The 72,089-nt window shown below is 40.2% G+C and overlaps 2 protein-coding genes across 2 annotated transcripts in view; both read left to right on the plus strand.

Annotated features, from left to right (window-relative positions):
• Nucleotides 1-19,118: 19,118 nt before the first annotated feature.
• Nucleotides 19,119-60,299, plus strand: LOC107828601 (uncharacterized protein At4g17910). The gene is made up of 16 exons (XM_075246890.1): nucleotides 19,119-20,398; nucleotides 20,480-20,543; nucleotides 20,632-20,674; nucleotides 38,669-38,838; nucleotides 39,096-39,169; nucleotides 39,286-39,361; nucleotides 39,461-39,550; nucleotides 40,249-40,322; nucleotides 53,011-53,098; nucleotides 53,996-54,122; nucleotides 54,202-54,306; nucleotides 55,790-55,919; nucleotides 56,030-56,081; nucleotides 56,187-56,231; nucleotides 59,574-59,672; nucleotides 59,773-60,299. The coding sequence occupies exons 1-16, from the start codon at nucleotides 20,349-20,351 to the stop codon at nucleotides 59,923-59,925; spliced, it is 1,440 nt and encodes a 479-aa protein (XP_075102991.1). The 5' UTR covers nucleotides 19,119-20,348; the 3' UTR covers nucleotides 59,926-60,299.
• Nucleotides 60,300-71,495: 11,196 nt separating this feature from the next.
• LOC107799728 (transcription factor bHLH71) overlaps nucleotides 71,496-72,089 on the plus strand; it is a 2,398-nt gene continuing 1,804 nt past the window's right edge. The window contains exon 1 of the mRNA XM_016622868.2: nucleotides 71,496-72,059. Within this exon, the coding sequence (XP_016478354.1) occupies nucleotides 71,625-72,059 (435 nt within the window). The 5' untranslated portion in view covers nucleotides 71,496-71,624. The remainder of the gene's footprint in view (nucleotides 72,060-72,089) is intronic.

Consider the following 72,089-nt stretch of genomic DNA (forward strand, 5'->3'; position numbering starts at 1 on the left):
TTTGAAGTCCAGAACACAAGTGCGCAACATATCCTCAAGTGTCTGAATAGTCCGTTCTGCCTGCCCGTCAGTCTACGCATGAAAGGCTGTACTAAGATTCACCTGAGTACCCAAACCTTGCTGAAATTTCTTCGAAAAATTAGCAGTGAATTGTGCCCCCCGATCCGAAATGATGGAAACTGGGTGCCATGCAATCTGACTATTTCTTTGATATATAACTGAGCATACTGCTCCGCTGTGTCGGTAGACTTAACCGGCAAAAAGTGTGCTGACTTCGTGAGTCTATCCACAATCACCCAAATCGAGTCAAACTTATGAGGGGTACGAGGCAATCCTACCACAAAGTCCATATTAATCATTTTCCACTTCCACATTAGAATTTCTATGTTCTGTGCCAACCCACCGGGCCTTTGGTATTCGTCCTTCACTTGCTGACAATTCGGACATCGTGCCATAAAGTCCGCCACATTCCTCTTCATATCATTCCACCAATAGACTTCCTTAAGATCATGATACATTTTTGTAGAACCTGGGAGCACGGAATACCTAGATGTGTGAGCTTCAGTCATAATTCTTTCCCGGAGATAATCTACATTTGGAACACATAGTCGCCCTTGGTACCTTAGTGTACCATCATTCATGCCAAGAGAAAAGGTCATGGTCTTATGTTTATGAATCCCCTCTTTCAGTTACACCAACAATGGATCGTTGTATTGCCTCTCTTTGACTTCCACAACAAGCGATGATTCAGCCCTATTTTGCACAATTACCCCTCCTCCACTAGAGTCCGCAAGACGAACTCCCAAACTAGCCAATTGGTGAACTTCCTTGGCTAATGGCCTTTGATATGCCTCCAAGTGAGCCAAAATACCCATAGATTTTCGGCTAAGAGCATCTGCCACAACATTGGCCTTTCCCGGATGATATAGAATATCAATGTCGTAGTCCTTGAGTAACTCAAGCCATCTTCTCTGCCTCAGATTCAATTCCTTCTGCTTGAAAATATATTGAAGGCTCTTATGGTCCGTGAATATATCAACATGGACCCCATATAAATAATGACACCAAATTTACAATGCAAATACCACTGCCGCAAGTTCTGAATCATGTGTTGGAAAGTTCTTTTCATGATTCTTTAGTTACCTAGAAGCATAATCTATCACCTTCCCATGTTGCATTAATACACACCCAAGACCGATTCTTGAAGCATCACAATATACTACAAATCCATCTATACCCTATGGTAGAGTCAATACCGGCGCCGAAGTCAATCTTGATTTCAATTCTTGGAAGCTCCTTTCATAATCATCGGACCATTGGAACTTAACCGCCTTCTGCGTTAATTTGGTCAATGGAGAGGCAAGAGTGGAGAACCCCTCCACGAACCTCCTATAATACCCAGCCAAACCCAAGAAACTGCGAATCTCTGTTGGAGTAGTAGGTCTAGGCCAATCCTTCACCGCTGCAATCTTTTGAGGATCAACCTTAATTCCTTCTCTGGAGACGATATGACCCAGGAATGTAACAGATTCAAGCCAAAATTCACATTTCGAGAATTTTGCATACAATTAGTGTTGATGAAGCGTCTGTAGAACTGCCCTGAGGTGGTCGGCGTGATCCTCTCGACTTCGTGAATATACAAGGATGTTGTCAATGAATACTATCACAAACGAGTCGAGAAAAAGCTTGAAAACTCGATTCATTAGATCCATGAAAGCTGCTGGGGCATTGGTTAGCCCAAAAGACATCACCAGAAATTCAAAATGCCCATCTCAGGTTCTAAAAGTTGTTTTCGGACCTTCAATTGATGATACCCAGATCTTAAATCAATTTTGGAGAAGTACCTGGCACCTTGCAATTGATCAAACAAGTCATATATCCTTGGTAGTGGGTATTTATTTTTGACTGTGACCTTATTGAGCTGCCGATAGTCAATACACATTCTCAATGACCCATCTTTCTTCCTTACAAAAAGGACCGGTGCGCCTCAAGGCGACACACTTGGCCGGATAAAACCTTTTTCTAACAAATCTCTCAATTGTTCCTTTAGCTCCTTCAATTCTGCCGGTGCCATTCTGTAGGGTGGAATACATATAGGATGTGTATCTGGCATCACATCAATCCCAAAATCAATCTCCCTGTCCGATGGGATCCCAGGGAGTTCATCCGGAAAGACTCCCGAAAATTCATTAACAACAGGCACAGACTCAAGTGTAGGTGCCTCAGCATCGGTGTCCGTAACTCGGACCAAATGGTAAATACACCCCTTGTTGATCATCTTTGTGGCCTTAAGGTAGGAAATAAACCTACCCTTTGGAACCACATCATCACCCTTCCACTCAATAACCGGCTAATTTGGAAATTCGAACCTAACAGTTCTAGTTTGGCAATCGAGCTTGGCAAAACATGAATAAAGCCAGTCTATCCCCATTATCACATCAAAATCGACCATTCTCAATTCAATAAGATCGGCCATGGTGTCCCGACCACGCAACATGACAACACAATCCCTATAAACCCCCACGGCCAAAATAGATTCACCAACCGGAGTAGATACAGAGAACGACTCATGAAGTTGTTCTGGTTCTATCCCAAATTCCATAGCAACATAAGGAGTAACATATGACAAAGTGGAACCTGGATCAATAAGAGCATACACATCATGAGATTGGATAGTCAATATACCTGTGACAACATCTAGAGAAGCCTCTGATTCTCGACGCCTCCGCATAACATAAAATCTGCTGGGTCCTCCCGAATTCTGTGCACCACCCCTAGCTACACCATGCCCTGCAGGTGCTGGAGTGCCTCGAGCTGGAGGTGTTATAGATGTAGTAGCTGCAGAATTAGCTGGTTGTGCCGCACCTCTGCCCATGTTTCGGCGGGACGAGCGGCAATCTCTCTGAATGTGACCCTTCACACCACACATATAGCATACTGGTAGGTCATGAAGCAGGACCCAAAGTGCATCCTCCCACACTTAGGTCATGGAAGCCTCCGCTGCTGAAACCTTATGTCGGGCCGACCCTGCTAGTGGGGTCCCCTGTTGCCCTGACTAGGTCCAGATGACTGTGCACCCATCGAAGACTGGGCGAATGATTGGGATGGTCCTGATGACGCTCCCCTGAATGCCGACCTACCACCACCACCACCGGAAGAACCACCAAATTTGCCCGCGGACCGGGCCTTGCTGTTACTCTAACGCTCCATTCTATTCTTTAATTTGCAGGTCTCTGTGGCTTGAGCAAATGCCACCATCTTACCACAGTTCATATTGGAATTTAAGGCAGCTGTAGAGGCCTCATTTATAACCAAGGGGCTAAGGCCCTGTACAAACCGGCGCACTCTAGCCTCCATAGTGGGCAACATGTGAATAGCATACTTGGACAGGCGCGCAAACTCCATATGGTACTCCCACACATTCATACTACCCTGCTTCAGGCTTTCAAACTCAGCGGCACGAGCTGCCTTAGTTTCGGCAGGCAAGAAATGATCCATAAAGGCATCTGTGAACTCACCCCCACCTTGCCGGAGAGTTTCCCTCCTCATGGGATTCCTCCCACAACTCAAACCAAGAATAGGCCACCCCTTTCAGGCGGTAGGAGGCCAACTCTACTCCCTCCATCTCTGTAGCATGCATAACCCGGAGAGTTTTGTGCATCTCATCAATGAAGTCCTGGGGGTCCTCCTTGGGATCAGTACCCGTAAACACTAGAGGATCTAACTGAAGAAACTTGTTCACCCTGGAACTAGAAGATTCCCCTGGCTAGCTGGAAGAACTAGGCCCAACACTCGATCTCTGGGCCTGAGAAGCCACTATCTGTGTCAACATTTATATGGCTCCCCTAATATCAATATCAGACACACCAGAATCGGAAGCTGGAGCTAGAGGTGGAACTGGAATAACAGTTGGAGGAACCGTTCCACCTTCTGTAGGTATAGGGACAGGTGCGGTCTAATCAGTTGTAATAGAGTTAGGCAGTGTAGTAACTGGAGGAATATTCTCACTCCTCGGGTGCTCACCCGCATCATCAATTATAGGGTCAACTGTCACTCCTGGGGTGACATTGGCTCTTTGGCCAGTTCTTGCCTTCTTCTTAGGTGCCATGTACTGAAAATTAGAGCAACGCAGGAGTTAAAGGAGGAATAATCTTAAAACCAGCTTTATCGCACGATCAAGAACATGAAAGAAGGGTATTATTCCTAAATGCCCATGTAGCATCCTAATTATAGATATGGTCGACAACACACCGATAATAAGGACTCTACTAGACACGGCTCTGAGACATCCTAAGACACTTTAAAACCTTAGGCTCTGATACCAAGTTTGTCATGCCCCAAAATCGAGGAGCGCGACCGGCGCTCAACTGAGTGAACTCGACCGAGCAAGCCTGTTAGATTCCTTCTACCCAAACTCATTCATGAATAAAAAGAATATATGTTTTCCTTAATTAAACAATAAAGTGGTCATGTATGCAATTACCAATTTCTTACCATAAGTTTCACCATTTTTAAAGTCTCAAATGGACAAATAATACAACCACAACATAGTATAGTTTGTCTTTCCCAGCACCAATACACAACCCACACTATGTCTACGGAGCCTCTATAGATAAAAATGAGTACAATGATAATGCCGGCAACAAGGCCCCGTCTATACCTCAAACAGAATACATAAAGAACAAAAGATACATGACCCCGGGATAAAGTGGGGCTCACCAAATCAGCTGGAAAGAAGGTGTACTGCTATCACTGATCAATATCTCCTGTTGTGGAACCACCCGCATCCATTTAAAGATGCAGCGCCCCAGGCAAAGGGGACGTTAGTACCGTCGAATAGTACTAGTATAAAAACTAAACACCAATTTAAGAATTCAGAAATACAAGATGAATATGATGAACTAGTGCGGCAATAGAATAATATAGATAACCGTTTAAACCATAGCAAGCTTATTAAAAGCTATCAATAACATTAATAGGATTGAAGATGAGATCCTCTGTAACCATCTTCACACAAAGCGGCCCCGCCGCCTCACCCGATGTATGCAGGAAGAGGTGTACGTACAATGCCACAAATCTAATCAAGCGGCCCTGCCGCCTCACCCCAATGTATGCGGGTGGATGTATAACCACAGTACCAAGAACCTACACAAAGCGGCTGTGCCGCCTCACCCCAATGTATGCGGGTGGTGGTGCCACAACAATACCAAAACTATACACAAAGCGCTCGTACCGCCTCACCCCAATGTAAGCGGGTGGAGGTGCAGTCCCACAATACCATAATTACTACACAAAGCGGTCATGCCGCCTCACCCCAATATATATGCTGGTGGAGGTGTATCACAATCACAATCTCTATACAATAATCCCCGCACAAAGCGGTCATGCCGCCTCACCCTAATCTACACAACTTGGCATAATAACTTTCACATAAATTACGACTAGAAATTATAACATCTGGATACATAACCCATAGTTTGGGACACATCCTCAAATTATAATGCAATATGATAAGAGCATTTGAAAAACGGATTGAACATATATCTTTATCATAGAACTTATCGGAACACTCGATTTATAATCACCATCTCGGAACTTACAAGTATAATAGGAATTCTAATTCTCAAAGAAGAGTTTAGCCAACATACCTCACTTGAGCTTCCTTACACTCTAAATGTTCCGAAATTCTTAGCAACTTCAATCTATTTTAGAAATATAATAAATTGAACCAAAATTAGGAAGATGATCATGGTTCTAGCTCATTTGAGCATTTTATCAAACACTACATGTGCATTAAGGTTTCAAGGTCCGTTTATGGAGGATTCCATCATCCCACAACCCAACCTTTATCATTTTTAGATCAACAATCTTTCTACACCCTTTGATAACACATGCATGTAAAATAACCAACCCTCTTGCCTAGAAACTATCTTGCTTATTATCCATTTCTACACAAAATTCGAAATTGAGGGTTAGGGTGTAGAATCTTACCTCTGGGATGAAGACCTAGTGAGTTTCCCTTCTCAATCTTCCAAAACTTGGGCAAGAATTGATGAACAATTATTGGAGAACACCTTCTCACTCTAGGGCACCCTCTCTCACTCTAAAATGTCAGATAATAGCTCAAAAATGACCCAAAGAGTGTATTTAATGAAATAGGGTCGGGTTTTAAAAATCCAAAAATAGAGCTCCAGAACAGGTTCTGCGGTCGCATATGCGATCGCATATTAGACATGCGGACCGTATAATGGTCGCATACTTACTGACAAAACTGATCAAAAATCTGCCCGTGTATGCGGTCACTATGCGGTCTGCATAACTATTATGCGGTCGCATAATGCACCGCATAACAATTATGCGGTCGCATAATGCACCGCATAACAATTATGCGGTCGCATAGTCGACCGCATGGCTGCTGCTAGATTTGGCCCTCTCCTGCTCACTTCTGCGGCCATTATGCGACCCGCAGAGTGATTCTACTGTTGCATAATGGACCACAGAATTATATTTTTCTGCCAAAAATTTTCCTTTTCATTCCTGTGCATTCCCGTACATTTTCCTTGCCAACAAGGCCATCATAGCTACTATAGCTGACAAACTAACATATTATACATACAAGGCCTACAAGCCCAACATACTGCACTAACTGACAGAAAACATCTGCAAGCCTCTACTGATGGATGTACTGAGATCGGAACAGGGCCCCGACCTACCCATAACCTATATACATATGTATGCAGAATGTACACAAAACTCTAGACCCGGCAACTCCAAAGGACGTGGAGCTTACTAATAAAGCTGAACCCGGGCAACACCTACTGAGGAGGTCTACCCGTCTGTCTATCTGAACCTGCGTGCATGAAATGCAGCGTCCCCAGAAAAAGGGACGTCAGTACGAAATAATGTACCGAGTATGTAAGGCAATAATACAACTGAAAGCTAAAACTAAACTGATAATAATAATAGCTGAAAGTAACTAGGAGTCAAAGATAATCTGAAGATATGCTCACCTGCTGATACTGACTCAACTCTCTCAATATAGTAAGTAGAATAGTTGTCCGGCCTTATAAGGCTCGGTATATATATATACGCTCTGCCGTAGTAGGCTAGCTCATAGGCGCTCGGCCATACTAGGCTCTGTATCTCGGCCAACTGGGCTCGCTCATAGGCGATCGGCCATAGCAGGCTCGGTATATAACTTACCATCTTATCAGAGGTTGCCCAATAGGAGCCCGCTCATCGATTATAGCTCGATGGTAATGAAAATACTATAATACTGCATATATATGCTCTCTGCTCTCTTGACTAGAACAAGACAATACTCAATTAAATATAAAGTTCTGATAAGGAGAATATTGTAACTTACGAGATTAGGAAAATAACATAAATTCGGGAGTATGAACTTCTCTTTATGCCTCGTTATCAAACACATGTAATTACGAGATCATGCCAAAATGAAGGAAGGGCTTAGCCTTAACATACCTGGAGTAGGGAAAACTCCATATGATATTCTTGGAAAAAGTTGCACCGTACTCCTTTAGAACCGCAAAATCTTTCGTTGCTAAGGTGCTAATAATTCTCGTTCGAATTGTATTGTTGCAAGAAATTTTTTTGAAAACTTGTTGGATTGAGTTTAGCGTCTGTTTTGAAATGTTTGAATTAGGAAGAAGGTTATATGATTTCTTACTTGATTATTTTAAGTCCAAATGAAGCCAAACTTACTAAATGTCTTACACGTAAGGGTCATATCTATATTACTTTAGATGGCCACCTTTCAATCAAGATTGTGAGTCACTTAATTTGAATGGGGGGCTTCCACGTCATGCCATTTAATCCTTATCCAATATATCCCTAATTAATTAGGTAATATCCCATTACCCAATAATTAACCAATTACCCACATAATTACGAATTATCTCAACTTACTTAAAATACTATTCACTTTTAACATACCTTGTACACCTTACTATCATGGTCATGTAGTACCTTGTATGGCACTAGTTCATAAATACCGGGTATTATCGCTCGGACCATATTGTATCTCAAATCAACAACCTTCAATGAAACTCATTTTCTTTGATTCGTTTACCCTTTATCTTTCACGGCACGTACTTATTGCTTGTTATAAATAGCATAAATGCTTATAATCTTAAGAAAATCTCATCCCCGAGTCTACACCAATTAACTGAAGACGAAACTTTAATCATACGAAAAGCGAAATGTAACATCCTTCCCCCCCTAGAAACATTCGTCCTCAAATGTTTACTCTTAGATACTTTGGGATTTTTTTTTTGAGTCTCCTCCATACACTAGACTAAAACTAACCTGTACACAGCCGGAAAACATACTATACATGCCACACATCGCCACTGTCTATAAATAGCAACACTTGGCTTCACACAACTGTCCATTATAAATTCTGAGAGTCAAAAATGAGAGCTTACCTGATGACCTACTGGCCTGAATATAGTTGTGCTGAGGTATCCCACCTCAAGCCATATCTTCAGTTTGAAATAGGTGGGGGTATTTAGACTTCATTTCTTCCTCCGCTTCCCACGTCATCTCTTCCACATTCTTGCTTCTCCATAAAACCTTCACGGAGGCTACCTCCTTATTCCGTAGCTTGCGGATTTGTCTGTCTAGGATGGCAACCGAAATTTCCTCATATGACAAGTCCTCCGTAATCTGTACATCATCCGTGGGCACCACCCCGGTAGGATCGCCAATGCACTTCCGTAACATAGATACGTGAAAAACCGGATGGACAGACTCTAATTCTGACGGCAATTCCAACTCATAAGCTACTTGGCCCACTCTCTGAATGATCCTATAAGGCCCAATATACCGTGGGCTAATCTTGCCTTTCTTGCCAAATCTCATCACGCCCTTCATAGGCAACACCTTTAAGAATACCCAGTCATTAACCCCGAACTCTAAGTCTCATCGCCGCATGTCAGAATATGACTTCTGACGACTCTGGGCTATCAATAGTCACTCCCGGATAAGCTTTACTTTGTCTATGGCCTGCTGAACCAGGTCTGGCCCATGTAACCCAGATTCTCCAACATCAAACCACCCTATAGGAGATCTGCACTTACGCCCATACAAAGCCTCGTACGGAGCCATCTGGATACTGGAGTGGTAGCTGTTATTATATGCAAACTCGATAAGAGGTAAATGTTCATCCCAACTTCTTTTAAAATCCAACACACATGCTCATAACATATCTTCGAGCGTCTGAATTGTGCGCTCGACTTGTCCATCAGTTTGTGGATGAAAATTTGTGCTGAGATTCACCTGAGTCCCTAGACCTCTCTGAAATGACCTCCAAAAATGTGCTGTAAACTGGGCCCCACGGTCAGATATAATAGATACCGGTACTCCGTGTAGCCGCACTATCTCCTTAATATATAACCTTGCATAGTCTTCTGTCGCATATGTAGATCTGACTGGTAGAAAATGAGCTGATTTCGTGAGCCTATCGACTATCACCCATATAGAATCAAATTTACGATGAGAACGAGGTAAACCCATGATAAAGTCCATGTTTATCGCCTCCCATTTCCACGCCGGGATCTCTATAGTCTGCATTAGCCCTCCGGGCTTTTGGTGATCTACCTTCACCTGCTGGCAACTAGGACACTGAGCGATAAACTCAGCAATGTTTTTCTTCATATTGTTCCACCAGTACACATCCTTAATGTCATGGTACATCTTCGTCGACCCAGGCTGAATGGAGTACCACGAATAATATGCCCCAAGAATGCTACAGACTTCAACCAGAACTCACATTTAGAAAACTTAGCATATAATTTACTATCGCAGAGGGTTTGGAGTACCGCTCGTAGGTGGTCCACATGCTCATCCTCTGAACGTGAATAAACAAAAATATCATCAATAAATACTATCAAGAACAGATCTAAAAATGGCCAGAATAGGCTATTCATCAAGTCCATAAATACGGCAGGTGCGTTCGTCAACCCGAAGGACATGACAAGGAACTCGAAGTGGCCATATCGGGTCCTGAAGGCTGTCTTGGAATTATCTTTCTCCCGAACTCTGACCTGGTGGTACCCCAACCTCAAATCTATCTTTGAAAAGCATCTAGCTCCCTGTAAATGATCAAACAAGTCATCTATCCTTGGAAGTGGATACTTATTCTTAATAGTTACCTTGTTCAACTGCCTATAATCGATACATATCCTCAGCGAGTCATCTTTCTTCCATACAAATAGTACCGGTGCACCCCAAGGTGAAGTACTGGGCCTGATGAAACCTTTCTCAAGCAAATCTTTTAACTGCTCCTTCAACTCCTTCAATTCGGCAGGTTCCATTCTATACGAAGGGATGGATATTGGTTGAGTTCCCGGAAGCAAATCGATGCCAAAATCAATCTCTTGCTCTGGAGGAATACCTGGAAGTTCATCGGGGAATACATCTGCGTACACTTTGACTACTGGAATAGACTGAAGTGTATGTATCTCAGCATCTGCATCTCTAACTCTCGCAATATGATAAATGTAGCCTTTGGCGATCATCTTCCTCGCCTTCAGATAAGAAATAAACCTACCTCTGGGTGTCATTGTATTACCTACCCATTCAGGACTGGCTCACCCGGAAAATGAAATCTAGCTATCTTTGCTCGACAATCAACTGTGGCATAGCAAGCTGCCAACTCGTCCATGCCCATGATAGCATCAAAATCCAACATCTCTAACTCAACTAGGTTGGCTGAGGTCTGACGACCACAAACTGACACCGTACAACCTCGGTAAAACCGTCTAGCAATAATCGATTCTCCGACCAGTGTAGATACCACAAAAGGATCACTTAGTATTTTAGGCACAATACCAAACTTCCCCGCAACAAATGGGGTAATACACGATAAAGTAGATCCTGGATCTATCAAGGCATAAGCATCGTGAGAGCAAATGGTTAACATACTTGTCACAACATCTGGTGAGGACTTCCGGTCCTGTCGACCCGCTATAGCATAGCTACGATTCTGGTTACTACCTGAACTGGAACCTCTACCTTGACCTCGACCTCTACCTACCAAAGACTGAGACTCACGCCCTAAAGGATGCATAGACATAGATGATCTTATTGTTGAATTCGCTGGTTATGTTATACCCCCAGAATCTCTATTTGGGCAATCTCGCATCATATGCCCCGGACGTCCACATGTATAACAAGCATCAGAAATGGCTCAGCATTGGCCCAAGTATCCTCTACCACAGATGTCACACCACGGTAGAAATGGCCATGTCTTCCCTGAACCTCACTGTCGCAGCAAACCCGATGCCCGGGAGCTTTCACCTAGTCCTAACTGAGTATAGCGGCCATACCTGTAACCCTGTAGCTGAGGTGGCAGTGGCCTAGGTGGCCGTTTGAAGTATTGGGGCCTATAACTGCCCTGAGACTGCTCCTGAGACCTGGCAAACCCCATCCCCTTACACTGTCCTGACTCAGTCCTCTATGTACCCTATTGTCGATGCCTACCCCTTTCTATATTCTGGGCGAATGCCTGAATCCGGGAGATATCCATACTATCCTACAATGCAGCGGTGGCACATGCCTCGGTCAACTCTGGGGCCAACCCTGCTATAAACATGTGAATCCTGTCTCGCATAATAGCAACTATGGATGGTGTATATCTGGCCAATGAGTCAAAACAGAGACTATACTCTTGAACACTCATATTGCCCTGCTTGAGGGCTAGAAACTGATCGACTCGAGCCTGTCGGATCTCCCGCGGTAAGTACTGGTCAAGGAAGGCATCCGAAAAATTCTCCCAAATAGCTGGAGGTGCATCACGTCCCCTGGACCTTGCCCATCGCTTGTACTAAAGGATGGCTATATCTCGTAGTCGAAAAGCTGCTAGCTCAACTGCCTCTTTCTCCGTGGCATGCATAACCCGAAAGATCCCGTGAAGCTGATCTATGAAATCCTGTGGGTCCTCGCTCTAATCTATCCCCGTTAACTCTGTGGGACTCAAAGCAATAAACTCTCAGACCCTTGAACTCCCAGAGCCCTCAGAAGATCCTGCACTAGCAGATGCCCGAGCCTGTTACTGGGTAGCTACCAACTGTGTCAACAAATGCACCGCACTCCTCAAGTTCTGATCGGATGGAAGCGGAGGGGGAACGGATGTGCGGTCTCCCTAGGAATCTCCTCAGGTAGTGGAGGAGCCGGTAATGGCTGAGTAGGGGTCTCTCCCTGGGCCTCCGATTGGGCCCTATCTACTGGGGGTACCCTGCTAGTCCCCTTACCTACTGTTGTATCTCATCTCTAGATAGTTGTAGTCTTCTTAGTCATCGTCATCTGTGCATGCAAAGACCAACGCGTAAGTTTAACTCAAATTTCCCATAACTCAGTTCTATAGCACGATTTAGATTTAAAAGAAGGGTAACCAACTCCTAAATGCCCTGTAATCCCCTGCTTATATAATATGGTGCACAACACATCTATAAACAAGACCCTACTAGACACGGCTTGTAGACTCCCTAGGATAGAACTGCTCTGATACCACTTTTGTCACGCCTCGAACCCGGGGGGCGAGACCGCACCCGATGCCCCATCTATACTTGCGTATCAACTTGCGACTAAGGGACTCTGAACATATAATGTCATCCTTTGGCAATGAGGCCACATATTGCAAGACGATTTGCGAAGCAAAATATAAAACTAAAAAAAAATTACTACTGGCTAAACATCAATATAAGGCGGGGCCGACTAGGCCGTCATAGCTACTACAACTGACAAACCAATATATTATACATACAAGGCCTACAAGCCCAACATACTGCACTAACTGATAGAAAACGTCTACAAGCCTCTACTGATGGATGTACTAAGATCGGAATAGGGCCCCGACCTGCCCATAACCTATATATATATATGTATATGTATACAAAATGTACACAAAACTCTAGACCCGGCAACTCCGAAGAACGTGGAGCTTACCGATAAAGCTGAACCTGGGCAACACCTACTGAGGAGGTCTACCCGTCTGTCTATCTGAACCTGCACGCATGAAATGCAGCATCCCTAGAAAAAGGGACGTCAGTACGAAATAATGTACCGAGTATGCAAGGCAATAATATAACTGAAAGCTGAAACTAAACTGATAATAATAATAGCTGAAAGTAATTGGGAGTCAAAGATAATCTGAAGATATGCTCACATGCTGATACTGACTTAACTCTCTCAATATAGTAAGTAGAATAGTTGTCCGGCCTTATAAGGCTCGATATATATATATATACGCTCTGCCGTAGTAGGCTAGCTCATAGGCGCTCGGCCATACTAGGCTCTGTATCTCGGCCAACTGGGCTCGCTCATAGGCGATCGGCCATAGCAGGCTCGGTATATAACTTACCATCTTATCAGAGGTTGCCCAATAGGAGCCCGCTCATCGATTATAGCTCGATGGTAATGAAAATACTATAATACTGCATATATATGCTCTCTGCTCTCTTGACTAGAACAAGACAATACTCAATTAAATATAAAGTTCTGATAAGGAGAATATTGTAACTTACGAGATTAGGAAAATAACATAAATTCGGGAGTATGAACTTCTCTTTATGCCTCGTTATCAAACACATGTAATTACGAGATCATGCCAAAATGAAGGAAGGGCTTAGCCTTAACATACCTGGAGTAGGAAAAACTCCATATGATATTCTTGAAAAAAGTTGCACCGTACTCCTTTAGAACCGCAAAATCTTTCGTTGCTAAGGTGCTAATAATTCTCGTTGGAATTGTTTTGTTGCTAGAAATTTTGTTGAAAACTTGTTGGATTGAGTTTAGCGTCTGTTTTGAAATGTTTGAATTAGGAAGAAGGTTATATGATTTCTTACTTGATTATTTTAAGTCCAAATGAAGCCAAACTTACTAAATGTCTTACACGTAAGTGTCATATGTATATTACTTTAGATGGACACCTTTCAATCAAGATTGTGAGTCACTTAATTTGAATGTGGGGCTGCCACTTAATGAAATTTAATCCTTATCCAATATATCCCTAATTAATTAGGTAATATCCCATTACCCAATAATTAACCAATTACCCACATAATTAAGAATTATCTCAACTTACTTAAAATACTACTCACTTTTAACATACCTTATACACCTTACTATCATGGTCATGTAGTACTTTGTATGGCAGTCCATAAATACCGGGTATTATCGCTCAGACCATATTGTATGTCAAATCAACAACCTTCAATGAAACTCATTTTCTTTGATTCGTTTACCCTTTATCTTTCACGGCACGTACTTATTGCTTGTTATAAATAGCATAAATGCTTATAATCTCAAGAAAATCTCATCCCCGAGTCTACGTCAATTAACTGAAGACGAAACTTTAATCGTACGAAAAGCGAGATGTAACATAGAACTTCCAAAATGCCAACTTCCCATAATAGGTGCCGAAATGCTCCCGGACCACCCGATACTCAACCCGAACACACGCCCAAGTCCAAAATCATAGAACCTATTGGAACCTTTAAATCCCGTTTCCGAGGTCGTTTACTCAAAAGTCAAACATTGGTCAACTCTTCCAACTTAAAGCTTCCGAAATTAGAATTTTCTTTTCGAATCAACTCCGAACTTCCCGAAATTCAATTCCGACCACGCTACAAGTCATAAAATATGAAGTGCAGCTACTCAAGGCCTCAAACCGCCAAACGACGTGCTAGAGCTCAAAACGACCGATCGGGTCGTTACAAGTAGCAAGTAGCACATAAGTGAACATGATGGTCTTAAGAAGGATACTTGTCCTATACGAGCCCGACCCCTGTGTCGAGATTCACTAAGTCGAATGATGCAACAAAATGATCCTACTAGGGATAACCAAACATGCGGCTTATTCTTCTAGGTTTTTAAATCTTATAGGAGAAGGTATCTTGACCTCACTTACTCGGGCGGACAACCCAAGCCGAGGAGTGTCATCGTGCCGGCCGTAGAACGATTCCGGTTTTACCGGTAGTTCTCCCCGCCTAAACATGTATGGTTAAATCCTTCACCAGGAGCAGATCTGCACATTGGCTTTATCTTAGAAGAAATTTTTTGTGGAGCTGGTCAGCACACACAACACTATTAATTATCAGAAGACTCAGATGGGGTGCGTGAGAAGACAGTTTATATATACAATTCCACAATATCAAAGCGGTAAAAAGCGGACAAGTAGCACATTAGGCCCAAGTAAATTCCAGTATATACAAAAATTAATAAATCCAAATGAAAGTCAACATATACAAGCTCGAATTCTGGTTGTCCCCAACAGAGTCGCCAGAGCTGTCACACCCTTTTTTACCCCCAAAAAAGAATATTATGTTATGGATTATGTGGGTTAAAGAGTTTTTCTAATTAAAGTGACAAACTTGAGTAAGGATTATTTTATTTACAGAGTCGCCACTTGGAATTGATTTTTCGGTGTTCCAAGTCACCTTTTATTTGAATCCCTAGTCAAAGGAAGGTTTGACTCTATTATTATTGGTATGCGAAAATAAAGTCCAGATAAGAAATTCTGTTGACCGGGGAGAAGGTGTAAGGTATTTCCCGAGTCCCGTAGTTCTAGCAAGGTCGCTTTTATTGACTTATACTTGGCTTGAATTAATTTTGGACAAATAGTGTTTTATATGGTTTTCACATTTTTTTATGTCCGCTTTTATTGCTTGATTATTAGAATTACAAAAAAAAATGATTTGGATAATATTAAGTTGTCATAACACGCTACGCAAGCGAATGCGTGATCGAAAATAAAATTAATTAACTTATCATAATTGTGTCTCGCAAGCGAATCCGAAATTATGATAATTAATTATTTGTAGTACTCTTGAGTATTTAATACATTTGAGAAAATTAATTTTAAAAATTATTAAAAGTTAACTATCGCGCTACGCAAGCGAATCCGCGAGTTTAGCAAAGGATTAATTAAATTAAAAATTAACTAACACTAATGAGTATGGTATGAGACTGTTGAATTAATTTATTGAAAGCCAAGAAATCACGCTACACAAGTGAGTCCGTGATCGGAATAAAAATTACCATAACTCGCCTAATGATTGCTTAGCGCTAAAATTAATTAAGCGATTAAGTTATTGAACTATTATTATTTTTTTTAGAAGAAACTGATTTTATAGGAGTTGGTTTGAGAGAATAATATTTAAAGACTTGGGTCATCTCTTGCTTATTGGCTTTTCATGGCAATGGGCCACTTTATTGACTTATGGGCTGTTTTGTTTGGTTTACAATAAAATGGGCTTAGCAGAATTGCCCAAATTACTAAGATCTTTGTTTTTGTTTTATTCATTTGCCCACTTACTTTTTTTTTCCAATTAATCTCAAACCCATCATCTAAACTACACACGTGAATCTGAAATAAGCACATTTAAATAATTAATTCTAGCTCGAGGAAATTATGAACTAATATCCAACCCATTAGACTTTATTTGAGAACAGAATAGCAGATAACACCAAACTTCATTTCGACTAAGCTCATAAAAATAGCAATTTGAAAAGGCCATCGACTCATATGATAATGAAATGAAATTATAAACATACAGTTCCTTGGAATTCAAGCTTTAACAAGAAATAAAAGTTTACAACTACACTAATATTTAAATGTTAACACATACAACCAGACTTTTAGACAAGCTTAAACAGAATGGAAATAAACCAAAAATAATCAAGATGAGTAACACAATGCCAAAAACTATCATTGTTATTATTTATTGAAGCAGGCATACATATCAAATTCACCAACTGAACAGTTAGTTAATTCATAAAATGCACAAATGAAGAAAGAACTATTTTTTTGTTGGTATTTTTATGATAGGAAATATACTATTAAAGACACAAAAATTGAGAAAAACAATTAAAATAACAAAACACTAATGATTTTAGGAGGTGTTTAAATAGTGCAAAAATTAAGTATTCACAATATTCATATATTCAAGTCATAAGAAAACACATGTATCCATTAAAAAACAACTAGTGAGAAAAGCATCGGTAAGAAAATGCAACCTTAGATGATTGACCATATTCTGATTTTCAAGATAGATGTATTAGCACAGTTTGAGAAAGGTTAGTAATACACAATATGTTGGTACATGTTAACAAAGTTCCTCTTAGAAGGCACAAAACATAATCTTCCTTTGACCCGGTTTCAAACCATCATGCATTGATGGAATAGATTTTTGAAGGTCGGCTATTGAAAACAGAATAAGCTCTTTGTTAACAAATTTAGTGTTATGAGATATACTTTTCTTTCTGGTCTAGATGGATACCAGGCTACAGGGTACAAAAAATAGAGAATGATGAGTCAAATTAAGAAATTTTAGATGTATGGTAAGCAAACTAAAATAAAAGAATTATTAGTCCCAACCTCAATTTTTGGATGTATGCTTCATTATAGTCTATTGATCTCGGCCTGTCGCTATATATTGCGGGCTTCTTCTGCAACTAAACACACTCTCCAACCAGCTTTGTTTCATACCCTTAACATGACCCCCATTTATGGATAAGTCTTCTACTGCATTAGATATTATAGTAGAACCACATCCATTGAGATACTTTATACTCTAGTCTTTCACATTGTATAGCGGAATAGCATAGAGAAAAAAATAATGAAGTTAGATAATTATTCATATTCTAACTTCAAACAAAAAGGAAACGGCAATAATAAAGTAATTCCTTCGTATAGACACATTTTCTATTGTAGATAGTACGCATAAAAGGACCAAAATAATTTGGTATCAACTCAAACAATAAAAAGACTAGAAATGAAGATCAAGCTTCTCTCTTGATTCTTCGCGAAGTAATTTTGTATAACCACTCTATCCACGAAAGATATATAACTTAAATTCTACATATGCGTCGAATTAATTGGAGAAAGACAAACCAAAAAACTAATACATAAAACATTTCATTCTATCGTTTTGTAGTCATTATGTTACTCTAATTTTTTAATTCACCAATATAATTTGTTACAACTAATATAACAGCCACTTTGCAAAAGTCCTTCATGTGTATCAGAAAACTCGGCACACAAAATTGAAAAATACCCATAAGATATCATTTGGAGAAACATACTTTATCCTTGAATTGTTGAAGCGGCGAAATTGAAAATATCAAAAGAAAGATGAATGTACATAAAATATTTATTGTTGCAGAAACCAATATTTAGAACCCGTAAATAGAGAGTAAAATATCATGCTTAAATGAGATAGCTTTCAAGTTTTCCATCAGCTTCCTTCCCTCCCATGGAAAACAAACGCCATCATTCCATAGAAATTTTAGAAATAATCTTTAAATGCATATATAACAGAATCCTTAGAAAACTTAAATATGAAAAAAATGAAACATCTATTGTAACTGCTCAATGATCATCTGCATATTGTTAAGTGAAAACTTTATCTTTTATAGATATAATTATAAATACTATAAAATCTAATTTACCTTTTAAAATGTCTCATGAGTATAAAATTGGAATAGTTTTCTCCAGTAATGTTACTATACAAAAAGAAACAAAGATGAAAAATAGTGGAAAGCACAAAGAAGACGTGAAAAGAGAAGGAACAATTTATCCCCCCAAAAAAATGAGAGATCAAAAGATGAAGACTTCAACGGTCAAACATTATTTACAATTCTATATTTGGATACTCAGTCTCCTTCTTATAATAACCATGACCAAACAAAAAGCAGAAGATAAGTAAGGAAAAAAGAAGGGATTAGAGAAATGAAAACCATAAGAAATTTAGTGAATAGGTGAAGATTCTTACTGGCACAAATCAACAATATCCAACTATGTACTTTCAGATTATTTTCACTGGTAACTTTCTTCTTCTTTGTTGATTTTTTCTCTGCCTTGGGTGGCACTGTATTTGAAACCTGAGGCGTTTGGAATTGAAAAATTATCCGTTTGATAGAAACGGCAACTGAAGACGTGCGCTTTGGCTTGAAACGGTTCTTAAACAAGATTATAAGCAACTATTGCCTTGGATGTCTCCTCATTATTAGGAGTTGCAACTGTAATTGAACGTGAATTGAGAAGAACATAAAGTAACTATATATAATTATATAATATTATATAAACTTGTGTAAACACCAGTTATATAACATTTACACTAGAAAATAACTCTTATTCACTGCTACAACTCCATTTCAATACCAAAATCACCAAAATAAAGAAAGTTTATTAGGGAAAGTTAGATCTGAAAATTAAAGAGGAGAGAAGATGGATATTGAAGTTTTCTTTTTAAAGGAAGTAAGATAAATCACTTCGAAATCGTCTGTATACAACATCGGAGCAAATCCTTTGCTCAAACACAAAAATAATTCAATTTTAAATGGATTCTTTTTTGGCGGAACAAAAACAACATAAAATGGGTAAAAACGGATGTCCACCACCGGAGATTCAATCTTCCATGGCGTCGCTGACTTTGTTGTCGACCTCTTTACTCTGAAAATCGAAGAAAGAGAAGAATATGATTAAAGGAGGTTGTCTACTTGGAGATTTATTATCTGGTGATGTTGTTGAACTCGCCGTCGGCCTCTTGATCGACGTTGCCGTTGACCTCTTTATTCTAAAAATTGAAGAAAGAGAAGGAAATGGGTGAAGGAGGCTGTCCAGCTCTCTTCTTTATGCTAGGTTAAAGGATGAAATCCTTTTAACATAATATATACAAAATGGGCCATGGCTGGTAAGACTTAAAAATATGGTCTCATTTTGGTTGCAAGAATTGGCCGACTGATATATGATGTAAATTTGTCAAAATAAGTTAATATATAACCTAATAGAAAAATTTGGGGCCCAAAAAATACATTTGATAAAGCCAGATGACACATCCCTTTTCCATGGACATCCGAGTAACTTTGTGAAATATTGCTGCCAGTATTTTTCGATGTAACTTTGAGAAAAGTGAGCTTTATGATTTCTGTCGGAGAAGATATCTGCCCCGCAGCATGTGTAGGTTGAATATTGCATTCCTGTAGAGGTTTGGTTTCAGATTTGGAGTTGGTTGCAAACTCTAAGAGGTTGTTAGTTGTTACAGATGTTTTTGGGAACGGTTGCATGACTTATTCTTACTAATTGCGACTCTTCGTGAATGGTTTTCTGTTGGGTAAATTTTAATAAGAAAATAGAAGAAAACTGCAAAAAAAAAAAGAAAAAAAAAAGAAAGATAAATAATCTGATAAGAGATGCTCCTTATATTTACTTTAGTTTCATTGGGAAAAAAATCAGTGACTTTTATTTTAGGATTGCTTCATTCTAGAACTGCTTCCTGTGAGAATTTCACCTTATTCCGATTCAAAACCTCCGATACTGCACGGCAATGGATCCTCCGGTGAAGTCCTTTAATCCCAACAAGCATCTCAAGGAAGAGTACGGATTTCTTTTTTTACTTATTTCGAACAACAACTTGCAAATTTTCCACGTTATATGGATTTGAATTTTCGTTTTCAGGTTTGTAAGCAATTTATCAGGAACTTCAATGCTGGAACTATTTCTTCTCATCACTACTCTCTCTGTATGAAGCCGTTCCTATAATGTTTGATTAATTTTTATTCTTTATTGTTTGTTTATATTTTAATTTTGTTTCTTGTTTTGTGATTTAGATGATTCTATTTCTACGTTCAGTATATTCCAGCACCAAAAAAGGTGAGAAATAGCACAACATTGTATCATTTTTGTCTTGTCATAACATTTAATTCATTTCTATTTTACGAATATACGGATGTATACGGTCGAAATAGATTTCGGCCTTCCTACGTTCGATCGAGTTCAAGTGTTAAAAAGTCGGAGTGAGATTTTGGGAGTGAGTTCCGAAGTCAGTACTAACGAGCCTCGAGTCCAAAGGTCGCTCGGGGAGTCGGCTCGATAACCTTATCGAGCCCGTGACCGAACCGATCCGCAAGGCATTGCTTCGAGGTCGGAAATGCGCGACGCCCATCCCGAAGGTCGAACTCGAGCCAAGACCGAAGGGCCCGACCCAGTAACGAGTTCGAGCCAGTATCGAGTTCACAGACAAGAGCCGTTGCAGCCGCACCAAGAGAGAGAATCTTGGCGGGAATCGAAGAAGAGACAAATCATCATGGGTCTTTCACTATATGCTTTATTTTATTATTTTTTGTAATGACCCTCTACTATAAAATGGGAAATCCTTGTAAGCTATGCACAGAGAAAAAAAAAAAGAAAACACACGGAATAGATTGGAACAAAAAGATCTTTTCTCCTATACAAAGATATCTTCTTGTGCTCGTTTTACTGGATCTTATTCATTCTTTCTGTTCATCATTGTCATTCTCATAATCACAATACTCATGTCGTTATCTTTATATCAAAAGGTATTACGTATCCTTACAACCATATATAAATTTAACATTATCCGATTTTTCGGGTAAGCAGTTTGGCGCCCACCGTGGGGCTAAGGATAACAGTGATCGTTTGATATAAATCTACAATACACGCCAGCTTACAACTTCAAATCAGCAGTGGCTTTACCTATAGACCACGAAGCCAGCCTTCAAGATGAAACCAACAACTTGGCACTCGGGGCCGGAAGGCCACTTAACAATGGCACCGAGGTTCGAATCGAAGTACCCGAAATTTGAGCCGAAGTACCATTGGATGTCAATTCACAAATAGCTTTGGAGGCGAATCAGCGTTCTGAACCGGAAAGAAGCATTCAGGGCGGTACTCGATCCGTAGCCCGAGACACCCATAACGCGGGGGAAATCGGGGCCAGCTTACGTATGATCTTCGAGATGCTACAAGCCCAACAAGTAGCGATAGCTCAGTTACAGAGCCAAACTCGCGTACAAAGCAGGCCGGATTCTAATCCACTTCGAGAAATCACCCCAGAACGGAGCCCGCCATAGTGAAATCAAACGAGCAAGAATCGGGGACCACTCCCGGAATTACTAAATTGCTCGAGGAACTCACAAAACGAGTCGAAGCCAACGACAAGAGAGTGGAAACATACAATGCCAGGGTCGACCAAATCCCGGGGGCTCCACCAATGATAAAAGGGCTTGATTCGAAAAAATTCATACAAAAGCCTTTTCCCTCGAGTGCGGCACCAAAACCAATCCCCAAAAAATTCTGTATGCCCGAAATTCCCAAATATAACGGTACGACCGATCCTAACGAACATGTCACCTCTTACACATGTGCCATCAAAGGTAACGATTTGGAGGACAATGAGATCGAATCCGTGTTGTTGAAAAAGTTCTGGGAGACCCTCTCGAAGGGAGCGATGATCTGGTATCACAATTTACCACCAAATTCCATCGATTCTTTTGCCATGTTGGCAGATTCGTTCGTAAAGGCACATGCTGGTGCCATAAAGGTTGCAACAAGGAAATCAAACCTCTTCAAAGTAAAGCAACGGGGTAATGAAATGTTGAGGGAATTCGTATCCCGATTTCAAATGGAACGCATGGAATTGCCACCGGTCACAGACGATTGGACCGTACAAGCTTTCACCCAAGGGTTGAACGAGCTAAGTTCGACAGCATCACATCGGCTGAAACAAAATTTGATCGAGTATCCAGCAATAACTTGGGCAGATGTACACAACCGATACCAATCGAAAATTAGGGTCGAGGATGATCAGTTGGGAGCTCCGTATGGACCCGTGCATCAGAACAGGACAGCTACTAAAAACCAAAAGGAGATCGACAGAGAACAAAGGTCGAACAGAGACCGATATCAACCGTACGTCGCAGATCGGTGAACAACGGTTCAGCACGCAATACAGTTCGGAACAATCGAAGGATTGATCGAGGGCAAAATTCTCGGGGACTTATGAGCAAGAGCGGCTTTGATAAATATGCCGATCCTATAGAAGCACCTCGATTATCAGAATATAACTTCAGTATTGGTGCTCCCGCTATCGTGTCGGCTATCGGACGCATCAAAGACACTAAATGGCCTCGACCCATGCAGACCGATCCTGCCCAAAGGAATCCCAATCAAATGTGCGAATATCATGGCACCCACGGCCACAGAAGGGAAGACTGCAGGCAACTAAGAGAGGAAATAGCCCGCTTATTTAACAAAGGGCACCTTTGGGAATTTCTGACTGAATGGGCGAAGAACCATTTTAAAAACAGGGATTTCGGCAAGCAAAACGAGCAAGAAGAACCACAGCACGTCATTCACATGATCATCGGCGGCGTCGATAACCCTCAGGGACCAGTGCTTAAACGCACTAAAACATCGATTGTGAAGGAAAAGCGATCTCAGACTCAAGATTACGCACCCATGGGAACTTTGTCCTTCGATGATGAAGATGCATACGGGGTCATCCAACCTCATAACGATGCACTGGTAATATCCGTACTCATGAATAAAACTAAAATTAAGCATGTGTTAATTGATCCATGTAGCTCGGCCAACATCATTAGATTGAAGGTCGTAGAACAGCTCGGCCTGCAGGACCAGATCGTACCCGCAACTCTGGTTCTAAACGGGTTCAATATGGCATGTGAAACCACCAAAGGCGAGATAATCCTACCAATAAATGTGGCCGGAACCATCCAGGAAACAAAGTTTCACGTGATCGAAGGCGATATGAGATACAACGCCCTTTTCGGAAGGCCATGGATCCACAACATGAGAGCTGTACCTTCGACCCTACACCAGGCCCTCAAATTCCCGACATCGAGAGGTGTCAAAACGGTGTACGGAGAACAACCAGCCGCAAAGGAAATGTTCGCCGTCGAGGAAGCAAAACCAATGTCCTCGCCTTCGCCGATAAAGGTATCGGGCTCAGACGGAGAACGGGACACCAAATAGCAATCACAGACATCGGCTTCGACCCAGCCAGATAACCAGAAGATCGAAGAAGATGATGATCAAAGGGTCCCTCGATCTTTCATGATTCCCGATGACTCTGACGCCACCAAATCAACAATCGAAGAACTAGAGCAAGTCACACTAATCGAGCATGGCTCGAGCGAAAGGTATACTTGGGAACGGGGTTGAGCCCCGAACTCATGAAGAAACTTGTTCAATTTCTTATCGATAACATCGATTGTTTTGCCCGGTCCCATTTAGACATAACAGGGATCCCACCGAACATAACGACGCATCGGCTAAGCTTGGACCCTAGGTTCAGACCTGTGAAGCAAAAGGAGAAGACCCCAGTCCGAGGGAAAGCACGCATTCATAAAGGACGAGGTAACCAAGCTTATCAAGATAGGGTCCATTCGGGAGGTGAAATATCCCGAATGGTTAGCCAACGTAGTTGTAGTGCCTAAAAAGGGAACAAACTTAGAATGTGTGTGGACTATAAGGATTTGAACAAAGCATGCCCCAAAGATTCCTTTCCGCTGCCCAACATCGATCGCATGATCGATGCCATGGCCGGCCACGAGATCCTCACTTTTCTCTATGCCTATTCCGGGTATAATCAAATCCAGATGAACCCGGAGGACCAGGAAAAGTCTTCATTTGTCACCAAATATGGAACGTATTGTTATAATGTGATGCCCTTCGGGCTAAAAAATGCAGGGGCTACTTACCAACGCCTAGTAAATAAAATGTTCGAAGAACAAATAGGAAAATCAATGGAAGTTTATATTTATGACATGCTAGTTAAATCCCTGCGCGCAGTGGACCATTTGACCCATTTGCAGGAAACGTTCGAAATTTTGAGAAAATACAACATGAAGCTCAACCCCGAAAAATGTGCTTTCGGGGTCGGTTCGGGCAAGTTCCTCGGCTTCATGGTGTCAAATCGGGGAATCGAGATTAACCCCGATAAAATCAAGGCCATCGAAGACATCGTCGTTGTAGACAGCGTGAAAGCCGTACAAAGGCTAACGGGTCGGATTGCAGCCTTAGGCCGGTTCATTTCGAGATCATCTGATCGAAGTCACAAATTTTTCTCTCTACTCAAAAAGAACAATTTTTCTTGGACCCCGGAGTGCCAACAAGCATTAGAGGAACTAAAACGATATCTATCAAGCCCACCACTACTTCACACTCCCAAAACAGACGAAAAACTTTGCTTGTACTTGGTAGTATCGGAAATCGCCGTAAGCGGTGTCCTAGTTCGAGAAGAGCAAGGTACGCAATTCCCCGTTTATTATATGAGTCGAACCTTAGGAGAAGCGGAAACTAGATATCCGCTCCTAGAAAAATTGGTACTTGCACTGGTAAGCGCCTCTAGAAAGTTAAGGCCGTACTTTCAATGTCATCCCATATGCGTATTAACCCCGCTTCGTAATATTTTGCGCAAACCCGAGCTATCAGGACTGGCCAAATGGGCCGTCGAACTCAGTGGGTACGATATCGAATATCAACCCCATACGGCCATCAAGTCTCAAATTTTAGCAGACTTCGTGGCCGATTTCACGCCAACCCTCGTACCCGAAGTCGAAAAAGAACTTTTGTTGAAATTAGGTACATCATCAGGGGTATGGATCCTTTTTACGGACGGGGCTTCGAACGTGAAAGGTCCGGGCTAGGCATAGTTTTGAAACCACCCACGGGTAACACTATTAGGCAATCTATTAAAACTATCAGGTTGACTAACAATGAGGCCGAGTATGAAGCCATGATTGCAGGTCTCGAGCTAGCTAGAAACTTGGGAGCAGAAGTCATTGAAGCCAATTGTGACTCTTTGCTGGTGGTGAGTCAAGTAAACAAAACCTTCGAAGTTCGAGAAGGTAGAATGCAAAAGTATTTAGACAAACTGCTTGTCACTTTGTACCATTTCAAACAATGGACTTTACGGCATGTTCCACGAGAACAGAATAATGAGGCCGATGCGCTTGCGAATTTGGGATCGTCGGTCGAGGTAGATAACTTGGGCTCGGGGAACGTTGTTCAACTTTCGAGATCAGTAATCGAAGAAGGTCACACCGAGATAAATTCTACAAGCTTAACCTGGGATTGGAGAAAAAAGTATATTGAATACTTAAAGAGCGGAAAGCTCCCATCGGACCCTAAAGATTCTAGGACCCTACGGACTAAAGCTGCTCGATTCACGTTGGCTTCTGACGGAACGCTGTACCGAAAGACATTCGATGGACCGTTGGCAGTATGCTTGGGTCCGGGAGATACCGATTACATCCTACGTAAAGTGCACGAGGGCACTTGCGGGAATCACTCCGGTGCCGATACATTAGTTCGAAAAATAATCAGAGCAGGGTATTATTGGATCGATATGGGCAAAGATGCGAAGGAATTTGTTCGTAAATGTGACAAATGTCAAAGGTTTGCGCCAATGATCCATCAACCTGGAGAGCAACTTCACTCAGTCCTATCCCCATGGCCGTTCATGAAATAGGGAATGGATATCGTCGGCCCTCTGCCATCGATCCCAGGTAAAGCCAAATTCATTTTATTTATGACTGACTATTTTTCTAAATGGGTTGAAGAGCAGGCGTTCAAGAAAATAAGAGAGAAAGAAGTTATAGACTTTATTTGGGATCATATCATATGCCGATTCGGGATACCTGCCGAAATAGTATGTGACAATGGAAAACAATTCGTTGGCAGCAAAGTAACAAGATTCCTCGAAGATCACAAAATAAGAAGGATACTATCGACGCCATACCATCCCAGTGGGAATGGACAGGCCGAATCAACGAACAAAACTGTCATTCAAAACCTAAAGAAGAGGTTGAATGACGCTAAAGGAAAATGGAGAGAAATCCTGCCCGAAGTCCTTTGGGCATATCGGACGACGTCAAAATCCAGTACGGGGGCGACCCCATTCTCCTTAGTATATGGGTCCGAAGCATTGATACCAGTCGAAGTTGGTGAACCCAGTACCAGATTTCGATTCGCGATGGAAGAATCAAATAACGAGGCTATGAATACCAGCCTCGAATTATCGGACGAAAGACGAGAAGCTGCTCTCATCCAATTGGTCGTCCAAAAGCAGCGAATCGAAAGATATTATAATCGAAGAACCAAGCTCCGCCATTTCAAGCCCGGGGACTTAGTGTTAAGAAAAGTCACCATCAATACCCGAAATCCGAACGAAGGAAAACTAGGACCGAATTGGGAAGGACCATATCAGGTGCTCGAGAACATCGGAAAGGGATCGTACAGGCTCGGCATTATAAACGGCAAACAGCTATCAAGCAGCTGGAATGCATCACATCTGAAACGGTACTACTGCTAAGGTACGACCTTTCCATATTCGTTTACATTTCAAAACTGACCCCTCTAGAAGTCCGAACAAGGGCTAAGATGGATCTTTCGCTTGAAAGCACGCGTTACACTCTTTTTCCCTTAGACCGGTTTTATCCCAAATGGGTTTTTCGGCAAGGTTTTTAATGAGGCAACCATTGGTCGTGCTGCACTTACAACAATATCCGAGGCCTCTTTACAATCGACCTCTAATACTGAGGGGGCATTAGGCCCTCAAATACATCGAGTTCAGATGCAAGAGAGTTATTTCACAACAACAGGGTTCCAATAGGAAAAATTGTAAGAGCCAAATGGTCGAAACGAAACATGCTCATGTAGATTGGCCCGAACCCAGGCGCGAAACATGAACACATGTGTAATGACGTGCGAAGAAAGTTCTATTCTTTATCGACATCTTATATCCAAGGAAAATTCCTCTATTTGGAGATTTATTATGCAAACAGAATCAAGCTAAATTCGACCAATTAAGCCTACGGGCTACATTGCATCGAGTTCGAATCATTCACTCTACTGCTAAGCCTACGGGCTACTTCGACCGTTATGCCTATGGGCTACATTGCATCGAGTTCGAATCATTCACTCGACTGATAAGCCTACGGGCTACTTTTTATTTCGAGTTCGAGCAAGCACTCACTCGACCACTAAGCCTATGGGCTACTTCGACCATTAAGCCTACGGGCTACATTGCATCGAGTTCGAATCATTCACTCGACTGCTAAGCCTACGGGCTACTTCGACCGTTATGCCTACGGGCTACATTGCATCGAGTTCGAATCATTCACTCGACTGCTAAGCCTACGGGTTACCTCGACCGTTATGCCTACGGGCTACATTGCATCGAGTTCGAATCATTCACTCGACTGATAGGCCTACGGGCTACTTTTTATTTCGAGTTCGAGCAAGCACTCACTCGACCACTAAGCCTACGGGCTACTTCGACCATTACGCCTACGGGCTACATTGCATCGAGTTCGAATCATTCACTCGACTGATAGGCCTACGGGCTACTTTTTATTTCGAGTTCGAGCAAGCACTCACTTGACCACTAAGCCTACGGGCTACTTCGACCATTACGCCTACGGACTACATTGCATCGAGTTCGAATCATTCAATCGACTGCTAAGCCTACGGGCTACTTCGACCATTACGCCTACGGGCTACATTACTTCGAGTTCGAATCATTCACTCGACGATTAATGCCTGCGGGCTATTTTCATTTCGAGTTCAAGCAAAGCACTCACTCGACTATTACGCCTACGGATTATATTTCTTCAAGTTCGAATCATTAACTCAACTAGTAAGCCCAAGGGCTATGTCACTTCGAACAATCAATCATAGAGACTACGAAGTCCAAATTCGATTGAATTGTTAAGATCCTTGTGAAAACATTTCTACATGACTGATTACAAACATAAAAAAAATTATGAACTAAGCTTCCTGATCATCCTCAGGGGCGTTTGCTTCTCTGTCAGGCTCTCCCCCATCCTCGGATCCGCTCTTGCTACCGTCATCATCATCATCATCGCCATCAGAAGCCAAGGCTTCAGCTTCAGCTTCGAGCTCTTTAGCCTTTTTTATTTCTTCAGTAAGGTCGAAACCTCGAGCATGTATCTCCTCGAGGGTCTCCCTCCGAGACCTACATTTAGCAAGTTCGGCAATCCAATGTGCTCGAGTGTCGGCAGTGTCCGCCGCCTCTCGTGCCTCCATCTGAGCAGCCTCGGCATCAGCCCGATACGCGGCGATGGACTTATCCGCCAAGATTTTCGACGACTCAACCTCCGCCTTGGCTTCAGCAAGTTGGGCTTCAAGCTCCCTGATCCTCTTAGCTTGAACCGAACCCTTTTGCTTAACGTTTCGAAGCTGAACATCGGCCGATAATAAGTTGGTCAAAATGGTCTCTTTTTTCGCAGCCAGGCGGTCGATAGTCTCCTTCCACCGATTACATTCAGCTTTGATTTGATCGACTTCTTCCCGAAGTGACCCGATCTTTTCAACCTTTTGCTGCAGCTGAGACAACGAAGGGTTAACTTCCACAGTCGAGTCAAACCCATACTTTAACAGAACGAGGCTCACCTGCTTATCAAGTTCGGCCTCTTCTTCACGAGCCTTAGCCAAATCCGCTTGGAGGTCCTTTATAGCCTCGTCCTTTTGGCTGCAAAGAAGCCGCAGGGCGTCTCTCTCCCCCGAGACCTTCTGAAGCTCGACCTCACACTGGCTAAGGTCGACTCGAAACCTACTAATGGCCTGCACAGTAGGGAAAGAACACGAGTCTAATTCGGAAAAGAACAAAGAAACCAAGTATAGTAAAATCATTACCCGAGTAATGAAACGTTGGGCCTCTTCTAGTAGAAGAGAAGCGTCCCCAATATCGGAAGCATCATCGACTCCAGTAAAGCAATCCCGAAAAGGATCCCCTACACTAGAGCCTCCGCCCATATCGGGGATCTTCAATTCTCGAGCTTTTTTTAATGCCTCCTCAGAAAAGGTAGGAAGAGAAGGCGAATAACCCACTGTCATGGTCCCAAGCGAATCACTCGGGACGTTCCGATTAAGACTCGGGATCCCGGAGTCAACCCCGACTGGTACAGCCGCCATCGGCTCAGGAGCTTCGGTGACCTCGATAGCTCTCGCAGATCAGGTCACCAAAGCCGAGGCACCTCCTTCTTCCTCTTCTTCTTCGTCTTCTTCTTCTTCTCTCAGTCGTTGGACCGAGTCAATCGAAAGGGCAATTGCCTTCCTCCTCACCCTTCGAGTTTTGGGCTTGGGGCCCTCTGACCGAGAGGCAGCTTTTCGCTTCTTGTCTTTCCCCGGTTTCGGGACCGGGGACTTGGTTCCTTCTTCACCGCTCGAAGGCCTCAAAGCGGCATCCTTGGTCACGCCTGCGTGAAAGGAAATCGGTAAATGGAACACAAAGAACACTTCGAAGGAAACGAGAAGTAAAACCTTACCATGGTTCTTGGCTTCCCATCTGCCTTTTGCCAAATCACGCCAAGCGCGTTCGGCATAAGAGAAAGTCGAGGCTAACTTCCAAACCCAATCCTCGAGGTTGGTCACCGCTTGTGGCATCCAAGGGACAGCTGTATATCGGGAAGAGACATCAGAAAAAATCGGGAAAGGATACAAAAAGCAACGTCTTATGAGAACAACTTACGGTCGAAATTTCATTCCTCGGGGAATGACATCTTCTCTTCTGGAATAAGGTCACGGGTCCTCACCCGAATATAACGCCCCATCCAACCCCGATCCTTGTCTTCGTCGATGCTCGACATCAAAACCTTCGATGCCCGACGATGAAGTCTGATTAATCCTTGAAAGATTTGAGGCCGATACAACCGTATGAGGTGATTCAGGGAAAAATCTAGCCCCCCGGCTTTAGTGGAGAAGAAGAGAAGTAGGATTACTATACGCCATAGAGAGGGATGAATTTGACCGAGGGTAACCTGATATCTCTTGCAAAAATCAATGATCACCGGGTCGACCGGACCCAATGTGAAGGGATAAGTGTAAACACTTAAAAACCCCTCCACATGGGTGATGACGCTCTCTTCGGGGGATGGAATTTGCAACACAACCTCGGCACCGCAGTTGCAGTCTTTTCTAACGGCCTCGAGATGGCCCTCCGTTATAGAGCACATATACATCGACACGTGCTCGCATCGACCCAGGACGGATGAAGGATTCTCAACCTTAAAATCGATCTTCAGAGTACACGGGCCGGGAACGTAGTCATAGGTGGACGGCTCCACCGGCGCCTTGTCGCCGGACAGCCGTGAAGAAGAAGCTTTCTCCTTCTGAGGTACAGTTTTCGAAGTCTTGGCCATTGATATGAGAAGAAGAAAGACAATGGAAAGTGAAAAATTGACGACACCAAAACTCTGGTAGCGACAAGATAGGAAGAAAAGATGAGAAAATTTGGGGGAGTGAATGCGTAAAAGTGGTAAATGATAGATGGAAGAGTTATTTATAGGCTCGCATCATGACGGTTCAATATCAAAGGTGGCCGACCGCCATCTGACAAGCATTAAATACCTTGAAAGGCTAAATCGATGGGACAACTATCACATACGTCATAATCGATCTCTGTGAAAACGTCGGCTTATGACCCGATCGAACCACCAAAAATCACATCGATTCTCACCGCATCCTTCGTGAGAAACGAAGAGACTATCTGTATACGGTCGAAATAGATTTCGGCCTTCCTACGTTCGATCGAGTTCAAGTGTTAAAATGTCGGAGTGAGATTTTGGGAGTGAGCTCCGAAGTCAGTACTAATGAGCCTCGAGTCCGAAGGTCGCTCGAGGAGTCGGCTCGATAACCTTATCGAGCCCGTGACCGAATCGATCTGCAAGGCATTGCTTTGAGGTCGGAAATGCGCGACGCCCATCCCGAAGGTCGAACTCGAGCCAAGACCGAAGGGCCCGACCCAGTAACGAGCTCACAGACAAGAGCCGTTGCAGCCGCACCAAGAGAGAGAATCTTGGCGGGAATCGAGGAAGAGACAAATCATCATGGGTCTTCCACTATATGCTTTATTTTATTATTTTTTGTAATGACCCTCTACTATAAAAGGGGAAATCCTTGTAAGCTATGCACAGAGAAAAAAAAAAAAGAAAACACACGGAATAGATTGGAACAAAAAGATCTTTTCTCCTATACAAAGATATCTTCTTGTGCTCGTTTTACTGGATCTTATTCATTGTTTCTGTTCATCATTGTCATTCTCATAATCAAAATACTCGTGTCGTTATCTTTATATCAAAAGGTATTACGTATCCTTAAAACCATATATAAATTTAACATTATCCGATTTTTCGGGTAAACAACGGATTATCTTAGCTTCTCAGTATTAAGTTTTGGTTAATTATTTTTATGTTTATGTTTTTTCGGCTTTCCTACTTTAGATGCTATATAGCTTACATTTGAGGCCTAAACAATGAGCCGTCACGGTATCCAATAAAATTGGAACCATATAGAAGAAAATGTATCCTAATTAGTGATAAGTAGTGTCCCGTGTTCTCCTCCTGTAATATTAAGTAGTATTATTTTCTTATCATTTACTAAATGTGCAAACCAAAAATGTTCATAAGGAAATGGTTTTCGTTTGAATACATTAGTAGTTTCTATTTTCTTATTTAGTTTTATAATGATAGTGTTCGGGCTAGCTTGCATGCACTTTGACTAATTTATTAGGTACTTGTTGTCTTCCGCCAGCATAGGTAACCCGTAAAGTTGTCCATCAAGGCTTAGACTGATGGGAGAAAATCACCTAGCTTTTGTTTTTGTTTTGGTGGATTAATTTTTTATTGGAATCTGAATATTTGCAGTCATTTTTGAACAAAAGAAACAGAGAAGGTTATTATTTTGTTATATTTTGACTGATAGAAAGTAAAGAAAGAGAAGGTTATTATTTTGTTATATTTTGACTGATAGAAAGTAAAGAAAGGACTGGACATTATTCCAAATTCAATCACCCATTGTGTTATTTTCTGTCTTTCATAGTGATAGGGTTGCTTTGGAATCAAGTAATAAACTCCTAGAATTTTAAAGAGTCATTTTTATTATCCTCCAAAAAGACATCCTATTGGTTCTTAGTTTTTGGGCGAAAAAAGCTCAACTAGACCCACTAACAAGAAATAATTAAGTCAATGCAGTTTTTGATATTATCTCTTTGCTGTCATGCAAAATACTTCAAGACAGATTTGTATTGAAAGAGCAAATTTTGAAGCCGGAGAGGATCTGAATTAACTGAACCTCCTAGACAAGATGCAATGAATGGTGCATTAGTGTGGCTCCTACATGTTAACAAGTTATCAGTATGTTATAAGCCATTATTGTACTGAGGTCTGTGAAAAGGCTTTTTGAGGGCTCTGGGTCGTTCAGTTGGTAGAAGCTGCGGACACTCTCTTGGACTAATGATTGGTTTGGGAAGAGTATGAATACTTAAAATAAAGTAGGCTAAATATTATTGAGTACATGTTCGGAGTAACTGAACGGGACTTGGAATAAATTTGAAGGAATAAAACCGGGAAATTATAGTTTTCGTATAACCTTAGGTCTATTTCTCATGTAAAGGTTCTGAATGAAACCAAGCAGCAACGAATGTACTTTATTAAGTAGTTAGTCATGTATAGTGTCCCACATCGTGAAGTAGATACCTATTATTATGTAATCACTTTATATAAATAGGCGTTGTACCATACTTTAATTAATTAATAAGATTTTTCTCCCGTGCATTCTCACATGGTATCAGAGCAACCGTGAGAAATTTATCGCTGTGCATAAATTCCAGCGACTCCGGGAAGAGAAAACAGTCAACCGGGAGCCTTTTTCCGGCAAAAACAGGTCTGTCCGCAAGAACCATACTATCCGTCAGTGTTGTGCAAAAACCAACACCACCAGGAAGTAGATCAGAGCTCGGCGACCAATCCTTAAAAAAATCTATGGCAGAAAAGCACCCACACGCCCTCACGCGCCACCGGAAGAAGTTTTCCGGCGAAGCTACGACGTCCACGCGCCGGCGTGTGAGACTGTTTCCGGCCAGATTTTGGGAAAATTTCTTCAGAACAGTCTCTTCTCCTCGCAAATCCGAGCTTACCCACCCAACTAAAATCAAATTCCGACCACTTTTATATTTTTCCGGCGTGAACAATGAGTTTTCCGTCGAGAACAGTAATTCCCAGAAAAATTCTGCGTTTTCCGGCGCAATATTATAATAGCATTCGTATCAGAAGCCTTTAACTCACAATTCGTTGGATCCAATGCATTGAATCCAATCCAGATGGTTTCTTTACCGGATTATATGGAGTTCCTTCAGTACAAAGCATGTAAACAGACATCTTCAGAGATAACTTTCGTTGTTCAAACACATAGTAGCGTGACTTGTGTCTCCCAATCTTCAACCTCTGAGTCTTGGTCATTGATTCAGGTGCATCTGATCATATTTCTGGTAACAAATCTCTTTTCACTACTATTTCATGTTATCAATCTCTCCCAACAGTCACAATGGCCAACGGGTCTCAAACCATGGCAACTGGAATAGGTCAAGCAAGTCCACTTCCTTCCTTACCTTTAGATTCAGTTCTTTATGTTCCCGGTAGTCCTTTTAATCTCATAGCCGTTAGTCGCTTAGCCAAATCACTTAAATGCTCTGTTTATTTCTTGATGACCTTATTTTTATACAGGAACGCAATACAGGGCGGATCATTGGTACTGAGCGTGAATCAAATGAACTTTATTACCTTATCCTTGCAAAATCACATGGACTCACATCTTGTCTTCCTTCAACAACTTGTTCTGTTACCGATTCACTAGATTTATTTCATAAACGGTTGGGACATCCCAGTTTGTCAAAACTTCAGAAAATGGTACCTGGTTTATCTCACTTGTCCACTCTAGAGTGTGAGTCATGTCAGCTCGGTAAGCATACCCGCTCCCATTTCCCTCGGCTTCTTGATAATCGAGCAAAGTCACCTTTTACTTTAGTCCATTCAGATGTTTGGTGTCCTAGTCGGGTCAGTTCTACCTTGGGATTCCGCTACATTGTCAGTTTCATTTATGATTATTCCAGGTGCACTTGGATATTTTTGATGAAAAATCGATCTGAGTTGTTTTCTATTTTTCAGACCTTCTACGTAGAAATTCAAAATCAATTTGGGGTTTCTATCCGCACATTTCGTAGTGATAATGCCCTAGAGTATTTGTCTTCCCCATTTCAGTAGTTTATGAACTCTCGCGAGATTATTCATCATACATCTTGTCCGTACACATCTCAACAAAACGGGGTAGCTGAAAAATAGATATCTTATTGAAACTGCTCGTACCTACTCATACAATCGTATGCCATCTTCAGCTATCCAGAATCAAGTTCCATTCTCTGTCCTGTTTCCCCACTTACCTTTGTTCTCTCTTCCACCCCGTGTCTTTGGAAGCACGTGTTTTGTTCATAACCTTACTCCAGGAAAAGATAAGTTAGCTCCTCGTGCTCTTAAGTGCGTATTTCTGGGATACTCGAGAACGCAAAAGGGGTATCGATGCTATTCTCCTGACCTCCAGCGATACCTTATGTCCGCTAATGTTACCTTCTTTGAAACCCAATCATACTTCACAGGTCCAGGTAATCACTTAGATATTTCTGAGGTGCTACCAGTTTCATTTTTTGGAGATTCAGTCACCATCTCCCATTCATCTTCCTCTACAACTCCAGCTCCACCACCTACAGCTCCAGTTGCAGCTCCACCACCTACAACTCCAGTTGCAGCTCCACCACCTATAGCTCCAGTTCCACCACCTAGTCCAGTTGAACCTTCTGCAGCTCCACCACTCTTGACTTATCATCGTCGTCCACGTCCAGCATCAGGCCTAGGTGCTTCACGTCCTGCATCAGATTCTGCACCTATTGCGGACTTGTATCCTCTTAGTCAACCAATTGCACTCCGCAAAGGTGTACGATCCACAGTTAATCCTAATCCCCATTATATCGGTTTAAGTTATCATCGTCTGTCATCACCTCATTATGCTTTTATATCATCTTTGTCCACTGTTTCTATCCCTAAGTCTACAGGTGAGGCACTATCTCATCCAGGATGGCGACATGCTATGATTGACGAGATGTCTGCTTTACATGCGAGTGGCACTTGGGAGCTTGTTCCTCTTCCTTCAGGTAAGTCTACTGTTGGTTGTCGTTGGGTTTATGCAGTCAAAGTCGGCCCGGATGGCCAGATTGATTGGCTTAAGGCTCGTCTTGTTGCAAAAGGATACACTCAGATTTTTAGGCTTGATTATAGTGACACTTTCTCTCATGTGGCTAAAGTAGCATCTGTTCGTCTCTTTTTGTCCATGGCTGTTGTACGTCATTGGCCTCTTTATCAGTTAGTCATTAAGAATACTTTTCTCCACGGTGATCTTGAGGAAGAAGTTTATATGGAGCACCTGGTTTTGTTGCTCAGGGGGAGTCTAGTGGTCTTGTATGCCGATTGCGCAGGTCACTATATGGTTTGAAACAGTCTCCTCGAGCTTGGTTTGGTAAGTTCAGCACAGTTATTCAGGAGTTCGGCATGACTCGTAGTGAAGCTGATCACTTTGTGTTTTATCGACATTCTGCTCCTAATCTGTGTATTTATCTGGTGGTTTATGTTGATGATATTGTTATTACTAGCAATGATCAGGATGGTATTACTAATCTGAAGCAGCATCTCTTTCGGCACTTAGACTAAGGATCTGGGCAGATTGAAGTATTTTCTAGGTATTGACGTCGCTCAGTCTAGCTCAGGTATTGTTATTTCACAGTGAAAGTATGCCTTAGACATTCTTGAGTAGACTGGAATGATAGGCTGCAGACATGTTGACACTCCTATGGATCTGAATGCTAAGCTTCTGCCAGGACAGGGGAACCTCTTAGAGATCCTACGAGATATAGGAGATTGGTTGGCAAATTGAATTACCTCACAGTGACTAGACCTGACATTTCTTTTCCGGTGAGTATTGTAATTCAGTTTATGGATTCTTCCTGTGATAGTCACTTGGATGTAGTTGTTCGCATTCTTCGGTATATAAAGTCAGCTCCAGGCAAAGGGTTACTATTCAAGGATCGAGGCCACGAGCAGATTGTTGGGTACACAGATACTGATTGGGCAGGATTACCTTCTGATAGATGTTCTACGTCTGGATATTGTGTTCTAGTAGGGGATAATTTGGTCTCTTGGAAGAGCAAGAAACAGAATGTAGTTGCTCGATCTAGCGCCAAAGCCGAATATCGGGCCATGGCTATGGCAACGTGTGAGCTAGTTTGGGTCAAGCAGTTGCTCAAGGAGTTGAAGTTCGGAGAAATCAACAAGATGAAAGTCATGAAACTGGTGTGTGATAATCAAGCTGCTATTCATATTGCGTCAAATCCGGTATTCCATGAGAGGACTAAACACATTGAGATCGACTGTCACTTTGTCAGAGAAAAGATACTCTCAGGAGATATTGTTACAAAATTTATAAAATCGAATGATCAGCTAGCAGATATTTTCACCAAGTCTCTTTATGGTTCTCGTATTAATTATATCTGTAACAAGCTCGGTACATATGATTTATATGCACCGGCTTGAGGGGGAGTGTTAAGTAGTTAGTCATGTATAGTGTCCCACATCGGGAAGTAGATACCTATTATTATGTAATCACTGTATATAAATAGGCATTGTACCATACTTTAATTTATTAATAAGATTTTTCTCCCGTGCATTGTCACATACTTTATTGAGGAGATACCGTCAGTGTGGCCTTTCTCAAGCGGTCATTAGAAACTAAGAACAATCACCTGGTGGAAGTTGAGGTGCACTCAAGCAGGCCAGGACACTACCGTTATTTTAAAAAAAAGACCATTCTAGTTGTGATATTGTACTTGCAGTGGAAATTTGATTACTCGTTGTACCTAACATTGGTAACGTAGTGTTATCTCAATTTCTTTCAACCCCCAAAAAGAAAAATGTTGAGTTGCCTAATAGATATTACAAATGTGAAAAGGAATTACAGAAAGGAGATGAACATATTTGAGATGGACGTATTAAGACAAGTTCTGAGGATATGTACTTCTCTTTCATTGTGGAGAAACAGGATGTCGAAGCTTTCTAGACCAAAAAAGCCATTGAAGCGTATGTTGCTCGGACTCTTCAAAAATGCGTGTCGGATCCTCCAAAAGTAGTGTACTAAGGATCCGAGCAACATAGTTGAAATAAGAGGATGAAACGAGAAAATCCTAACGCAAGAATTCCAAAAACTAGAACAGATGAGTAATTGCTTACCCGTTTCACTTGGCCAAAACAAGCTCTGAGTTAAGAAGTTGTGAGTGAATCTCGTAATGCTTTTTTTTTTAATGACGGTGAAGTTTGGGCCAGCTTGCGTGCACCTTGGCTATTCCACCGGGTACCTGTCACCTCCCACTTGCACAGGTTGCAGTAACTCTGACCACCGAGGCTTAGGCAGATGGAAAGAAATCACCTAGTATTTTTGTCTCCATTGGGATTTGAACCCGAGACCTCATGATTCTCCTCTTACTTCATTGACCTCTAGAGCACACCCTTGGGTGCAATCTCGTAACGCTGTTAAGTGAAAAGAAAAATGTCTTCTTGGAGAAAACACCAAATACATTAAGTCTTTATCAATTTTACAACCAACTAAAATCTTTTACTAATGTGTTGATCCTGTAGTGGTTTATGAATTTCTTGAAGACCTGTACCCTTTAGGGTGATCATTGTTGCTGAAACTGATAAGTGCTTGATTTGTTATACTGTTTCACTTAAGAAATCCTAACACTGAGTTTGTGACTCTAGTTGCTATTTATTTCCATTTCCTTTTCTTTTTCATTTGTTTCTAGGTCCATTACTTTATCACTATACCCCCTTGTTAGGCATCTGATCCTCCATAGGGAGTTTGCATTGATCATGCAGTTTTAGTTATATGAAGCTAACATAGTGTTATTGTCTCTATTTCTCAATTCAGGTCCTAATTCTGCAGAGGCCTTGTTGAAGAAAGATGATAACATTACATCATCAAAAAAGAAAGATGATAACATTAATGTGGTTGTTTGTAATAAGAACATGGGATCATATCTTGCTGGGGTGACACTTGATGTCCTCTGGATTGTTTTTCCAGCCATTTTATGTTTAACTGTAAGTGTTCTCCGTCTGTGCTATAATACTAACAGTGGTTATGTTTCATTTTATCAAGTCAAATGAGTGAAGCAATAAGTTCTTTATTTGTTTTGACATCTGAATGAATATGAAAAAATATTAAGTTGTTGACTTGTTATTATTTCTAGTCATTTGTTGATATAGTAGTTGTTTCCTGCGTGCTAGATGATCTTAAGTTTTGACAACTTCATTTAATACCTGATGTTCATAATAGATAAAACAACATTCGATCTCAGATTCTGGCAGATTGGACATATATTAATGCAGTTGTGATGACCTTGTTGGTGGCTTTCTTCGTTGTAGCTAGAAGGTGATCAATCACATAATTCATATCTGATATCCAGAATTCTATCGCCATTCCATTAACCTGTTTACATGTATTTCATGTGGCTTCTTGTATGTAAAGGTACTTCATGTTCAATGCAGATCTGGATTTTCTGTTTCTCAGGAAGAGGGGGTCCGATCTCTCAGGACAAATATATCTGCATATATGGTTTCTATGGTATGCAGAATAATCATTATTTACATAATGCTTTCATCTACTTTATTCACCTTTCATTTCTGGAGTTACTATTTATGTCTTTAGGGATGATTGCTGCAGAATCTTCTGACATGCGTATGTATTCTGGCTGTTGACTTCAAGATATTTCCTAGAAGATATGCTAAAACAGAGACCTATGGTACTGGCTTGGTAAACTACTATCTGGATTCTTTTGCCATACTTTGCTAAAACCTTGGTGCATGCACTGAAGTGCCGCTTGAATGATGCAGAGCAACCCCAACCTGCAGTTTGCTTTGTTATAAGGCTTAAACGCAGTTCTAGCGATCTTTTAACTAAACTGGAGCTAGGTTTTAGATTTCATCAGTTTATTATTTTCTTTGCATCAAGTTTCTTTAAGAATCTACAAAAGTAGGATTGAGCTATCCTTAGCAAATCTGTGTTTGACAGTTAAACCGTTGTAAGATTAAGGGTTATTTCTGGAAGGAACAGAATGGATGGTTTGGTGCTATTGTTTCTAGAATAAACAAGGAGTGTTTTATGTCATTGCTAGTGTTACTGTATATACACTCATGTTGTTCCAAATATAGCAAGTTACCTCATATGGTTCTGAAAGTTGATTCTTCTGTCTCATTTTAGGCATTGACATGTTAAACGAATCCGGGGTAGCTTTTCACAAAAATGGCTTATTTGCAAGTTGTCATAATGTTTTCTTTTCTCAATTCTTCATTCATTTTTCAGTCTCACAGTATTGAGCTCAACATCATTGATTCATTGTTTCTGTTTAAGTTCTTCATACTGGTTGTCAACTTAATACTTTCTCATGAAACTTTTACGTAATGTAAAATGGAGCTGAAATTAGGCACCTTATGTTTACCTTCTTATGTCAGATGGACATTGGAGTAGGTTCGTTTATTGTGGCAAATGCATTGGTTTCACGGCAGGCACGTGGAATTGCAAAAATGTAAGTGATGATTCTCGATTTGAATTTTTATCATGAGCTTTGATGAGATGTTACCTCTTGCAGATGGTGCTATATAGTTTGGCCTAATTCTCTTAAGAGTATTCAGGCTATTACTCCTATATTCTCTCTGTGGCAACCAAACTAGTTAATTGTGCCTGTAAATGAACCATGTCAAAATAGCTGGTGGAAAGCAAAAGAAAAATAAATACAGCGCCAGAGTGAATTGTTACTTGAACTGACTTTTCCTTGCCTGCTTTGATATTTTCCCCTAGTTTATTTGTTGCACGCTTAGTTTATGGCTAACCGATAAGAGTTGAAAATAGTACCACTCAATCACGCAAGTAGGCCGAATTTCTCTAGTTAAGTTTGCACCTAGAAAGCTTCAATGATAACTCAATAATGATGCCCTAAATAAAGAATGTGGATGGCTAAAGAATTTTTTTTCTTTTAATTAAGTAATGCAATAAAACCTCGTCATGTTCATCCTCACTAATATCCCATACAAAAAAGAAAAAAAAACTTTTTTGGTCTGGATGTGATGTTTGATGTCCAAAACTCACTGACCTTTTGGCATTTCATCAGATTCATAAGGTGCTTGAATGGAAAAAATAAGATGCACATAATTCTTTTATTTTTAATTGATTAGAAGGCATTAAAATAGAAGGCATTTAAAGAATGGTGTTGCCAGTGGAATGCTTTTCAGTTTCATTATTGGGAAGAAATGGACATTGAGCCTAACTCAACCTCAAAAGATAGCTCATGAGGATTTCCCAAGACCATGTAAGGAGACAAACAACCCATTCCTCCATCACTGTGGGGCACTTAACACCCCTGCACGCCCAAACCTGCCAACTGGAGCTGGACAACATAATATGCGGGCCTAACATTGGGACACATAGTAACAGGGATGGGCTTGGCTCTGATACAATGTAATGTAACAAGGTAATGGAGGAATTTCTCTTCTATATCATTGCAAGAAGTACAAGATATAAATACATGAACGTTGAATTTAAATAAGGAAAGAATCAAAAGAAAAATCCTACAAATCTGCTATCTATATGTGGTCTTTGTACATTGCTAAAAAGTAGGTCTAGGCTTGATCACACCCAACTCTAGTACATTGCTAAGCGGTCGCTGCAAATATAATCCGGTCTAAAAATCCGGAGTCGAATCCCACAGAGAACTAAAGTTTAGCTACAACTGTTGACTATCACTAAGAAGACAAGCTCGAACAATTTCTAAACTATAAATATTAAGATTCTTATATCTAATTAACTAACAAATTATAGTAGATTAACAACTAAAGATACTACGGGTTGGAGAAAAGATTAAGGAGGTTTAGAGTTATGATTTTCCCAATTGTCGAAATCCTTCCCGCTACGTCTTCTCTAATTTCGCCTAAGTATTCTCTACTGATCATGAGCACTCGACTTATCGTAATTCTCTCTCGAGCAACTACAACAATGTACTAGACACTAGTCATATTCTCTCGAATTACGCTAGCTCGTACTTTTTCACCGCTCACTATGATCACGTCAAAGCTTCGTTACCTCTAGTCCTGCTTTTAAACCCGCCGTATTGATCTCTCATATATGTTAGGAGTGACGTTCACAACCACCTAACTATGTACTCTTTTTCAAGCAATACATAATAAATAGGCACCGTTAATTGAGAGCTCTTCAATTAACTAAAATAAGCACATAGTTGAACAAATAGAAAAATTCAAAGACTCAATTATATCAAAACGTATCAAGAATTCATCTTACAAAAGGTTTCATCGAAATCCTAGATAACAAATTAGCTATTCATAATAGTATGCAAAACTACAATACTAGAATTCATAAACAATAATGAAAATAGGAAGAAGAAAGTGAAAAACTCGTAGAAGAATTTTTCGCCTTGCTCCTTGTGTGTTCTTGCCTCCTTAGGTCGATTCCCTCTCTAATGATGTCTTTCCCTAAAAAAACTAACTTTAAGGGGTATTTATAGGGTAGGGGCCGAATTCTACATGTCCAAAACTAATGAGGAATTAAAATTTGCTCGGATGGCATCGTCGGCGTGAGGCACTGTCTATGGCGCCATTGTTTCGACGCAAGGCACTGTCTGGGGCGCCAATGACAGTGCCCTGGACAATGCCTTGCACTATCTATGGCACTGTTGCTTTTGTGCAAGGCTCTGTCTGGGGCGCCAATGACAGTGCCCTGGACAATGCCTTGCACTGTTTATGGCACTGTTGTTTTGTTGCTTTGCACTTCTTCTTTTATTGCTCCATTTTTTAGCTCTGAGGTACCATTCCGTGCAACGTTTCTCCAATTCATGTCCAAGCATTACTACACGTGAAATAAGTTCTATTAAGCAATTGTCGCACAAATTAGCATCCAAACAACAAGCAAGTAGGGTAAATAACGTCAAAATATATGGAATTATAGCACGAAATCAACACCCCATACTTAAATGTTACTCGCCCTCGAGTCAACCAACCAAACACTTCCTCTTCAAGGACCCAACAAGCCACACATTCACAGCACACTACACCTATGACCATGGTTGATAGTAATAATTAAGCTCTAGCATATGCTGTCAACACTTCCCATACTCATGCCCAATTTCAAAACATCCAACCCAGGAGCAACATGATTATAGCAATCCTAGCCTCGAAAACTAACTCAATGTTACAATGCACCCGAGGCTTGAATACTTAATCTAACAGAGATGTCTAATATTGTTACTTATCCTTTGTGAAACCATGTGCCCTCACAATAAAACAAAGAGTAAGCAGTCCACACATCCAAATCACATGATCAAATATATTTTAAGGACTCACACATATGAAGACAAATCACTCACTCTCTCAAAGAAGTCACATGCACGCAAAAGGTACCATAGGCTTGCCCATTATGTAAACCTCTACTAATGTAGGCCAGCTCGGTCCGAAATCAACTAAGACTTTATTATGGTTGTAATGTGGGCTAAGGGACGGGTAGGATATATTTAGGATATAGTGGCTAACCTCCTAAGCACTTTAACACATCACGTATTCAACTTTAAGCGCAAAATTCCTTCAATCCACTTCAATCATCACAAGATAGCTCACCCCGGAATACTTTTCCTTTTTCTTTACGCATTGCTTCAGATCACATCCACTAGCAAAAATAAGAAACCTTTATTTATTTATTTCTTCGTTCCTTCTTTTCTTTTTTTACCTTGCCGCTAATGGATTTTTATTTAAAACACAACTGCACATTTCTTCCTTTTATTGGTTCCACTCAAAAGCTACCCCAAGTTTCTTCATTACTTCTTTCTAGCGTTCTCTTTACAATTCATGTGCTTTAAGAGGTATAACGATCAAAATAATTCAATTAAGAACAAAAGGAGATAGGCTTGTAATGCGGGTGCCAAAAGAAAGGCTTATAGGCTCAAAAGGGTAACTAAGGATGATTTTATTTGTGATAAGCAACAAAACTCAAAAAGATCAAAGAAAGCCTAACATCACTTTTCAAACCGAGCAACATCTAGGATTTCGCTTCAATTCACATTCCGGGCAAGTTCTAGACCCACATGCAATTGTGAGAAGGCACGGGAGAAAATATGTTATTGATATTAGATGAACAATACAATACAAGAGGTCCTTATTTATAGCTATACTATACAAGGACATACTATTCTTCTACCAATGTGGGACAATACTACACTATATACATGCTATAAACTAACACTCCCCCTCAAGCAGGTGCATACAAATCATATGTACCGAGCTTGTTACATATATAACCAATACGAGGACCAGTGAGAGACTTGGTGAAAATATCTGCAAGTTGATCATTCGACCTCACAAACTTTGTAGCAATCTCTCCTGAAAGTATCTTTTCCCTGACGAAGTGACAATCAATCTCAATGTGTTTAGTTCTCTCATGGAACACCGGATTTGATGCAATATGAAGGGCGGCTTGATTATCGCACACAAGTTCCATCCGACTGATTTCACCAAATTTTAACTCCTTGAGCAGTTGTTTGGTCCAGACTAGCTCACATGTTGCCATAGTCATTGCTCGATATTCTGCTTCTGCATTAGACCGAGCAACTACATTCTGTTTCTTGCTCTTCCAGGACACCAAATTTCCTCCTACTAAAATACAATATCCAGACGTAGAACGTCTATCAGAAGGTGATCCTGCCCAATCAGCATCTGAGTATCCAATGATCTGCTCATGACCTCGATCCTCAAAGAGTAACCCTTTGCCTGGAGCCGATTTTATATATCGAATAGTGCGGACAACTGCATCCCAATGACTATCACAGGGAGAATTCATAAACTGACTTACAACACTCACAGGATAAGAAATGTCGGGTCTAGTCACTGTGAGATAATTTAATTTTCCAACCAGCCGTCTATAGCTTGCAGGATCGCTAAGCGGCTCCCCCTATCCTGGCATAAGTTTAGAATTTGGATCCATCGGAGTGTCAACAGGTCTGCAACCTATCATCCCCGTCTCCTCAAGAATGTCTAAAGCATATTTTCTTTGAGAAATAACAATACCTGAGCTAGACTGGGCAACCTCAATACCTAGAAAGTACTTCAATCTGCCTAGATCCTTAGTTTGGAAGTGCTAGAAGAGATGCTGCTTCAGATTGGTAATACCATCCTGATCATTGCCAGTAATAACAATATCATCAACATAGACTACCAGATAAATACAGAGACTTGAAGCAGAGTGTCGATAAAACACAGAGTGATCAGCTTCACTACGAATCATGCCAAACTCCCGGATAACCGTGCTGAACTTACCAAACCAGGCTCAAGGAGACTGGTTTAGACCATAAAGTGACCGACGCAAGCGACATACAAGGCCTCGAGACTCCCCTTGAGCAACAAAACCAGGTGGTTGCTCCATATAAACCTCATCCTCAAGATCACCGTGAAGAAAGGCATTTTTAATGTGCAGCTGATAGAGGGGCCAATGACGAACCGCAGCCATGGATAGAAAAAGGCGGACTGAAGCCACTTTAGCCACGGGAGAGAAGGTATCACTGTAATCGAGCCCAAATATCTGAGTATATCCTTTGGCAACAAGACGGGCCTTAAGTCGATCAATCTGTCCATCGGGACCAACTTTGACTGCATAAACCCAACGACAACCAACAGTAGATTTACCTAAGGGAAGAGGAACAAGCTCCCAAGTACCACTTGTATGTAAAGCAGACATCTCGTCACTCATAGCCTGTTGCCATCCTGGATGAGACAATGCTTCACCAGTAGACTTAGGGATGGAAACCGAGGACAAAGAAGATATAAAAGCATAATGGGGAGATGACAGACGATGATAGCTCAAACCGACATAATGAGGATTAGGGTTAAGTGTGGTCCGTATACCTTTCCGAAGTGCAATCGGTGTACTAGGAGCAGGGTCCGCAGCAGGAGCAGGGTCAGGTGCAGGACGAGAACCAGTTGGGCCTGATGGAAGACGCAAACGACGATGATAAGTCAAGAGTGGTGTTCCTGTGGCTAGGGAACTAGGGGGAATAACACTAGACTCCTCAACGGTTGGTACGGATGAAACCTCTGTGGTCGAAGGTGGAGGAGGAGCTATAGTAAACTTCTCAAAGGTCGGTATAGGTAAGACCTCAGATATATCATGGTGGTCAGCAGAGGTAAAGAAAGGTTTAGACTCAAAAAATGTGACGTCAGCTGACATAAGGTACCTACGAAGATCTGGAGAATAACAACGATATCCCTTCTGAGCACGAGAATAACCAAGGAAAACACACTTGAGAGCACGAGGAGCTAACTTATCTTTCCCAGGGGCTAAGTTATGAACAAAACACGTGCTCCCAAAAATACGAGGTGGAAGAGAGTATAAGGGTGACTGGGGAAACAATATTGAATGCGGAATCTGATTCTTGATGGGAGATGAAGGCATCCGATTAATCAAATAACAAGTTGTGAGAACTGCATCGCCCCAAAAACGCAACGGAACACGAGATTCAATTAGAAGTGTGCGAGCAGTCTCAATAAGGTGCCTATTCTTTCTCTCAGCAACCCCATTTTGCTGAGGGGTATAAGGACAAGATGTCTGATGAATAATTCCTTGAGAAGTCATAAACTGCTGAAATTGAGAAGATAAATATTCTAAGGCATTATCACTGCGAAAAATGCGAATAGAAACACCAAATTGGTTTTTGATTTCAGCACAGAAACTCTGGAATATAGAAAATAACTCAGAACGATCTTTCATTAAGAAAAGCCAAGTACATCTTGAATAATCATCAATGAAACTGACAAAATAACAAAATCCCAAGGATGAACTGACTCTACTAGGACCCCATATATCAGAATGAACTAAGGAGAAGACAGACTCTGCATGACTCTCAACACTACGCGAAAAGGAGGCTCGAGTATGTTTCCCAAGTTGACACGACTCACAATCTAATGTAGACAAACTAGATAAACTAGGCACCATCTTCTGAAGTTTGGATAAACTCGGATGTCCTAAACGTCTGTGGATTAGATCTGGAGGATCTGTAACTAGACATGTTGTGGAAGGACTGAGTGAGTTAAGGTAGTAAAGGCCTTCTGATTCACGTCCTGTACCAATTGTCTGTCCCGTACTGCGGTCCTGCATAGTAAAAGAATCGTCAATAAAATATATACCACAATGGAGGGCACGAGTCAAACGACTAACAGATGCAAGACTAAAAGGACAGCCAGGGACATAAAGAACGGAATCTAGGGTGATAGAAGACAAGGGATTAGCTTGTCCAACTCCTTTTGCCTTAGTTTGACATCCATTGGCTAAAGTAACAGTGGGAAGAGACTGTGAATATACAATATTTGACAAAAGTGATATATTACCAGAGATGTGATCAGAAGCGCCTGAGTCCATGACCAATGGGCCAAGAGTGCTAGACTGGGAAACACAAGCAAAAGAATTACCAGTAACGGAAGTATCAGTCTGAGCAACTGAGGCTACTTGTGGAGATGTCTGCTTACTTGCTCGATACTGAATGAGCTCATTATATTCTTCTTTAGATAAAGAAAATCCTTGGTTACCTGGAGTCTCGGTCTAAGCAATGTAAGCATTTTTGGGTGGACGACCATGTAAGGAATAGCACATTTCACGAGTGTGTCCAAGTTTGTGACAATAAGAACACTTAGGTCTAGATCTTCCAAAACGACCTCCTCCTCGTCTATGCTCTATAGTTTGAGATGCCCGAGCATCCATTGTCTGGGATGCAAGAACAGAGGAATCAAGTATCTGTGATGAGATCACTGGTGGACTTGGTGCTGCAGCAAGGCGGAGTAATCGAGAGAATAATTCATCAACTGTCGGGACAGACGGACTAGCCAAAATCTGGTCGCGTACTGAATCAAGATCATTAGGAAGTCCAGCGAGAGTAAGAACGAGAAACATCTTCTGTCGTTGCTCTTGTTGTTTTTCTACACTAGCAGAAACTGGCATCAACTTCTCAAATTCCTCCATAACTGCCTGTACTTGACCCAAGTAAGTAGACATATCCAATTCCTGCTTCTTTAAGTTTGTCATCCGTGATATCACATCATAGAAGCGAGATATGTCATTAGTGTATAAGGTGCGTGTGCCTTTGCCCAAACCAAATAACATGTCTGGAATGGACGAAACAAGGGCATCAACTTGGAATCAATAGATCGCCACAAGATGCTACATAACTGAGTATCGATTTTTGCCCAAAGTGCTATTGCCTTTTCATCTCCATCGCTAGACTGTTTGATTAGATGATTTTGAACACCTTGACCTCTACACCATAACTCGACAGATGAAGCCCAAGCTAAGTAGTTTGAACCTCCCATTAAAGGTTCCGAGGTAATAATAGCACTAGAGCTTCCAGAACTCATGTTTCTAGACCCAAAAGCATCAAATCCCAAAGACATTGTTGCAAATTATTACCAAATAGGAGAAAGAATCAACTGTAATCCACTGAAATAGTGTACGGAAACACAAAAACAGAATACTGAAATACTGTAGCTGCCGGAATCTACTGTAGCTGTCAGAATAGTGCTGTAGCTGTCGGAAAAAACTCAAAGTTGTCGGAATGAAATGAAAACAGTAGGGGTAGGATCGGAATTACTAGGCGACTCAACTGTTCTGAAGGAAGATTTTCAAAAAATGGCCGGAAGTGGTCGTACGCGCCGGCGCGTGAGCTCACGCGCGTGAGCTTTTGGTGGCGCGTGAGGAGGCTGCTGCCGGAGTTTTTCACTGGGGTTTGGTCGCCGGACAGTTACGACTCTTGTGGTAGTGTTGGATTTTGCACAACACTGACAGAAATGAAGGAATCGCTGGAATTTATGCACAACGATTTCTCTTTCCCGGAATCGCTGGAATTTATGCACAGCGATAAGTCTCTCACAATTGCTCTGATACCATGTGAGAAGGCACGGGAGAAAATATGTTATTGATATTAGATGAACAATACAATACAAGAGGTCCTTATTTATAGCTATACTATACAAGGACATACTATTCTTCTACCAATGTGGGACAATACTACACTATATACATGCTGTAAACTAACATCCTTAACTTCATGTGTGCAGTGTAAATGTTAAGGACATAGTATCCTTAATTTTATGAGTGTTGTGTAAATATTAAGTGCATGGTGTCCTTAACTTCATGAATGCCGTATAAATATTAAGGATAAAGTGTCATGTATTTGCACCACATGTTATTCATTTTTACCAAGGCATCATCATATATTTAAAACTAAAAGAAGGTGAAACACATGCCAAAACCTAAGTATGCAACCCATCAAACAAGTCAAAAGGTACAAATCACATCAGTTCTTCTCCTTTATTTCCTACATACTACTCTAAAAGTAAAAACTAAAAAAAACTAAATCTACTACCCAGTTCAAGTTACATCTCATGGAAAAGAACCGAGGCACGAAGAAAAACCACGGAGGATTATTACTATCTAAGGAAAATAAAAAAAAGACATGTTTTTGTATTTTCCTATTTTCTAATTTCTTTTGTATATTTTGTTTAGACTTAAATCCCTCAAGAAAATTGTTTAGGAAATCCATCGTTAGAAAAAATTCAATTTTGTTTTCCAAAAAAAAAATTATCTATTAAACTAACACAACTAAAATAGCACAGAAAGTCACCCAGACAATCTCTTCACCTCACACTTAAAATTATATATTGTCCCCAATGTACAACATAAATAATAAGAGGGTAAAAGAAACTTTCTGGTAGGCCAAAGGCCGAAGCATTAGCAGCTCATGGGGTACTCAGACTTCTCCCGGATATTTTCTTTTGTGCGGGCACCCCACACTTAGTTCTAACCATATGGCTTGATGTTGCATCCTTCCAATAGCTATGCTTCCCATGCTTCTAAAAAATCAAAAACGACACTATAAAAATAATTCAATAAGAAAATAATTAAAAAAAACTAAAAATAAAAGAAAGCAGTAAAGTTGGGTTGCCTCCCAACAAGCGCCTGATTTAACGTCGCGGCACGACATGAACCACTTTCTGCCTCCACCTCGAGCTTATGAATTGAACCCCCAATTTGGCTTCAAGTTTTCGGTTATGCTCCAGGGGTAGTGGAACAAATCTAATTGGCCCAAGCAACCATTGTACTATTCTACACTTCTTGGCTTTTAGATGAGGTATGTAGTCCTGTCTTTCTGACAAGAAAAATTCCAGAATGTAGGCACCTTGTTCCTCATTCCTTGACTCCTCAATCGGCTCGGATGACTCTATTTCCATATCATCATCCAAGCAAAATGTGGAAAAATGTTTGGAGTGAGGACCAATGTGCTCAAACACATGAACTTCAGGACTTTCAACATCTCAACATCAATGATACTAGAGTCAACAAAATTTAAATCCTCAATGTCCTTGGCTGACTCTAGTCTCACTTCTTCAACATTGACATCCTCAAATTGTAGTTGGCTAGGTTATTGATGTTCTACTCTGACCTCCTCAATTAGCACCTCAAATTCACGCTTTTCTTGGCTGTTATCCCCAAAATTGGCTTGCTGAGCATTAAAAGCTTCAACCAGTTGACTCACCTGAGCCTCCAAGTTGCAAATAGTTGCCTCTTGCCTTTCTATCTGCAGTTGTTTCTCATTATTTTGTTCCAGAAGGCACTTTAACATATCCTTGATCTCTTTCAGGTCCGCATCCCCAGGTTCTTTGTTCCTATTAACTTTACAAGAAAAAGTAGAACCATCATAGTAAGGGGTTGGGGGAGGATAAGAAATATAAGCACAACCATGAAAGTGACCATTTTTACCATCACACACATTCCACAAATAAGATTGAGTTGGTGCACATAACTCGCTCTCGGGAATATTTTAATAATTTTGACACGGGTGGTTTCCTTCACAATATGTATGAGGATCAATAGTAGAATTTTCTACACCTAAATTCCCATAATTCCAAGATGTCATATTTCTCAAATCAATAGTTAGAATAAAATAAAAAAAATAAAATAAAACAAAACAAAACAAAATGAAAGTTCAAACTTGAAACCTAGCAATATATACAGCTACAACTACACCGTTAGTTCCCCGGCAACGGCGCCAAAATTTGATCACGTCCAACTCTAGTCCTAAAAAGGATAAGCGGTCGCAGCAAATATAATCCGGTCTAAAAGTTCGGAGTCGAATCCCACAGAGAACTAAGGTTTAGCTACAACTGTTGACTATCACTAAGAAGACAAGCTCGAACAATTCCTAAATTATAAATATTAAGATTCTTATATCTAATTAACTAACAAATTAAAGTAGTAGAGTAACAACTAAAGATACTACAGGTTGGAGAAAAGATTAAGGAGGTCTAGAGTAATGATTTCCCCAATTGTCGAAATCCTTCCCTCTACGCCTTCTATAATTTCGCCTAAGTATTCTCTACTGATCATGAGCACTCGACTTATCGTAATTCTCTCTCGAGCAACTACAACAATGTACTAGACACTAGTCATATTCTCTCGAATTACGCTAGCTCGCACTTTTTCACCGCTCACTATGATCACGTCAAAACTTCGTTACCTCTAATCCTACTTTTAAACCCGCCGTATTGATCTCTCATATACGTTAGGAATGACGTTGTTCAACAACCACCTACCTATGTACTCTTTTTCAAGCAATACATAATAAATAGGCACCGTTAATTGATAGCTCTTCAATTAACTAAAATAAGCACATAGTTGATCTAATAGAAAAATTCAAAGGCTCAATTATATCAAAACGTATCAAGAATTCATCCTACCAAAGGTTTCATCAAAACCCTAGATAACAAATTAGCTATTCAAAATAGTATGCAAAACTACAATACTAGAATTCATAACCAATAATGAAAATAGGAAGAAGAAAGTGAAAAACTCGTAGAAGAATTTTTCGCCTTGCTCCTTGTGTGTTCTTGCCTCCTTAGGTCAATTCCCTCTCTAATGATGTTTCTCCCTCAAAAAACTAACTTTAAGGGGTATTTATTGGGTAGGAGCCGAATTCTACATGTCCAAAACTAATGAGGAATTAAAATTTGCTCGGATGGCATTGTCGGCGCGAGGCATTGTCTATGGCGCCATTGTTTCGGCTCAAGGCACTGTCTGGGGTGCCAATGACAGTGCCCTGGACAATGCCTTGCACTGTCTATGGCACTGTTGTTTCGTTGCCTTGCACTTCTTCTTTTATTGCTCCATTTTTTAGCTCTGAGGTACCATTCCGTGCAACTTTTCTCCAATTCATGTCCAAGCATTCCTACACGTGAAATAAGCTCTATTAAGCGCAATTGTCGCACAAATTAGCATCCAAACAATAAGCAAGTAGGGTAAATAACGTCAAAATATATGGAATTATAGCACGACATGAAGGCTCATTCTTGTAATAATTTCAGATTAGTGCTGCGTTATATGTTTAGAATTGCACAGTGACATATATGTGTCTAAGTTTGCTAATTGTCTGCTATGTCCAAGCTTCTATCAAGGGGTTTTATTTCTAAAGGATGTTGAAAGTATACTGTTCAACAGCATTTAATTCTTCACTACTACGCATTTCCCTTTAATTTGTTGCATCTTCTGTTTGAGTCTAATAAGTTTGAGTGAGGCCTACGGGGTTTGAAATCATGTATTGGAGTTCTTCAGTAGGTTTCACTTAGCAGCGCCGACAAAAATGGCACATGTTTTTGCCCTACAAAATATTCAAAAATATTAATTTCTTTTTATCGAGCTCTGGAAACAGTATGCTACAGATTCCCCTGTATTAGGTACACTGCTGTCGTGTTTTTTCTTAGATCTTTTTGTTCCATGAAATTCCAATTGATTATCCTATTTGATTCATTTGATTCTTTGGGGTGCTTAACATATCTTTCAACTAGTCACCTTTGATGCTTTATATGTTCTCTTGATTCATCAAGAAATAATATTTTTCCGGGAAACCATGTTACAGTACATAACTGATTCCCCTGTACCTGTGCGTTCATATTGAAACATGCAGTCAGATCATGTTTCTTCATTATGAATGTGAGAATTTCTGTTCCATTACTTTTATTCCTCTGATATAAGTAATGGAAGTACAATCAGATCATGTTGTTTCATTCAGAAGTTTAGAACTGTTATTTAATTTCTGGTCTGTAGTATCTATTTGATTCTCTTCTTTTTCTCCTTTAATAAAGAAATCTGGCAGTTTCTTAATAATCTCTTATATTTTCCAGGAATTTGAGAAATGCAATTTCTTCAACTTGTCCACTTATAGTTCTGGGCTTTGCTCGAATCTTTTTCACATCAACTGTGGATTATCAGGTAAACGGAATCCTAATTCCTTTTTGTTGGTCCATTTCAGCCTGTGGTAATGGTGAGTTAATAACTTGAATGTAAAGTGTATCCAACCCCACCCTATATGATACATGCACGAAATTACAAAGAAGCTTTCGAGAATGTTTCATGATAGTTCGTCTCAATCATGAACTTTTGGTTTACTGATCTGTTGTCTGTATTTCTGATTATGGTCAAATATATCTCAACTTTGAACTTATGTTGTTTACTAGTGGTCCCCTTCCTTTGGTTGTCGTCATCCTTTGCAATGTGGATAGCATGCTAAATGACTAGTAATAATCCTAGTTTTTATTTTTTATTTTTTTTATTCTTTTGTTTTTGCACATTATGTTCTCAAAATGACATGTCACTTTATTAATTAGTGTACTGCCAAATTGGCGACAGGATTGCCCAATGTTTTACTTGCATGGTGTAGTCCCTTCCATCGAATAGGGAAGCCAGAACAATAGTCATGTCAAAATTAAAATCCACTATCATCTCATAGAAACGAGACCTTTGGTTTAATGCTTTACAGTTCTATTTCACAAGATATTCTTATTTTCCTGTATTTGGCTACAACGATCATCATAAACTTTTCTCATCATATTGTTCTGTCAAAATGGTAATTTTAGAAGGGTCCATAAGCTTCTAGTCTTGTAGTTTTGAACTTTCTCTCTGACGTACTACTTACCTATGTATGATTCTGTTTGTATGTTGAATTAAATGCATCATATGTCTGTACTAATGGTTACAGATGCTTCTCATGAAATTTACCTGCAAAGTTACTATGTTCCTTTCTTCATCTGCATTTGGTAGGCATTTCTTCAGTCTATATCACTTTCTATGTATTATAGCTGTTAGAAGTCACTCCCTTCCTCATCATAGGTTCACGTTGGTGAATATGGTGTGCACTGGAATTTCTTTTTCACTCTTGCTGCCGTGGCAATTTTGACATCGATGGTTAATCTTTCGCCAAGTAATTGTGGAATTCTGGGCTGGTTTATTCTATTAGGTATTGTTTCAATCTCGGCCCATCTGAAAATTTTGGGTACCTATGCTTTGTAAGCCTATAACGTTCTTTGTCGTTTTAGGATATGAGGTCTTCTTGTTGCTTGGGCTAAATGAATATCTTCTTTCAAGCGAAAGAGGACCTGACATCATCAGCCAAAACAAAGAAGGAATTTTTAGCATTTTTGGTAAGTATTATTGTGAAGTAAAATCTTCATAAAAACATAAAATAAATCTCTCTCTCTCTCTCTCTCCCTCCCTCCCTCCCTCTCTCGCCCGCCATGCGTTTGCTTACTCTCTTGTTGAGTTTTATGGTCTCTTTGTGTCTATCTGGAAATGCTTTGGAGAAGACTGGCTGGTTGCCCCTTTAAGTTTTAACTTGGAATCACAAATTCCAATTTCCACCTTTATCTAGACTTGAGACTAGCTCACATAGGTGGCGTTAAGAAACGGTACCAATATGTCTCTTTTTTTTTAAAGATCTGGGTCGCAATGCTTGTAAAACAAACTAAACTTCACAATATAATTAACCATGATAAGTTCCTAACATGGTACTATTCCGACTAAGGCGATTCACAAATTGTAACTTTATTCTGGCAAGAACTGGGGATTTTATTTAGTTTTTGGGTTTTTCTTTGGTCAGTGTAAGCATACACGTGTAAAACTGCTTCCTAATGCTAATTTATTTGAGCGGAATTATTATGTGAATAATGTGTGGACTTATTTAGGTGAATTTTGAGATGTGGGCCGAGAGAACTGAAGAAAAGATACCTAAATGTAGAAAAAATTATGAACATTTTGTTTCCAAATGCTTATAAATCAAAAGAATAAAAAAAGTTAAGCTAGAGGTAAATTCAGTACGTTCTGGATATTACTGTAAATATTGCAGTAATCACATATTCACATCTTGCAAGTTGATCCATGTAATGTAACTTTATTGTTGTAAGAACTGAGGATTCATTTTCTTTTATGGTTCTTCCTTTGTTGAATCTAGCACACATGTTAACTGTTTCCTATGGTCGAATACAAAGGTGTCAGGTAAGTTTGTAGATTTTGAGACAAATGAACATCCAGATCAACACACACACACACACACACTTGCCACTCCGAAGAAAAATATTTCTTTTCTGATTCTTTTTTGGTTAAATTTTTATTCCTGTGCCGTGCGTTGAATTTCTTTCCCAAATGTCCATCAGAAGGTAAGAACTGTTTATTTGGGAACCCTTTCCTAGAGGATGTCAAAACTCTGACCATGACTTTTCTTTTCAAGGCAGAAAACATGGTTAACGAAGCATTACATTAGCTATTTCTATTTCGTTACACATCTTCGCGAGTTCTTTAATCAAATAACAACAATATACCCAGTGTATTCCCAGTATTCCTACAAGTGGGGTCTGGAGAGGGTAGTATGTATGTTGACCTTACTCGTACCTTGTGGAGGTAGAGAGGTTATTTTCGATCGATTCTCGGCTCAAGAAAAGCATTTCAAAGCAGGTTTGAAATGAGTCGTCTTCAACCAAATGTGATGTTTAATCCATTATATGAGTATCGACTTTAGCTGGGTTGAAGCTGGTTACCATAATATTTTCAGCATTTCCTGTCTTAATTTCCTTGCTTTTTTACGTTATGATTGGAAATTCTGGTTTAGAAGATTATTTCTTTTGATATCAGGTTATTGGGGGTTATACCTTGTTTGCGTCCAACTAGGCAGCTATCTTTTCTTTGGAAAACCTGGAGATGCTGTGTTGAGAACAAACGACTGGGCAAGGATTAGAGTCTGGATTCTTTGTCTTCTACTCTGGTTTGAGCTTCCTCTATGGAGTATTTTTTTGTCTGCTTCTCTGAATGTTTGCTGCCTTGATATATAATTGCTGCTATTTCTAAGCTTGTTGCTTCCTCTTCATGTTGCAGGTTGTTGACAGTTTTTCTAGACATGCACGTTGAGAGGGTTTCTCGCAGAATGGTAGTGTTGTATTGCTCTGGGAGTTTTCCTCTTTTTGTTTTCAGTAAAAAATGTCTTAGTTTTCAGTGTAATTTTATGGCAAGATGACTAATACTCTTTTAACAGTGCAACCTGGCATATGTTACTGTAGTATTGGCTATGAACCTTCAGGTAAGATTCATATAAATTGACTCTGTTACTAAATGTCTCTGGACTTTCCTTCTGCAGTGTGTTTCAAGAATGTTCTTGGCCATTTGTTGCTCTCATCCTTCAAGTCTGTTTCTTTGACACCAATAAATATCACTTAATTCTTTATTGTATCTACTTAGATGCTATTGAAGTTTCTTTTTCATAGTTAGAATGTGGAACGCTCTCTTCCCTGTGGCTCCTTTTGTTTGCTTCATTTTTTGTTTTGTTTTGAGAAAGGTAACAAATTTTACTCCATTTGCACAAAGGCAGTACTAAGAGCCTTATTTACAATTTCGCAAAATGAGCACAGAAAGTTCCCTAGTTCATCTTCCAAGAACTCTAAGATGTTTAACAGTGGTTCTACTAGTTCGACCAATTCCTCTTTACACCAAAAGTGAAATAAAAACAAACAATTCAGCTTAATCTTCTAGATATTGTTGCCTATATCTTCAAAAAATCTTGAGTTTCTTTCCTTTCCAGATGGTCCACCAAACACAAGCCGGAACAGCACTCCACCATTTCTTTTGTCTGACCACTACTTCACAATCATTCCAGCAAGCCAGGAGCTTTCCAGTTGATTTAGGCATGATCCATTTCAACCCTTTTATATTCAAAAAGATTTGCCATAGTTGATCTGTGATCCGACAATGCAAAAAAAGATGGCTATTGCTCTCAGCTTCCCTTCCACATAAGTAGCATCTAGAGCAAAGCCGCATTCCCCTTCTCTTCAAATTCTCTTGTGTTAGACGAGTATTCTTCACAACCAGCCAAACAAAACATTCAACTTTGTATGGTATTTTCACCTGCCAGATGTGTTTCCAAAGCACGATCCAGCCTGCTGACCACTACGGTTCAAAGTTGTGTATGCAGATTTTGTTTGCTTAATTGTTGTAGCTACTCATTCATCTACGCAATGTTTTATGTTCCAAGGTGTAGTAAGGAGTTGTTTCCAGTTGTAGACATGTGAATGGAGTTTGTGCTTGCACACATACATGTGACTCTTATTGGATGATGGAGTTTTGTCTCTTAGAATTCATAGGTTTTCTGATGCCTTCTCTCATCATTTATGCCACGATAAAGTACAAAGTGGGGAAAAACTTGGACCAAGTGTATTAAGAATGATTTCCAACAAGTTTTGATCGGAGATAGTGAGACTAGATGGAGAGGTTATCTCGATCAAATGCTCAATACAAATTGTACGGATGACTTAATTGATCTTCATGCACGTGTGACAGATAGAAAGCTTAGCTAAATTCATAGATAACTTATGTTGAAGTAAAGTATATCATGGAGTATTTAAGGGTAGAAAAGTTTGTGATCCAATTGGTATACTTATAGAGGTTTTGAAGTGCCTTGGTGAAGTTAGAGTGATGGCTAACCAAGCAATTCAATGCTATATATTAAGAAAAGAAAGATGCAAAATGAGTGGAGAAAGAGTAGATTGGTTCCAATATATGAGAACAAAGGAGATAAAGATACGATTTATACAGTAGAACTTTGCGAAAAGAGTGATGGAGCATGGATTTAGGGACATTAAGCGTGACTGAGTGAGTTAATTCTTGGTAGTTTGATAACAGCGAAGATTGATAGAAAGTTTTAGAGGAAGAAAGATATCTACATGAGATGCAGTGAACTACGGAAATCATATGACAGAGTGCGATGAAAGTCCTTTGCAAAGGATCCATATCAAATATAAGTGGTATTAGAGATATGTACGAAAGAGCAGTTACAAGTATGAGAACAGTGGGAAGAGATGCAAAGAGATTTCCGTTAACCCTGGTTTACACAAAAGATCTTCCTTGAACCCGATACCTAACAAAGTGATAGCAAATTCTACACATTGGTTGTGGGACCAACGTTATACACGAGTAGGTGTAGTGTCTCAGGGATACAATATGTCCACAAGATGAATGTCCTAGAAATGCACAAGTTAATATGGATACGTCGTTGAATTCAAAACGATTATATCCGATAGAGGGTGCAAGTAGCACATAAAGGAAAATTGAAAGAATGTCGTTTATAGATGGTTTGATCATGTTCTATGTACCTCAAATAAGTTGGTTTGTAGGTGTGGACTGATTGAAGGTGCTAAAAGAGTATAACCTAGACATAGAATCACATGAAAGGAAGTTGTCCTAAAAAAACACAGGATGTGTCGAAATCAGTGCATATTTAGGTAAAGACAGAAGATAATGGAAGTAAAGGATCCATATAGACTGTACCACCTGATTGGAATTTGGTCTAATTGTTGTTTTTACAATTACATTACATCTGTTGCTTGTCAGGAATATTTATATTTTGGTTAGAAACTTGTATGTCAGTGTCGAAATAAGTGTAGGATTTAGAGAGCCTCTTGTTTTAGAGAATTCTTAATTGCTTTAAAGACAACTATGTACCAGTAGAGCCGGGGGTCTTTCGGAAATAACCTCTCTACCGTCATAAGGTAGGGGTAAGGTCTGCGTACACTTTACCCTGCGGGATTCACTGGGTTTGTTGTTGTTGTATGTACCAGTATCGGAATGAAATGGATACAAATAGAGGAGTGGATTTAAAGGATTCATTTAGCTGATCAAAATGGATATAGATCATATGTTTGACCCCCAAAGAGTATGGAATTGAAGGATTATTGATTAATTGATCACTCATCACTTATTTCAGAACTTGATAAGTTAATTGAAAGTGGAAATCCAAGAGATAATAAGAGATAGAGAAACAAAAGTAGCTTTGAGCTCTGTAAAAATAATAACTATGAAGCACAAAGAGTTTCATGGACCAAATGTGACTTGTAAGGAAGACTAAACTCTAAATTTCTCCAACAAGTTAATTAGTTTGGGGTCATTTGTGCAGTTTAGTGAAAGGACATCTTTTGAGTAATACGACAAAATGGACGTCTGAGCTCAGGACCGGAGGATAGATGGTTACGTCTTGTCTGTTCGGAAATGCTAATTCTATTTCACTTTTTGTAGATTGATTGGCCACATTCTTGAGTGAAGTAGGACTTATCATTTTTCTTCTAAGATTGAACTTAATATACACTTATACAAACTAAGTGTTGCTTAATTTTTCGAAATGTTGCGAATGCATTTCCAAAAAGTTTGGTCAAAAGTAGATCACTTCACTTTCGGTAAGGGAACAGCATCGGACTTCTGGATAGGGGGAAGACTTTAATTAATTTTCATGCTTTCTTGGGAAGAACTTCTGGATTACTTGAGCAAATTTCTCTGCAATGATGCATAATTTCATAACGCCATCTGCTGGCATGATTCCGGATAATGTTTCATTTCTTTTTTGATTTAGGCATGGCTCATCGTTTCTCCTTTTCAGGTTTTTGCAGTTTTAACTCTAGCTGATTATGTACCTGGATATAAAGTTTCTGCGTTGATAGAAGTTTTTGACCGAAACTTACTGGGCTCTTTTCTTCTGGTGAGAAAAATTTATTGCTGACATCATCGTTCTATAATGCTTTCTGTCCATCCTTTGATCTCTGGATGATCAGTCACAAAATCATCATTCGATCATGCAGGCTAACGTGCTAACTGGATTGGTTAACCTGTCCATTGATACCCTCTTTGTCTCACCATTCACTGCACTTGCTATCTTGGTTGGATATGCATACATTTTATCTATTGCTGCAGCAGTTGCACATGTTTGTGGTATTCGATTGAAGTTTTGGTAGGGGAGCTTAGTCTAGTGTACTCTAATTTCATTCATTCTTTAACCCATCCTCCATTACACGACTGTTCTTAATTGTTATTCTTGTAATAGATCATGTGTGTCTACATTAGATTCTGAAATCGAGGCATTGGATTCACTTCTATTCGCTGTGGCTGAACAATCTTATATTTTTCCCTCACTCCCTCTCTCATTCCCTCCGTAGGAGGAAAAAAAAAAGTACCTGTTGATTTAACTGCGATACAGAACACTATTTCTGCTCATTAGAAAATGCTCATTGAGAAGGGTATGAGAGAAATGGGCGAAACATACTCACATGAGCATGTTATCGCGGCCTAAATCATATGCTCTTGCTGTGCTGCAACAGCCAAAAGGGGCATGTGTGACAGGAAGCAGCAGAGAGAGAGAGGCCTAAATCCCTTTTTTGCATTCTTTGTGCATGCATGGGATGGATTGTCCATGGCCGTACATAAATATCAAATTCTTGGGCAAGAAAAGGAAGCCAAGCTCAAGCCCCATTTGAGAAATGGTATTAACGGGTCCCCATACGGGTCCCAGAAAAAAGGAAGGGGGAATACTAGTGTTAATAATACTCCTTCCGTCCCAGTTTATGATACTTTTTGCTGCTCGAGATTCAGGCTATGTGAACTTTGAACAACATTTTAAATTGTAAATTTTCATCATATTGACATGAAAAGTATTGCAACTTATAGTATTTTTTATATAATTTTTGAATATTTAAATTTAAATTTTAAATTTAATTTAGCTTCGAAAATTAGTCAAATTGACTTTCGAAAAGCACAAAGTGTCACATAAATTGGAACGGAGAGAGCGATATACAGAGTTTTAGTGGGCGTTTGGACATAAGAATTATAAAATTCCGGAAAAAAGTGAAAAAAATTTCAAGTGAAAATGGTATTTGAAAACTAGAGTTGTGTTTGGACATGAATATAATTTTGGGTTGTTTTTGAAATTTTGTGAGTGATCTGAGTGAATTTTGAAAAACAGTTTTTTAGAGTTTTTCAAATTTTTGAAAAATCCCAAAATTCATCTTCTAAGTGAAAATTTAAAAATTTATGGCCAACACTGATTTCGGAAAAAAATGAAAAATTTTAGAAAAAAATGAAAATTTTCTTATGTCCAAACGGGTTATTGGATTTGAATGCAGATGATTGCTGAAATGTACTTTAGAAGAGCAAGCTTTGGTTGGTCACATGGATTTTGGATACCCTATACAGAGGGCCTGACAGGTTGGACCATGGTCCAAGGTCCACTCACCCGTCCTCTTCTCCAGATAAGGTGACATTTCCTGTGTTTCTACTTTCTTTGTCTTTCACATGGTCCTTATCTGCAGTTTACCTTCCTATTCTTCTTCATCTCTCGCTCTTTCTATCTTTTTCTTCTTCTTTTCTTTCAGAGTTATTATTTTGCCCTTGCCTTTTATTGCTTTGGGCCTTTGGTGAACTCTGTATTTATTATATAAGGTTTTTATCTGGGATCGTCAAGAACAAGGTACACCAACGTTGATGGATGACATGCTTTTACGTTATAAAACATCTTTCTATTCTTTTAATAATGATGGTGTTCGGATCAACTTGTGTTTTAATATACTAAGTAGTCTGCTATAGTCCACAAGCGCGGCAGGTGTAGGTAAATCTAATAGACTCATACTGAATGTTATAGCTGGGATTAACTCAAGGTGCTTGATAAAGAAGTGGAGCTATTTCCTGTTTTGGGTTGAAGACTATTTATCTTTTCACATAGGAGTACATTAAAACAAGATTTCAGTTGAATTAATTAGTTATTTTCTATCTCGCACAACTCCTAGTTCCTTAGGTTATCAAACATTTGCTAGAGGTAGTTCACAGTAACTTTCTTTCATCAGACTTGTCAATCCAGTGCTAAATTTCTTGTTTGATAATGTGGGTGGAGTGACTCTGTAGGCTCTCTAATAAAAAGTGCTTACTTTTAGGAGGGAGAGAGGGAGGGGCCCGGGGGTGGGGGGGGGGGGGTGAGGGAGGTAAAAGGAGGTTGAAAGTTGTGAGGAAGCCGCTAATAGGTAGCATTTCTCAAAGGGATAGTTTAGCAGCTAAAATGTCACACCTTAATATTATTAGAAGTTAGAATATTTTGCAACACAAAAGAAGTGGAAACACGTTGATATCCAACGGGCAGTGAGAAGTAGAGTAGGACAAGGGGAAATGACAACGTTTATGTCAAAGTATGATTCAACTATCATGGAGGACCCAAGTGAGCATTTACCTTTTACGCAAAGTTCCAAATATTTTGATGATATCATTTCAAAATCTATTGTCCGAAAATGAGCTCCTAATTAATGAGTTGATTAACTAACAGTGTGGTAGATAGAATTGAGTCAATGATAGAAGCATTGAACAACAAATATGCATGCATCATGCATTCTATTTACGTAAGTTAGGCTTTTCGTATGGCAGCTTTTCCTCTCCATTGTACCTAAATTGGCAAAATTTCATCTTTTTCCCTGTATATCTACATACTATCAGATACACGCTCATAAAAACTATTGTAAAATGGCATGACACATTTGAATAGTAATGGAACAAGAGCGTGTATTAAACTTATACGCATCGTTGTGCTCACACATAATGTGGTACAATGCTGGAGGTTGCATGTTAGCATTCTTAATTAGTTTTGGCGTTAGAATTGCAGTCAAATTACGTAACTCCGTTCTACATTTATTGGGTGTTGGACCTTAATTCTTATCAAAGACGAATAATCGTTCGTTTTTCCCAGTGGTGTTCATGGGTTCTCCTCCATCCATAGGGAAAATATGCTCAATTAGTTGTACAAGAAGACTTGTTAGTGTATTTGGTCTACAAGAAAATAGAGATGCAAAGGTGAAAGATAAGTCAAAAAAATGAATCAGGAATAAAAAATTTCCATTCCAAAGGAGGTATTGAGGAACGGAAAGGAAAAAGGGGTGGTGCCAATCGAATCTGCATCTGTGGGGAGACGCCAAGCTTCTAAAATCTGTATATTTTGAAAATTATTTTTTTAAAAAAATACTTTTCATGATAAACAGTTTGTATTTGTCTAATTTATTTAAAAATCACTTTTGAACGGCAATTTGTATTTTGTCAAACTTTTAAATAGTGTTTCTAAGTGTATTTTTCTCAAAAAGTACTAAAAAATGCTTTTGGAGAGAAGTTATTTTTTTTTGGTTCTCAAAAAATGCTTCTGCTTCTACTCACAAATACTTTTTTTTCCTTCTAAAAGTTTGACCAAATACCTTAACTTTAGATAAAAAGCACTTTTGACCGAGAAAAAAACTCTTTTGTCCAAAAAGAAGCTTAGCCACACAGCCTATTATTCTGATACCACCAAACTATAGGCCTTGGTACAAAAAGCCGTGCTTATTGCACCTCTTGTCATTCAATTATCAATCCAAGAGTTGTGTCATAAATTTTTAATTTCATATTGATCTTTCAATGTCATTAAAAAGTTGATAATAATTATTTCTTTCGTTTCAATTTAAATGATCTAGTTTGATTTGACAAAAAGTTTAAAAAAAAAAAATTTTGAAATATATGGTTCTAAAAGCTTAAGGGCAAAAGCTTTATGAGGTCATGCCATTTGTGTGGCTATAAAAGTTTTTTATTAAAGATAAAGTGGGTAAAATAAAAAGTTTAAAGTTATATTGTTTTCAAATATAGAAATGTGTCATTTTTTTTTAAACAGACTAATAAGAAAAATTGTCATCCAAATTGAAACGGAGGGAGTACATAATAGATGATTTTTGCCTTTTTGTGGAGATTAGGGCGATTGTTTCTCACCAGAAAAAATTAAGGGGATTTTCAATTATTTAAATCGAGAGATACTATTTAAAAGAGATTCATCTCTGTGCCTGAGACAGAAACTCTTGTTATCTTCTTCAGATAATATCGGCCGTTATATTTAAAAAATATACTGCTATATATTATGGTTCCCGGAGAGCTGATTCATGCAATCTCTATCCTGTTGACTATTTCCTATCAATCAGAAATTCATGGGTTAATCTGGGACATGCAATATTATATTGTTTCGTAGTTTGCTGGAATTCATGCTACTCCCTTATAGTTTATGAAAATGAATTATACATCCTAATTTAGTAAAATCATTCCGCACACCTAAATTTCTAGTTGCTGAATATATATTTGGTCTCTTTTGCAGAGATCATTTGAAAATGTCATTATCAAAGAAAATACACTTATGCATGTATGTTGTTACGCGGCGCCTTCCTGAAGTTCCTTGGATGAGCGACGTAAGGCTAAGCAATCAATGTCAGTACGGTTGCTGTCCGCCAACTGAGGTCCCCTCCGTATGCTAGACTAGATTGTCAGTGCCGTACGGAAAAATCAATGTCATGAGCAATTGAGAGAGAGTAGAAAAGAGAATTGAGAATGAAAGAAAGCTTGATTGCATTGAATGAAAGCTATTACAGAAAAATAACACGGTGTCGGGGGGGAGAGACACCAGTACAGAGAATTGTTTGCTTGCTAGAAAGTTTGATTGCTTGGTCCCCCTTAATAATGCTTAAAAAAAAATAAACCAAAGTTACATGACTTGACTTAAATAAGTTGTAGAAGCACACTAAAAGAAAATGCAGTAAAACTATTTTATATTTACAATGAAAAGGACTTAGTCTTCTACAAAATAGAAACAAGTCCGTTGGCAGCAACTTTGTCTTTAGCATCAGGGTCGGCGCACGCGGTATTGTCTACGCGTGCGGCGCTGTTGGTATCTGCCTGTGGCTGGGCACTGGTGATGGTTATCGGTGGGGCGACAACGGCATATGAGCGCTTGTCCGACTGAGTGCATCAGCAACATGATTAGTCTTCCCATTTCAGTACTCCAGGTTGAAGTGAAATTCCGCTAGGAGTTCCTGCCACCTAGCCTGTCGACTATTCAACTTTGGCTGGGTCATGAAATGGCTAACAACTGTGTTGTCTGTCTTGACCACGAACGGGGTTCCCAGTAGATAATGCCTCCAAAGGCGTAAGCAATGAACGACAGCCAATAATTCTTTTTCGTGGCGGCATAGCGCTGCTCTGCATCTTTCAGTTTCCGGCTCTCGTATGCTACGGGATGCCCTTCTTGTAGTAAGACTCCACCAAGTGCATAGTCAGAGGCATCTGTTTGTACCTCAAATGGCTTGGCCAAGTCAGGGAGGGCCAAAACGGGGCTACTGGACATGGCCATTTTTAATGCGTTGAAGGCCTCTGCTCGCTTGGGACCCCAATCCCAAGGTGTGACCTTTTTGAGAAGTTATGTCAGCGGCACTGCAATGAGGGAGTAACTTTTCACAAAACGTCGATAGAAGTTGCATAGGCCAAGGAACGACCTCAAGGCGTGGATATCCTTAGGCGGCGGCCATTCTGTGATGGCCTGAATCTTCTGTTGGTCCATCTTGATCCGCACTTCCTCGATGACATGTCCGAGGAAGTCAATTTGTTTCTGAGCAAATGAGCACTTGGATAGCTTCGCATATAGTTCGTGCTCCCGCAATCGGACTAGGACCTTCCGCAAATGCTCCAGGTGTTCTTCCAGTGTTTGGCTATATACCACAATGTCATCCAAATAGACCATGACGAATTCGTCAATGTATTCTCGGAAAACTTGGTTCATTAGGGTGCAAAATGTGGCTGGCGCATTAGTCAAGCCGAATGGCATAACCAGGAAGTCGAACGACCCATATCTCGTCACGCAGGTCGTCTTGTGTTCATCACCCTCTGCAATCCGAACTTGCCAATAACCCGTCCTCAGGTCTATTTTGGTGAATACCGTCGCACCACCCAGTTTTGTCGAACAAATCCGCCATTAGCGGAATAGGGTACTTGTTCTTCACGATGGTTTTGTTTAGAGCCCGATAATCCACACAGAGTCGTAAACTGCCATCATGTTTCTTTTGGAATAGCACAGGGGACCTATATGGGGACTTGGAGGGCACGATGATCCCTGTGTCTAACATTTTCGTCAATTGTCTTCGAAGCTCGGTGAGTTCGGGTTGTGACATTCTGTATGGCGCCCGGGTAGGTGGCTTCGCACCCGGCACCAACTCAATCTCATGGTCCACAGTGCGCCTAGGCGGGAGTCGCTTTGGCATGTTTTGTGGCATTATGTCTTCAAATTCCAGTAGCAGCTCCTTCAAGGGTGCAGGAATGGGACCCGAGGAGAATTCTATATCTTCCATGCAAAGGGTAGCCAGGAACGTGGGTTCATGTCTTTTGACCCCCTTCTTCAACTGCAAGGCCGAGATGTTCTCGGCGGCCATCTTCTTTGACATGCACGGAATGATGCAGGGCTTGGACCCATTTGCTCCCATCATCAGTAGCATGTCTGCATACAGTACGGGCATGGTGTTGGTCTGTCTCAGGAATTCCAACCCCACTATTAACTCGAAGTCATCTATGATCGCTACGCGCAGGTTGAACTTTCCTTCATAAGGGCCAAGCTTCACTGGTACTTCTTTGGCTATTCCACACACTAGCTGAGGTGGTGAGTTGATAGCCTTCACACGACCTTTGCCTTTTCCTACAACTAGTCCAAGGCGCTCCACCTGAGTCGAGGCTAAGTACTTGTGGTTACCACCTGTGTCTATCATTGCCCGAATGGGCTTGCCATTTACCTTCATGTCGACGAACATTAAGGTCCTCTCTTGATGAGGAGGAGTCCTCTCATTCGCCTTCTTTTTTCCTTTCTTGGCGATTGGACAGGGGACTTCTTCTTGCGGATACCAGCACTGGTTCCCACTAAGGGCTCAGAAATAGAGCCAACAATTGCATTGAATGCACCTACTGGTTCGGTCTGGTCCGCATCATTGGCGTCGTCGTCCGTCCCATCCTCAAAAGCTTGATAGGCATTCATCTGTGCATGTGGGCATTCATTATTCCAATGTGGTCCGCCGCAATGACGGCATCCTGAGGGGGGCTTCCTCCCCCGATCATTGTTGTTAGATGCAGCACTAGTACTGCCTGAAGAGGGAGCCTTATATTTGGGTGCACTCTGGTCTCCTCCACTTCTGCTAGGGCCACTAGTGTTTGGCTGGCCCCCTTTGTATCCTCCTCGGACAGGCTGTTGAGGCCTATCCTTCCGAGCTTCGACTTGATAATCCCCAAGGCACTCTGCTGCTTGGATCGCCTTAGGTAACGTGTCTACCCTTTGTCTATGCAACTCCATGCGGGCATAAGGCTTCAACCCTTCCAGGAAGGTGAAGAGTTTGTCTTTGTCCCCCATGTCACGGATGTTCAGCATGAGCGCAGAGAATTCCCGCACGTAATCTCGCACTGATTTGGTCTGGCGGAGCTCCCGTAGCTTTCTCCTAGCATTGTACTCAACATTTTCGGGGATGAACTGTAGGCGTATGGCTGCCTTCAGTTCTGCCCATGTCTCGAGGGCATCTTCACCAGCCTTTATGGCTTCGTATTTCACCCGCCACCAGAGTTTGGCATCACTCTGAAGATACATGGCAGTAGTTGCTACCTTCTTAGCTTCTTCTAGGCCTCCCCCGGTATCGAAGTATTGTTCGATGTCGAAAATGAAGTTTTCCACTTCTTTGGCATTCCGAGCTCCACTGTATAGCTTTGGTTCAGGAATGTTCAATTTTTGTGCCATAGGTGCGAGGTTCACACCACCCCCAAATTGGTTTCCGCCTCCTCGAAGTAAGCCTTGTAAAGCAGTATTGACAATGTTGAGCTGGCCTGTCAAGTTGTTTATAGTTTTTTGCATGGCAGTCACCATGTCTGCCTCTTGTTCCCTGTTGGCTAAATCCTCGGCACGCTCCTGCTGGAGGGCCTCAAATTTACCAAATATTTCGGTTGCCTCTGTGGTTGCCGTTTGCCGGTCTCCTTCAGAGTCGCGACTGATGTTTTCTATGTCAACTTCGGCCTGGACCAGTCTGCGGTCCAAGTCGTCCAACCTTTGCACTAGGCTGGTCTTTATGTCAGGCATTATCTCCACGATGGGCCGAAATGCTTCAACTGTCCCCTCAAGGGTCGCGATGCGATCCCCATAATTCACCATGGTCAGAAATGGTGGTAATTGTAATGTAATCCCTCGTCCGATGTCGAGCCTAGGCTCTGATACCAACTGTTACGCGGCGCCTTCCTGAAGTACCTTGGAAGAGCGACGTAAGGCTAAACAACCGATGTCAATACGGTTGCTGTCCGCCAACTGAGGTCCTCTCCGTACGCTAGACTAGATTATCAATGCCGTACGGGAAAACCAATGTCATGAGCAATTGAGAGAGAGCAGAAAAGAGAATTGAGAATGAAAGAAAGCTTGATTGTATTGAATGAAAGCTATTACAAAAAAATAACACGGTGTCGGGGGGAAGAGACACCAGTACAGAGAATTGTTTGCTTGCTAGAAAGTTTGATTGCTTGGTCCCCCTTAATAATGCTTAAAAGAAATAAACCAAAGTTACATGACTTGACCTAAATAAGCTTTAGAAGCACACTAAAAGAAAATGCAGTAAAACTATTATATATTTACAATAAAAAGGACTTAGTCTTCTACAAAATAGAAACAAGTCCGTTGGCAGCAACTTTGTCTTTAGCATCAGGGTCGGCGCACGCGGCGTTGTCTGTGCGTGCGGCGCTGTTGGTATCTGCCTGTGGCTGGGCACTGGTGATGGCTATCGGTGGGGCGATAACGGCATATGCGCGCTTGTCACTTGGAGCTGCCGAGACCACGGGGCCGACCGTGGCATTAGGCGTTGGGAGGCTTGCTAGGACGTCACGGGGCGCGTCCAAGGGGTCATGGGGCATGGCTGGAAAGCCGTCCATGACAGTGTGTTTGAAGAATTTTCAGTGCTTAAATTTTTTTTAAAAAAAAAGAGAAAACAAGGGCTAATCTATATATATATATATATATATATATATATATATATATATATATATATATATATATATATATATATATATATATATATAAAGAAATGTGGCGTGTTTCATTGTGTAGGGATTCTATTTATCTTTATTCTCCTTTTTTTGACTTTTTATTTCACTTTTTTCTTTTAATCTTATTTTTAAAAAATTCACACCTCATAACTTACACCTCATTATGGAAGGTTATGACTGAAGAAGTAACGCTGCAATCATAAATCATAAATTAAGAAAAAAGGAATGCAACAGTTCTAATAGATGGAACGTTACCATCATGGAAATAATGATAGTAATTAAAAGTTGGAACTAATCCTTCTCTCCATCCCATTTTTCAGTAGGGGACTTTCTTCATAAATAGCACAAAGAACATACCTAACTGAGAATCTTCTCATGCCTTGCGTATTACGAGCAACAAAAAACTTCTTGGTTGCTGAAAACTTCTTGGTTGTTGATAGGGATTAATGATGATAAAACCAAAAAACAAAGAAGGAATAATTAATTGTATTACGATGGAGAATATACAAAAGATGAAACTGATCAAAGAGTACTACTTCCACTCTCATTCATTGTATGCTCTTGACAATAAATTTTGTTGAAACTCACTTTTGCTATTACATAAACTTTAATATTACTCCTAGAGATAAAATACTAGAATAAGAATTATATTTAATGGTCAGTGTTAAGGATGACTTTAAATTACTATGTACCTGATTTCATATAATAATTCTAACAATTAATATTTACCTATATTTTTATTCTCTTCGCACGGATAGATTTACTAGTGAATATATAGTTATAAACTGATTTTTCTTTTTGTAGCACTGTTGTAGCTGCCTTTAGATAGTGAAAAGCCATACATCAATTTCTACAAGTTGTTGCTGTGACCTTTGAGGGATCGTTTGGTTTGAAGACAAGCTGAAAATAGTTATATTAGGATTAGTTATACTAAGATTAGTTATACTAATATTATTTTAATTATTATTTGATATGTTGTATTAATTTTGAGATTTTCAATTTTATTGCTTTATATTGGGATAACTTATTTTGAGATTATTATTCCACCATCTGACATGTATAAGTTATCTCAGTACTATTTTTAATTTTGGAATAACATCCCAGAATTACTAATCAAACAAGGATAAGGCGGTACTAAATTTTTATCCCAGGATTATTTTTGCTTATTCATCTTACCAAAGTACCCTAAGAACACTAATTGTAATTTATGCTAACTTTTAAGCTTAACCCTACTATTTCTATGAAGTTCGTTTCAGAACCTAAATAACACTATATATGTCCAAACGCCTACCCCCCCCCCCCCCAAACACCAACACCCCCCCCCCCCCCAAAAAAAAAAAACCCTCCAATACTAGCCCTAACCTTAATGCCATAGGGGAAACCATTATAAACAACAAAAGGATAAAACTCTGAGCATTTCACGTATAGGTTAAATGGAAAAATGTGAATGACATTTCCCATTGAAAGCATGAGAGGAGATGTTTAATTAAGTGGGAATCAGTTTTTTTTACCCACCTTTTAATATTATATGCAGTTGCTCTTCTTGTATCGAGGTAGGCAGGAATAAATATTTTTAAATTAATTAAAGACGTGAAAGCCACAAGAAAAAAGCAAAGCTCGGAGAGGGATATATACGTGTATCATCTGGGGAAAATTGGATTAGTGGGTAGAAAGCAGAGGAGAGAGCTAGAGATAGCGGTGAAAGGGAGCCAGTCATTCCAATTCTCGAAGGGAAAAAAGAAAAGCTAAAAAATAAAGTAAGAACGTGAAAGGGTAGCTTTTGCACAGCTTGTGGTGTTGTTTTTATGCATATCGATCTCAATCTAGATCCTGGGTCCCCTCAACCTTGGACCCCCTTCCTTTGCAGACACTCTGGCACTATGTTTTGACATCTTCTATGAAAAGTTAGGAACCAAAACATCACACCATTATATGACTTAAAGTTATGTGTCTCTATGTATGTATTCTGTGTGTGTATGTGTGTTTGAGCGTGTGTGTGGAAGGCAATAATTAACAAGAAAAGATCTGGTCTACTTGGGTTAAAATTCTAATTATAAACAAGATTCTGTTAGTAAATGGGAGTTGGTAAGATTTATTATTTTTATTATTAGGATTTGAAATTGAAGCCAAAAAAGAATATTAAGAAGTTGAAATTCTGCATGAACTTGAATTTTGCATGAAATTTTTAGCGTTTGACATATTGGAAATTTTTGTTTGAGAAGAATTTAAGTGAGATAATAATTTTGGAAAGCGCTTGTCATAATATATATGAATATTGCTAAGATTCAGGGGGAAAGCGAATCTTCACATCTTTAACAAGGAAACAATATAAAACTTCTGTAATTTTAATCCAAAGATGCATGTTTGCTTTAATTTGTGTTTCGTTTAATCATGTATGCGGCCTGTATCTTGAATGTGTCTAATTTCTCCAATTACATTACCAAAGATAGTTCCCTTAATTTTAAGAGTACTTAAAGAAGCATTAAAAAAAATGAAGGATATAATGCATGTGAGGGCATACCAAAATGAGCTTTTCTGCCTGAAAAAGCTAAGTGAATGGAAAAATAATTTTTTTTTTAAAAAGAATCAGCTAAAATCTGTCTCTCTCTTACACATGCTAGTTCAAGAACACGGGGGTATCACTATAAAATAATTGAAGTATTTTACTCCATACAAATAGATTACAAGAAACAAGTCAAGGGGTTCATCGGGGTACTCAAAAAGACATACAAAACCCTTTTACAAAGCAAACACAAAAGATAAAATCACAACAAAATAGAAAAGAAGAATGGCTTTAGAAGCACTTTCTTCCAATGAACTTCTTAACTTCATCATCTACGATACAATCTCTGCCACCCCTTTTACCAGCAACAATCTTGACCCCTCTAGTTCTGAAAATGCTGCTTCTGGTACCTTACTTTTGCACCATGAAAATGGCTTATTAACATTACCTCAAGATTTTTATGGTCATGAGCAACAGTATTCCACTGCCTCCGTGCCGGAAACTACTACTACTACTACCACACGTAGGGAGAAGAATTTGGCGGTGGCGCAAGGCGGCGGCCGGAAAAAGAGGAGGAGGAGACCTAAAGTTTGTAAGAATAAAGAGGAAGCTGAGAATCAGAGAATGACTCACATTGCTGTTGAGAGAAATCGGAGGAAACAGATGAATGAACATCTTGCTGTTTTACGTTCACTCATGCCTGAATCCTATGTTCAAAGGGTATGTAGTATTACTCTTTCTTTCTTATTC

The sequence above is a fragment of the Nicotiana tabacum genome, chromosome 23, assembly GCF_000715075.1.
Source record: "Nicotiana tabacum cultivar K326 chromosome 23, ASM71507v2, whole genome shotgun sequence".
Taxonomy (NCBI): Eukaryota; Viridiplantae; Streptophyta; class Magnoliopsida; order Solanales; family Solanaceae; genus Nicotiana; species Nicotiana tabacum.

Coding starts and splice junctions, on each gene's coding strand:
- LOC107828601 (XM_075246890.1), top strand. CDS start 20,349: ATGGATCCTCCGGTGAAGTCCTTTAATCCCAACAAGCATCTCAAGGAA. Junction 20,399..20,479: donor AACAAGCATCTCAAGGAAGA/GTACGGATTTCT, acceptor TTTCGTTTTCAG/GTTTGTAAGCAATTTATCAG. Junction 39,170..39,285: donor TTCTTCGTTGTAGCTAGAAG/GTGATCAATCAC, acceptor TGTTCAATGCAG/ATCTGGATTTTCTGTTTCTC.